The following is a 72089-nucleotide window of genomic DNA, read 5'->3' as shown; positions in this document are numbered from 1 at the left end:
TGGTTGGGAGAAGTTGCTCTCGGAGGATATTTTTGGGCCATTCTTTATTCATAGCTGTGTTCTTCACCCATCTCTTGAGGATGTCCACAAGTTGTCAATGGGTTTAAGGTCTGGGGAGTTTCCTGGCCATGGACCCAAAATTGTGGTGTTTTGTTCCCCAAGCCACTTAGTTATCATTTTTGCCTTATGACAAGGTGATCCATCATGATGGAAAAGGCCTTGTTCTTCACCAAACTGTTCTTGGATGGTTGAGAGAAGTTGCTCTCGGAGGATATTTTTGGGCCATTCTTTATTCATGGCTGTGTTCTTCACCCATCTCTCGAGGATGTCCACAAGTTGTCAATGGGATTAAGGTCTGGGGAGTTTCCTGGCCATGGATCCAAAATTGTGGTGTTTTGTTCCCCAAGCCACTTAGTTATCACTTTTGCCTTATGACAAGGTGCTCCATTATGCTGGAAAAGGCCTTGTTCTTCACCAAACTGTTCTTGGACGGTTGGGAGAAGTTTCTCACTGAGGATGTTTTTGTGCCATTCTTTATTCATGGCTGTGTTCTTAGGCAAAATTGTGAGTAAACCCACTCCCTTGGCTGAGAAGCAACCCCACACATGAATGGTCTCAGGATGTTTTACTTTTGGCATGAAACAGGCAGTGGTGGCTGGTGCTTGGTAATTTGGGGATGGACGGTCGGTTGGCAGGCAGGCAACACATTCCCCAGGCAAGCAATGCATTCCCTCCCCCCCCAGGAACAGTCTACCTCCTTACCTCCTCCTTCCTCCTGTCCGAGACGGGGTGTGCTGGATGGCTGAGCTGCTGTGCTTCTCCTCCAGCCGTATGTCTTCTGCCTCTTCCTGGCCACTGGCCAGTAAGATCGCTTCTCCTTTTGGCCAATTGGGAAATGGGTCTCACAACCCTCTTCCTGATTGGCTGGGAGGACAGTCAGTGTGGCAATAGCGAATATTTATTCGCTATTGCCATACAACTGGGTGAGCTCAGGACGCAGTGCTCTGTGCCCCAACCCCACCCTTTTTTGAAGCCTATTAGAGCCTTTGCCTCTAATCATGTGCTTCAAAAAAAAAAAAAATTCCCTATTGGAGTCAATGCATTCAGCACCCTGCATGTAGATTAGGGGGCCGGAGGAATGGATGGGGGGGGGGCGCCCCTGCGCCTCCAATGGACGGGCCGACACTGGACACAGGACTGATGGTAGGGCTAACCTTTTCTTCTCTGGACAAGGTTTAGTTTGTATTCACATATGTTTGGTAAATAACACTCACTAAGTGACGGTTCACATTTGAATATGCAGCGTGATCCCGCATCGCATCCGCACCTCTGGCAGTTCACACTGCCATATGCGATATGCAGGGGGTGTCAATTAAAAGTTAACGACACCCCCAGTTGCGATCGCATATCGCAGTGCGATCTGCAAGTTCGCACAGAATCGAATCCCACTAGTGTGAACCACTATGCGATCCAATTCTGATACGGATTAAAAAAATCCTCATGTGCGAGTTTAGTGCGGATGCGGTGCAAATTCTGCCATACAAAGTGTATGGCTGAAATTTGCACCACACATGAGATTGCATGTAATTTAGAAGCAGTGCGCTCCGAATTACATGCGATCTCTGCAATCGCACTAATGTGAACCGGGGCTAAACTGCAACTTAATTTATAGCATTTGTTTTACGTGTTTTTTTCTGAATGTTTGTTTGATATTCTGTCTCTATCATGTAAAATACACCTATAATAAAAATTATAGAACCTTCATTTTTATGTAAGTGGGTAAACTTACAAAATCTGCAGAGATCAAATAATTATTTTCCCCACTGTAAATAACTAGTCATTGCACAATACACCCCATCCAAGTTCTTCCACAGCAAAAATCTTAAAAAGACATCCCCTAGACCAGTGATGGCGAGCCTTGGCACCCCAGATGTTTTGGAACTACATTTCCCATGATGCTCAACTACAATGCAGAGTGCATGAGCATCATGGGAAACTTAGATCCAAAGGATCTGGGGTGCCAAGGTTCACCATCACTGCCCTAGACTGATTACTGAGGAAAAGTGAGTGAACTATTGCTGTGTGCCTGGCTGCCTTTGCACTAATTCTGGGAAGGAACCACTTAAATTACAATGGCTCCATTGGGGGCAGCACTACAATTACAAAAAAGGAAGGGGTATTAATTAGGCCCACAAAACAAAACGTCGGTGCAAAGCACCTATCTCCTGCGCTCTGAGTGGTGTGATCCTCTATCCACCTCAGCCACAATCACGCGGCTGTTGAGAAGTGTAGACTCTGCAACACTGGATAACTTTGGCCTTGCAGCCCCTTACAAGACCAGGGTAGTCTGAGACCACTAAAAAAGACAAAAAACAAACACAAGGGCGCACTGGCCTAGTGCATTATCCTCTAAAAAGGTTTATTCAAATAAAAGGTATAAAAATACTCACAAACGAGTTCTTGATAAAAGCATATCAAACTAGGTACGTTGTCATCAGCATCAAGATCAAAGGGTGTATCGTCCCCTGAAGCTGGAAGGCTTATGTGTTTTGAGGCTTAGCCTCTTCTTCAGAGCCTCGAAACATGTAAACCTTTAAAGCTTCTTCAGAGCCTCTGAAGAAAAGGCTAAGCCTCGAAACACGTAAGCCTTTCCAGCTTCTTCAGAGCCTATGAAGGAAAGGCTAAGCCTCGAAACACGTAAGCCTTTCCAGCTTCTTCAGAGCCTCTGAAGAAAAGGCTAAGCCTCGAAACATGTAAGCCTTTCCAGCTTCAGGGGACGGCACACCCTTTGATCTTGATGCTGATTACAACGTACCTAGTTTCATATGCTTTTATCAAGAACTCGTTTGTGAGTATTTTTATACCTTTTATTTGAATAAACCTTTTTAGAGGATAATGCACTTGGCCGGTGCACCCTTGCTTTTGTTTTGTCTTTTTTAGGATTAATTAGGCCACCTACCACATCCAGTATTTTGGTTTCCTATCTCGCTTAGGATAAGGGACCTTCATTTTCTGTGTAACAGATCAGACTTGACAAAGCACATGCACGCGAAACATGTAGTTGCGGCAACCAGAAGCTTGCGAGTCATTGCCTAGATCCAGCCCGGTTTCCTATTGAACTCCCGGCCGTCACTTCCGGTGACGTCACTCACGTGTCATTTCCGGTAACCACAGAGGATCCGGCGACGGAGGACGACTCGGCTCTGGGTCTGTGTAGCGGCCGCACACAGTACCCATTCAGCCAATCATCACCGCAGTAATGTATTGTGCCACACAGGATTGCCTCTCCCCATTTGGCTCCACCTGATGTGATTGGATTTCCCTACCTTCACCACCAGGGATCCCCATAGCACCCCAGGGAGATTCGGAGGTTCCAGGACTGGTTTGGCTGACAAAAATAATTTTATGTTTATTTTTTCATTATGCGATTTCATTAAACTTTTATAGTTAATCCTGAGACATTTTCTTGTCCATTATCCATACAGCAATTTCCTACATGTATGCCATAGAGCGCCATCCTTCTTTTTATAGTATTGATAGTTCTGAACATCATCCCATGTTTAGGGATTTGGCAGCCTTGGTGTAATTGATTACAATCGGTCACAGCCATAGTATTACAGCATTCGGATCTATGACCTTTCAGGAACCTGTTTAACCACTTAAGCCCCAGAAAATTTTACCCCCTTCCTGATCAGGGCCTATTTTGCGATTCGGCACTGCGTGACTTTAACGGACAATTGCGCGGTCATGCGACACTGTACATAAACCAATTTGACGTCCTTTTTTTCCCACAAACAGAGCTTTCTTTTGGTGGTATTTGATCACCTGTGCGATTTTTACTTTTTGCGCTAAAAAAAAAAAAAACAGTGTCAATTTAGCAAAAATAACAATATTTTTCACATTTTTTTATATGAAATTCCCCCCCCCCCCAAAAAAAAAAGTAAAAATCAAAATTTTTTTAATATTTTGGGCCAATTTTTTTTTTTTACCATATGTTTGGTAAAAAAAATCGCAAAAAGCGTATTTTGATTGGTTTGCGCAAAAGTTATTGCGTTTACTAACAAAGGGAAAGATTTTTGTTGTTTTTTTTTTACGCGTAATGGCGGCGATCTGCAATTTTTTTTTGCGGGGACTGCGACATTGCGGCGGACAGATCGGACCCTTGACTGACATTTTTGACACTTTTGGGGTTACCAGTGACATTTCTACAGTAATCAGTGCTATAAGTACGCACTGTTACTGTAAAATTACACTGGCAGTGAAGGGGTTAACTTTTTTGAGAGGGAGGGGTTATGTGTGTCCCTAGGGGCGTGATTCTAACTGTGATTGGCTGTGGCTTGAGGTGTAGGAACAGTGATCAACGGTCCTACATAGTAGAACCGTATGATCACCATTCATACACAGGGGAGAATGACAGGCGGCTTGTTTACATTAGCCGCCTGCCTTTCTCCCTCTGCATTGACGATCGCCGAGTGACCGGCGGACATCGGGTCCACCGGTCACACGCGCGGGGGGGGGTCCGTGACCACGCGGGAGCGCGTCTCCGGCGGCGCTCGCTCCCTAGACCCTCACAGGCTAGCGACATAGCCCTACGTCGCTCTGCCTGTGAGGGGCTGACCGCCGACGTAAATGCGGCGGTCGGCAAGTGGTTAAAGGACTAGCGCCTGGACCTTTTTTTGTGTTTGTAACAGATCAAAACTGCCTCCCTCTGCTCCAGGATTTTATTACCATAGGAAGCAGGTAGAATTTATAAGGCTGGAGCACTTCATCTTAGAGCGTGCCTATTAGAATGCAATGTATACAATGCAAATGATGTTCCATTGACATTTATATGAACATCACAATGCAGAGATGTATCCTTTGTCGTAAAATATATCTTGGCCAAAAAAAAATATCCAAAACATCTATGCACCATGTGATCCCCCCAGATTTATACCTTCGCATGCTGGGGGGAGGACAAGATTAATGCATGTACTGTATGCGCACAAACATTTCCTGGCAAAATATGCACATATTTAAATAGGAATACATGAACTCGCGTTGGAAAGTTACACGCTTCATTCATGTAAGCCAAACACCATAAATAGATCAACCTTGGGTGAATTAGTCACATTTGAATTCCAAGATGATAGGAAATATTTGTATCTATTATGTGATATACATACTGTCTCCTGCTCAAGGTTAGCAGACTGTGAACACATTACTGACTGTATAAAAGCCTGTTTTGAAAATCAGAGTGTAGTGATCAAGGTTAACCGTATGTGTAATGTGTGTATTCCCCCGGTAAGGAGCCCTTGAAATAATCTATATATCGGATATAAATGTTTTTTTAGTGCATCTGTGGGCATCTCTCCTATCTTTTTTTTTTTGCATGTTATAATTTTTTTTAAAGTTAGTAAATATTCTAAAAAAAAAAAAAAAAAAAACACAGCAGTCCCTTCAAAGGACCAGTCCACTAAAAAAACGATAAGAGGGACCTAGTAGGCAGAGTCGGACCCAATATGTCTTGAATAGTGTGACACCAAGATCTCTTTAGAAGATGTACATGAATAGGAGCCACTCACCAAACATCTTTTCCATGTAAGCAGGGCTTTTTTTCAGCTGGAACTTGGACCTCTGGCTCAGGCCCTCTGCTCCTTGCTCAACATTATAATGGTAAACATAGAAGTCCGGCTTCTGTGTTTACAAGTGACAGCTTGTCTCCCAATGGCTCTCACAGATCTGATCTCCTGAGTGGACAAGGGAGATGCAGGTGCAGAGCAGATCGTGGAGGATGTTTGTCTGAGGGGAGGTTGGTTTTGGGGTCGTTATAGAGTCCCTGCACCTATTTTCTGAGAAAAAAAGCCCTGCATGTAAGTGTTCTTTTTTGAACCATCCACAGTATAGCTGCTTCTGATTTCCCTGCCCAAGGATCAACTTTATTAATGCATTTCACCAAAATGGCTTGATCACAAGGATGAAAGGGGTGAAACGTGTAAAGGCAAGGTAATACTTGGGCAAAAACATCATGGAGGTATCAATACCAATGATGGTAAACCTTGGCACCCCAGATGTTTTGGAACTACATTTCCCATGATGCTCAACTACACTGTAGAGTCCATGAGCATCATGGGAAATGTAGTTCCAAAACATCTGAGGTGCCGAGGTTCACCATCACTGATCTATACTATGGATGGATCAGTAAAGAACACTTAGGAGGATGAGATGTTTGTTATGAAGCTCCTATTTATCTTCATCTTCTAATAGTAGGCAGAGATGTGCTTTTCGGGCCAGCATCCTAGATGGCCACGGAGACTGCAAGAGGCACAGGTCTGGAACATTGCTTTGTGGAAACAAGATCTCTTTTTCGTAATTCCCAACTGGTGATGAGCTTTGGTCCAAACATGAAACTGACCTGATGACATTGACCTAATGCAGCTAACCATGAGGACAATTGTGTCCTAAGTATCCCCAGCCCTTTGTAGACCTGCAGCCAGTGGCATAGTGTGAGTTGTCAGCATTCAGGGCAAGGCAAGTAATATGTGCCCCCTAACCTGTAGACTTTTAGATACCCCCACCCTGATTACATCCCCCAGATACCTCCCCCAGATTCCTCCACTCTGATCGCATTCCCAGTTTCTCCCCACCCAGATTCCTCCACTGTGATCACACCCCAGATTCCCTCCACTCAGATCACTCCCCCAGATCCCCCACCAGATCCCTCAACTTTGATCACACCCCCAGATCCCCCCCCATCCCTCCACTCTGTTCACACCTCTATATCCCCCCATCTCTTAACTCTGATCATACCTCAAGAACCCTCCACTCAGATCACACCCCTAGATCCCTCCACGGTGATCACACTCCACTCAGGTCACACCCCTAGATCCCTCCACTGCGATCACACAGCCAGATTCCCTCCACTCTTATCACACCCCAGATCCCTCCACTGTGATCACACTCCACTCAGATCACTCCCCCAGATCCCCCACCAGATCAGTCCACTGTGATCACACCCCCAGATCCCCCCCCATCCCTCCACTTTGTTCACACCTCCATATCCCCCCATCTCTTAACTCTGATTATACCTCAAGATCCCTCCACTCAGATCACACCCCTAGATCCCTCCACTGTGATCACACTGCCAGATTCCCTCCACTCTGATCACACCCCAGATCCCTCCACTGTGATCACACACCAGATCCCTCCACTCAGATCACACCCCTAGATCCCTCCACTGTGATCACACCGCCAGATTCCCTCCACTCTGATCACCCCCCAGATCCCTCCACTGTGATCACACTCCACTCAGCTCACTCCCCCAGATCCCCCATCAGATCTCTTCACTGTGATAACACCCCCAGATCCCCCCATCCCTCCACTCTGTTCACACCTCCATATCCCCCACCTCTTAACTCTGATTATACCTCAAGATCCCTCCACTCTGATCACACCTCCAGATACCCTACCAGATCCCTCTACTCTGGTCACACCCCCCTCTCCCATCAAACACACAACCCCCCCTCCCCCCGCCACACACACATCTCAATGCCACTAAGTTTCTTCCAGTGTCAGTTAGTGCCAGATTATAAGTCACTGTTCACCGCCATTAGTAATATAAAAAAATTAATTAATTAATAAAAAATCCAGTATATATATCCCATAGTTTTTAGATGCTCTAACATTCACACAAACCAATCAATATACACCTAATGGGATTTGTTTTACCAAAGACATGTAGCAAAATACATTTTGCCCAACATTTTTAGAGAAATTAGATTTTTACATTTTTTTTATTGGATATGATTTATAGCAGAAATAAAAATAAATAGCCAAGAATAAAAAGCCTGCAATTATCTAAAAGTAACTGTTTGTAGACCCACAGGTACCGTGGTCAGAATACAATGTCCCCGGGGGGGGGGGTCCCTTTATCCACCTTCTTTGTGTGGATTAGAGGTGGGCGAACTGTTGGGCCTGAACATGGCCGAACACCCAAATTTGCAGGGCGCCTAGCGGGATGTCTGCCCACTGAGCGTCCCAAAATGCACTGTGCATTGTACAGTGCATTCTAAGCCCTCATTGAGCAAAGCCTTGCCCAATCAAGACACAGTGAATAGCTATTGTTAAGGAGCAGGGCCAGAAATACGGCTGCTCCGTCCTTGCCAATGGGTCAATGGCTGTCAATGGGTTTCCCCGCTGACAGCTGAATGAAAAAAAAAAAAAAAAAACATTGCCGGCAATAGAAAAAAGTAAAATAAAAAAAATGGGGTCCCCCCAATCTAAACCCGGCCCCTGGATTTGGGGCCTCCTTCCAAAATCCATACCAGACCCTTATCCGAGCATATAACCTACAATACAAGGAGAACAGGATATATTTTAACATAAACACATGGTACAGCAGGTACATATCACAAATATGAAATGTTGGGGTAACATATTCTTTAGGGTGATCCGCTGTTAAAAATGATTGTATTGCATTGCTCCCTGTTGTCAGTTATATCAGTGATGTATAACTAATATTCACTGCAGTCATACCCGGTGGTGCGGGGAACAGGAAAGAGAATTGGATGGTCTTTTCTTGTGACTATGAACAGGTGCAAGTGGTTAATTAATTAGTCTTTTCTCAGGAACAAGTGTACGGAATTGAAATTAGCAAAACACAACTGGGGGTTGCAGGCAGAGAGAATGCTTCAGTGAAAATTCGCAAGTTAAAAATAATTTCAAGCAACACAGCAGCTATTTTTTATTTACTTAATGGATTGATTGATTGATTGATTGAAGAACTGATACAATTTAATATATTTACATTAAAAAAAAAAGAAAAAAAAAAGGAAAATACGCAGTGAACAGATGGTGACAAAAAAAATGGCTACAGAAAGAGCATATAAGTGTGGATAAGCTCCATGGTAATCAATTAAAGTATAAATAGTAAATAATAAAAGGGATAGGCAAAATACGACACATACATAATTTATTCGAGAAACAATATTGGAGAATATTAACCACTTGACCTCAAAGAGGTTTCACCCCCTTCATGACCATAGGCATTGTTTGCTATTCAGCACTAGGGATGATCGAACTTTTCAAAAGTTCGGTTCGACCAGAACACCCGAACTTCCCAAAAGTTCGGCCCGGATTTCAGAACCCCATTGAAATCAATGGGACCCGAACTTCGGTAATCAAAAAACACCATTTTGAAGCCCTAAAACCCAATAAATGCCCCTAAAAAGTGCCTAGGGTTCTGGGTCATGCCCCAGGGACTATTAATCACACAAAAAAAAAAGTTCTTAAAAATTGTCATTTTTGATAGAGAGCCAATTATTGAAAAAATTATTGAAAAAAAAAAAAAAGAGATTTCTTTGGATTTAGTGTCTGGGGGGGGGGTCTAAAAAGTGTACCTGTGAAGTTTCAGCTCTGTAGCATGTCCAGAACCAGAAAAAAAAAAGTTTGTTTGTATTAGAATTAATATAGAACAGGGATATGGCTCCGCTATTTTCAAACCTTGCCGGTTTTGTAGCAAGCGTTTTTTTGGGCATTTTTTGGGGGTCTTTGGAGGCAGGCATAACATCAGAACTTCTGTATAGGGGTATATATACACACACACTTATATGTATATATACACATACACATATATAGGTGTGAAAGTAGCAGAACACTATGCTTGCGCTAGTGAAATAATTAACACCCATATGGCTTCTCTGCTATAACACCTATATATGTGTATGTGTATAAATACATATAAGTGTGTGTGTATATATACCCCTATAAAGAAGTTCAGATGTTTTGCCTGCCTCCAAAGACCCCAAAAAAATGCCCAAAAAAAACGCCTGCTGCAAAAACACACCTGGGCATTTTTGTAGCTGGCGTTTTTTTGGGCATTTTTTGGGCGTCTTTGGAGGCAGGCATAACATCAGAAATTCTGTGTAGGGGTATATATACACACACACTTATATGTATTTATACACATACACACATATAGGTGTTATAGCAGAGAAGCCATATGGGTGTTAATTATTTCATTAGCGCAAGCATAGTGTTCTGCTACTTTCACACCTATATATGTGTATGTGTATATATACATACATGTGTGTGTGTATATATACCCCTACACAGAAGTTCAGATGTCATGCCTGACTCCAAACATGTCCTCAAAAAAGCCCTACAAACGCCTGCAGCAAAAAGCAGGGTGACAGGGGCGAAGCCTTATCCCGGTTCTATAAGTGTTCTAAGAAAAACGATCTTTTCTCTATAGCGGTCACCCTGAAATGGAAGGGTTTTGTCACCCTGCCATAGCAGTCAGAGTCAGTTAACCCTACACTACACTACGGTCCCCTTACACTTAACACTTTCCCTACAGAAACTAGATTATTAAATCTAACTATAGTGGAAAATAGCACCCTAACTACATTAGATATCCCTTTCTTCACACTAATAATTGCTAAATGACACTTTTGAAGCAGAAGTAACAGAACTGCTTCCACTCTCTTCCACATCCCTGTATTACAATGCTATCTTATATACTGGGGGGCGTATTCACTAATGATTGGCCTCTGGACCCCCTAGTCACTTCAATCACATTCCTAGCATTCTCCTGCCCCCTCAATTGGCTTTTACTGATGGTTCTGGTCCAATCACAAGCTTGTAAAGCCCATTTCCTGTCCCATTGCATTTTGGTCGGTTCTGGTTGCCGAATTCCGAACTTTTTCAGCAAAAAGTTCGGAATTCGGCCGAACCTCGAACAGTCAATGTTCGGTCATCCCTATTCAGCACCACAATTATTCATGAATTTAGGTAAAAATGTAGTCTGCTATTTGGTAAAAAATAAACCAAATCAGTGTATATTATTTAGTCTGTGTGAAAATTATAGAGTCTACATACTATTTTTGAAAATTGATCACTCCTGATGTACTGACAACCTGTCTCGTTTCTTGAGTCCTTAACCACTTAGGCCCCGCAAGATTTTACCCCCTTCCTGACCAGGCCCTATTTTGCGATTTGGCACTGCGTGACTTTAATGGACAATTGCGCGGTCGTGCAACGCTGTACCTAAATGAAATTGACGTCCTTTTTTTCCCACAAACAGAGCTTTCTTATGGTGGTATTTGATCACCTGTGCAATTTTTATTTTTTGCGCTATAAACAAAAAAAGAGCAACAATTCTGAAAAAAAAAAAAAACAATATTTTTCACATTCTGCTATATAACATTATCAAAAAAAAAAAATTTTGATTCAAATTTTTTTTAACATTTTAGGCCAGTTTGCTTTCTGCTACATATTTTTGGTAAAAAAAAAAATCGCAATAAGCGTATTTTGATTGGTTTGCGCGTCTACTAACTATGGGAATGATTTATGTCATTTTTATTGTTTTTTTTTTACTAATGGCGGTTATCTGCGACAGATTGGACCCCTGACTGACATTTTTAAGACTTTTGGGGGGGCCAGTGACATTACTACAGTAATCAGTGCTAAAAATATGCACTGTTACCGTAATAATGGCACTGGTAGGGAAGGGGTTTTACATTATGGATGATCAAGGGGTTAAATGTGAGCCTAGGGGAGTGATTCTAACTGTGGGGGGCGTGGCTTCTGAAAAGACCATAGATACCTAATAGAAGGATCACAGGAGCTGTATAATCATTCCAGGGAGAAGAACGGTTAGCTGTGTTTAGAACAGCTGACCGTTCGTCTCTCTCAGTGGGGAGCGATTGGGGGTGTCAGGCGGCAATCTGAGCCACCTGCCCGCTGCATTGGCTTCCCCGCTGACGAGCGGGGGCGGGAGCGCGCCGCAGGCGGGGGTGGGAGCGCGCCGCAGGCGGCGCTCGCCCCCTAGCCTCCTGCTTACGACCGACGTACCTGTACGGTGATTCACGCAGGAGTGGCTGCCTGCCACAGTACATATGCGGTGGGCGGTCATAAAGAGGTTAATATGATAAAGGGTTCTGTTGATCTACTCTCTGTTTCTATACTATTGGTAGACATGTGCAATTAGTTTAGTTACAAATTTGTTTTTGGACGAAATTCGGCATATTCATTCATTCAAGATCATGCGAATAAACAAAAGTCTCTTTGACGAATGCGTACAAAAACGAATTCAGGAAGTAGTTAAAGCGGAGTTCTGGCCACAAAAATGTTTTTTTAATAAAAAATACCCCCCGGGACAGTCAGGGCTAGTACATTCCACAATGGATAGCCTCTGATCTGTCCCAGGTCGCACTTATCTTTTAGAAGAAATACTTACCTTGAAATGTCTTGTCCAGCGTTGCCATCTCAGGTGTGGGCAGCTGAAGCAAGAGCGTCCTCTTCTGTGTCCTCTTCATCCCAGAATGCGCCTTTCCACGGCCCCGCTTGTCATGTCCGTTGTAGGCACTTCATTCCTGAACAGATTCTGGGCATGCCCAGAAGCTGTTTAGCAGGGAATGACGCGCCTGCACTGGAAGTGACGAGCGGGGCTGGTGAAGGCGCATTGATTCCTGGGAGCGATGGCGTTCAGCTCCTAGGAGTCATCGCAAGCAGGAAGTGACGGCGCGGGCCGAGGCCGCAGAGGGGGGAAGTGGAAGGAAGATAAGTATATTTTCTTCAATAACAAGGTAGGTAAGCAAAAAAAAAAATCGTGACTATCCATTTCTTTTACAGGTGACACAGAGCAAGTGGATGGCCCAAAGTGCATTTTGTGGCCATAACTCCGCTTTAAGGGAGTGGTGCATGCTGGCCATGCTACCTGATAGACTGCACTGCAGAAAAGTAAATATAACTGTGTAAAATGAATTATGTGATTCTAATTTATTATTATAAACAGTTCCCAAGTCTAATACAATTTTGTTCTTTAACCACCTCAATACTGGGCACTTAAACCCCCTTCCTTCCCAGACCAATTTTCAGCTTTTAGCGCTGTTGCATTGTGAATGACAATTGCGCGGTCATGCAACACTGTACCTAAACCAAATTTATGTCATATTTTCCCCACAAATAGAGCTTTCTTTTGGTGGTATTTGATCACCGCCAGGTTTTTTCTTTTTTGGTGCACAAATAAAAAAAAGACCGAAAAGTTTGAAAAAAAAAAACGTTTTTTGTTTAGGTTATAAAATTTTGTAAATAGATATGTTTTTTCCTGCACCGATGAGCACTGATGATGACGCCGCACTGACAGGCACTGATGAGGAGACACTGATGGGGTGGCACTGATATGCAGCACTGATGGGCACTGATAGGTAGCACTGATATGCAGCACTGATGGGCACTGATATGTGGCACTGATAGATAGCACTGATATGCAGCATTGGTGGGCACTGATAGGCAGCGCTGATGGGCACTGATAGGCAGCACTGATGGGGACTGATTGGCGGCACTGGTGGGCACTGATGGGCGGCACTGATCGGCACTGATGGGGGGCACTGATGGGCACTGATAGGCAGCACTGGTGGGCAGTAATGGGCACTGGTGGGCGGCACTGATAGATGGCAATAACGGGCACTGGTGGGCAGCACTGATAGATGGCATTGGTGGGCAGCACTGATAGGGGGGCACCACTGGCAGGCTCTCTGAGCCCTGTTTGCCATCCCTGGTGGCCATGGTGGGCATCCCTGGTGGTCATGGGTGGGCATCCCTGGTGGCTCTACTGGCACCCCCTCCCCCCAGGGCTGCACTGGTAATCAATTATCTGATTACCAGAACAGACCCCCCCCCTGTGATCAGTGAGTAATTAGAAATACTTACTGATCACCCCGGCTGCAGAATCGATCCTCTCCTCTTCTCCTCACTGACAGGATCTGTCAGGAGGAGAAGAGATCGAAGCTGTTACAACGGCTGTATTGACATTACATGACGGCTGTGATTGGACACAGCCGTCATGTCATCAGGAGGGCCAATCACAGGGCCCTCCTGCCGAGTCTTGTTGCTCTGTGTCCTAGGGACACAGGCACATCGAGATCGCGCCGCTGCGCGTGCCCGCGGCGGTGCAATCTCTCTCCTTCTGAAGGATGTTCCGGAACGTCCGATCAGAAGGACGAGACTCCCACCCGGCCGTATATGTACAATGGCCCGGGTGGGAGGTGGTTAAATATATGTGCTAGTAGGTAGCCGAGGTCTACTAAATTAATCCAAGCGTCGCACGCCAAGCCTGACTCAGAAATAACAAATATTTCCGTATCAACGAATAAATCTGAAATAACGAATGACCAATAAAGGTATACAATGGAAAAATCTGAACTAACGAAAGTTACGAATACAACCAATGTCCAAATGAACAAATGGTCCGAGTCAGAATATGAATGCATCCAAAGTTACGAATGATCCAAAGTAATGAATGCCGATCATAGCGATTGATCCAATTACCCAAAAAAAAAAAAAGAATGAAACGAAAGTTAAACTCAACTAATTTTTCAGCAGTGCACATGTCTAACTATTGCTGTTTTTAGTGTTGAATTTCAAGCTTTTATGTGTTTTTATGGTTTTTATAGTGATTTTTTTATAGCATAAATATTGAACGACGACCATGTATTGTTCTAGAAGCTGCCCCCCCCCTGTTCATGTGCTAATAAATCAGTTGGACTGCTTTGTGACCTCAGAACAGGAAATGATGCTCCAGGAAGCAGGGGGATGGGATAAAAATGACTTGAAAAAGCCATGTGGTGACTTTGAGAGATAAAGCAACAATTGTGCTAGATGACTCTATAATGACATAGCAACAACGAAGGTCTGTGCCAGAAGAAACTATGATTCTATTGCCCGACTTTCTGCAAAGCCTGGGGTCCTGGTTGCCTACGGAGATCATGAAGCCACTATAACCTGAGCTAAGTAACTTTTTAGCATATTTCTATTGTACACAGACCATAGTTCATCATTATTCACTAGGAAGTAGGTAGCATTTTGCTTGTTGTGTGTAAATCTCTCAGTTTTTTTATTATATTCCTAAAATTTTAAATACTTTGTATGTACAGCATTTATTTGTAAAAATAGATAAGTAAAAACACATGAATACATTATAGAGGTTTCATTGCTTTCTTGGGTTTACTGCAAAAGAATCTTTAACAACTTCAATACTCGGCAATTTTCACCCCCTTCCTGCCCAGACTAATTTTCACCTTTTAGCGCTGTCACACTTTGAATGACAATTGCGCAGCCATGCAATGCTGTACCCAAATTAAGTTTTTTTTTTGTTTTTTTTTAGACAGATATAGCTTTATTTTTGTGGTATTTAATCCTCGCTGTTTTTTTTTTTTTGCTAAAAAAAAACCGAAAATTTTGAAAAAAAAAGTTTAGAAAATATTGTAAATGCTGTTAGTAATTTTTCTCCTTCACTGATGTACGCTGATGAGGCTGCACTGATGGGCACTGATGAAGCAGCACTGATGATACAGCACTGAAGAACACTGGTGAGGCTGCACTAATTTGCACTGATAGGCAGGACTGATGGGCACTGATAGGTGGAACTGATGGGCAGTGATAGGCAGAACTGATGGGCACTGATAGGTGGCACTGATGGGCACTGACAGGTGTTACTTATGGGCACTGATAGGTGGTACTTATGGGCACTGATGGGCAGCACTAAGTAGCATGCACTGATGGGGCCACGCTAATACAGAAGGTGTGGTACTGGTCAGATCACCAGGTAAAAAGAGAGGGAAAAAAGCCCCCCCCCCCCCCCCAAAAAAAAAATGCAGCCACCATGTCTAATGATTGTTAAGCTGCAATATATTACACTTTGGGGTTTTGGGTTTAAAAGGGAAAAATTCCCTTACAAGGTGAACCATCTATTTTCCTTTAAATCAACCCCTAAATGCCACAAAGAGTTTACACCTATTATATTTAATTTCAACATTTCTTTGATTCAAATCGAAATGTTCCTCGCAAAATTGTAGCCAAAGATTTCAAGACAGATTTCAACGTAACACATTATTTTCAGTCCATACAAAGTGACAGAATGTGTATGATGTGCTATACCCATTACAAGGCCAGAAATCGAGAGTAGCCGTTTCTGACTTGTTTTTGGAGGTGTGAGATCTGCAGCTGCCTCTGAGATCCACGCTCTACTGTCTATTGAGTCATTCTGAGTTAGGCTCACTAAACAGGGGTGATAAAATGTAAACCTGGACCAGGATGGACCTTTATTTAAATAAAGTAAGCAAAACATATTTATATCTCATGTCTAAAAAAAAAGTCTACTTAAAGTATAACTAAAGGCAAAAAACTTGTATGACTATACAAGAAAAAAAAAAAAATTGCCTTTAGTTACACTTTTGTTACAGAGTGGGACGCCGTACAGCCTTAATAAATTGTCATGTGCACCTACCCACCCCAAGGACTTCAAAAAGTACATTGCATAAAAATAATTAATAAAAAAAGCAGCAAGACAGCATAAAATCTGGAAAAATTATAAAATTTGGAGCCTATATGAACTCTTTTTAAGCAAGTCAAGTACAGTGGTTTCCACCTTGCAGCACTGAGGTCATCAGTCTGAATCCTAACCACGGTATTACCTGTCTGGAATTTGCATGTTCTCCCTGTGCCTGGATGCAGTGATGGGACAAGGTCATCTAGAGCCCTGGGCGAACATGCCAAAATGTAAGCATAAATTCCCTCTCCTTCCTGGATAAACCCGCCCCCTCCCCCAGCTGTAATGCCCCCTCCCAGCTCAGATCCTCTCTTTCTTCAAATCCTCTTCCCCCTATCCCCCCTCTCAAAACACACATCCCCCAAATCACCTTTCCTAGCACACCCCCACCCCACACATGCAATTTCCTCTCCTAGAACAATTCTGACCCCCTGCTGCCTCTCAAATTCCCCCACCCAGCACAAATACCCCCCCCCCAATCTCCTCATGGTGCCCCCCACCGCACAATTTTACCTCAGTGCCCAGGGCTCCTTCCCACCCCTTGTCTTGGGTACTCAAGTTTACACCACACTCCAAAGACATACTGGTGGGTTACCTGGCTCCTGTCTAAAATGGCCCTAGTATGTGTATATATATGAATGTGCGTTAGGGACCTTAGATTGTAAGCGAGTTATGTGAATGTGCAATTTATATATGGGTGCTACATATAAACATGTAATTAATAAATAAAATAATGCCAAGCACAACACACCAACACATGCTTTTCCCCTTTGCGCTGGCATCTCCCAGCCCTATAAAAGGTTTCAGTGCTGGGGAGCGGGGCAGGGTTTATGATCATGTGACCACCGCGATTGGATGTCATGGCGATCACATGATTGGAAAGCTCCCGAACCCAAGAAGTGATCGGGAGCTTTCCGCTAGTCGTTGGTAACTGTGCCAGGATTGCGCAGGGCTAATTGGCATGCAAATACGAGGCCGCTTGGCACCAAGGCCCACCCGCCCAGAGGCCGCATATTTGTGTACTGTCAGCACCTAGGGGTTAAATACTCCCATACCCAATCACAAACTACCATATCAATACATCATGCATAGGGATTAAGGTTTAGTCTCTTGAAGTCAGTAGCAGTCTATTGCAGATCGTAAAAAATATTAAAGAAGCCTGTACTGTGTACACAGAGACAAACCACACATGATGGTGGTTGGAAACTTTCTAAACTTTTTCTACAATAGACAAAGACTCTTGTACAGCTAAGAGATAAGGATAGATCACGTGTCATTTGTTTGAACCAAAACAGTTCTATGCCTAACAAGGTCATAGCTGACTATGCACCTAGAAATACTCAATAACTAAAAAAAAACAAAATTTTCCCCAAAATAACACAGCTGTAGAAAATAAAATTTTAAGGGAGAACCCTACGTATACAACAAATATAACAATGGAGTCTCTAAAGCATAACTCTATAGCAAGACCAACTTGCTCAGGTTCAAACACGATTCGGATGGTACATTGAACATTTACACCTTCATCGGGAGTCAAATCTGTAGGGAGCTGTATTATTAGCGTTATTATTCATAATAAGCTTGCCACTGTCAATGGTTGTTATGAACGGGTTCAAAGATTGACGAGTCCTTCACAACCACTAATGTCACCGGTTTCACTCATTTACCTGAATGGGAATTCCCAGCCATGTAAGCAAAGGATTGGGGTGATGGTGACATCACTGACCAAATATGGCCATCATTTCATATTATGTCACAGCTCCATCATGTCATTAGCAGTGGGAGTGTGGCACAAGTAGATAGGTTGAAGTATGTTTCTTTTAAAGATTGATGTAGAGGCGGCTCTAGGCTTTGTAAGGCCTTAGGCAAAACTTAGACATGAGGCCCTACCCATTCCCATAATAGGAAAAATAATTCAAGCCATAAAAATCAACTGTATAATCTGCTATATTAAGAGCCTTAAAGTGCCAGTGTCAGTGTCCTCTATCTCAATGCAGGTGTCAGTGCTGGTGTACTCTCAGTGCTGGTGTCGGGGCACTCTATCTCAGTGCTGGTGTCAGTGTCCTCTGTCTCAGTGTCCGCTCTCTATCTCAGTGTTGGTGTCAGGGCACTCTTTCTCAGTGCACTCTGTCTAAGTGCTGGTGATAGTGCTCTCTATCTCGGGGCTGGTGCAAGGGCTCTCTATCTCAGTGCTGGTGTCAGTTTTATCCACTACTCTCTGTACACTTTCATCACTTTGCATACCTTCACCACTCTCCGTACACTTCCACCACTCTGAGTACCTTTATCACTGTCGTAAACATCGACCACTCTGCATACCTTCACCACTCTCCGTACACTTCCACCACTCTGCATACCTTCACCACTCTTCGTACACTTTCTTTATTCTGCGTACCTCCACCACTTTGCATACCTTCACTACTCTCCGTACACTTCCACCACTCTGTGTACCTTCACCACTCTCTGTACACTTCCAGCACTCTGCATACCTTCACCACTCTCTGTACACTTCCACCACTCTGCATACCTTCACTACTCTCCATAGACTTCAACCACTCTGCGTACCTTCACCACTCTCTGTACACTTCCACCACTCTGCGTATCTCCACCACCCCCTGTAAACTTCCACCACTCTGCGTACACTTCCACCACTCTGCGTACCTTCACCACTCTCTGCACACTTCCAGCACTCTGCATACCTTCACCACTCTCTGTACACTTCCACCACTCTGCATACCTTCACCACTCTCCATACACTTCCAGCACTCTGCATACCTTCACCACTCTCCGTACACTTCCATCACTCTGCATACCTTCACTACTCTCCGTAGACTTAAACCACTCTGCGTACCTTCACCACTCTCTGTACACTTCCACCACTCTGCGTATCTCCACCACTCCCTGTACACTTCCACCACTCTGCGTACACTTCAACCACTCTGCATACCTTCACCACTCTCCGTACACTTCCACCACTCTGCATACCTTCACTACTCTCCGTAGACTTCAACCACTCTGCGTACCTTCACCACTCTCTGTACACTTCCACCACTCTGCATACCTTCACCACTCTCCGTACACTTTCTTTATTCTGCGTACCTCCACCACTTTGCATACCTTCACTACTCTCCGTACACTTCCACCACTCTGCGTACCTTCACCACTCTCTGTACACTTCCAACACTCTGCTTACCTTCACCACTCTCTGTACACTTCCAGCACTCTGCATACCTTCACTACTCTCCGTACACTTCCACCACTCTGCGTACCTTCACCACTCTCTGTACACTTTCAGCACTCTGCATACCTTCACTACTCTCTGTACACTTCCACCACTCTGCATACCTTCACTACTTTCCATAGACTTCAACCACTCTGCGTATCTTCACCACTCTCTGTACACTTCCACCACTCTGCGTATCTCCACCACTCCCTGTAAACTTCCACCACTCTGCATACACTTCCACCACTCTGCGTACCTTCACCACTCTCTGCACACTTCCAGCACTCTGCATACCTTCACCACTCTCTGTACACTTCCAGCACTCTGCATACCTTCACCACTCTCCATACACTTCCAGCACTCTGCATACCTTCACCACTCTCCGTACACTTCCAGCACTCTGCATACCTTCACCACTCTCCGTACACTTCCACCGCTCTGCATACCTTCACTACTCTCCGTAGACTTTAACCACTCTGCGTACCGTCACCACTCTCTGTACACTTCCACCACTGCGTATCTCCACCACTCCCTGTACACTTCCACCACTCTGCGTACACTTCAACCACTCTGCATACCTTCAGCACTCTCTGTACACTTCCACCACTCTGCATACCTTAACCACTCTCCGTAGACTTCAACCACTCTGCGTACCTTCACCACTCTCTGTACACTTCCACCACTCTGCGTATCTCCACCACTCCCTGTAAACTTCCACCACTCTGCATACACTTCCACCACTCTGCGTACCTTCACCACTCTCTGCACACTTCCAGCACTCTGCATACCTTCACCACTCTCTGTACACTTCCACCACTCTGCATACCTTCACCACTCTCCATACACTTCCAGCACTCTGCATACCTTCACCACTCTCCGTACACTTCCATCACTCTGCATACCTTCACTACTCTCCGTAGACTTAAACCACTCTGCGTACCTTCACCACTCTCTGTACACTTCCACCACTCTGCGTATCTCCACCACTCCCTGTACACTTCCACCACTCTGCGTACACTTCAACCACTCTGCATACCTTCACCACTCTCCGTACACTTCCACCACTCTGCATACCTTCACTACTCTCCGTAGACTTCAACCACTCTGCATACCTTCACCACTCTCCACTCTCCGTACACTTTCTTTATTCTGCGTACCTCCACCACTTTGCATACCTTCACTACTCTCCGTACACTTCCACCACTCTGCGTACCTTCACCACTCTCTGTACACTTCCAACACTCTGCTTACCTTCACCACTCTCTGTACACTTCCAGCACTCTGCATACCTTCACTACTCTCCGTACACTTCCACCACTCTGCGTACCTTCACCACTCTCTGTACACTTTCAGCACTCTGCATACCTTCACTACTCTCTGTACACTTCCACCACTCTGCATACCTTCACTACTTTCCGTAGACTTCAACCACTCTGCGTATCTTCACCACTCTCTGTACACTTCCACCACTCTGCGTATCTCCACCACTCCCTGTAAACTTCCACCACTCTGCATACACTTCCACCACTCTGCGTACCTTCACCACTCTCTGCACACTTCCAGCACTCTGCATACCTTCACCACTCTCTGTACACTTCCAGCACTCTGCATACCTTCACCACTCTCCATACACTTCCAGCACTCTGCATACCTTCACCACTCTCCGTACACTTCCAGCACTCTGCATACCTTCACCACTCTCCGTACACTTCCACCGCTCTGCATACCTTCACTACTCTCCGTAGACTTTAACCACTCTGCGTACCGTCACCACTCTCTGTACACTTCCACCACTGCGTATCTCCACCACTCCCTGTACACTTCCACCACTCTGCGTACACTTCAACCACTCTGCATACCTTCACCACTCTCTGTACAATTCCACCACTCTGCATACCTTAACCACTCTCCGTAGACTTCAACCACTCTGCGTACCTTCACCACTCTCTGTACACTTCCACCACTCTGCGTATCTCCACCACTCCCTGTAAACTTCCACCACTCTGCATACACTTCCACCACTCTGCGTACCTTCACCACTCTCTGCACACTTCCAGCACTCTGCATACCTTCACCACTCTCTGTACACTTCCAGCACTCTGCATACCTTCACCACTCTCCATACACTTCCAGCACTCTGCATACCTTCACCACTCTCCGTACACTTCCAGCACTCTGCATACCTTCACCACTCTCCGTACACTTCCACCGCTCTGCATACCTTCACTACTCTCTGTAGACTTTAACCACTCTGCGTACCGTCACCACTCTCTGTACACTTCCACCACTGCGTATCTCCACCACTCCCTGTACACTTCCACCACTCTGCGTACACTTCAACCACTCTGCATACCTTAACCACTCTCCATACACTGCCACTACTCTGCGTACCTTCACCACTCTCCATACACTTCCACCACTTTTCCTATGCACCTCCACCACTCTCCATATACAGTATTATACACTACTATACACAATGATTCTTTAAATCTCAGAACCTAATATCTCCTCCTATACCTTCCCATTAGGAAAGCTATCATTAAGCACCTTCATATTATACACTTGGCAGTAATGATTTTCTCTCTTTTTTTATATGTAATACTGTTTTTTTTTTCAACTAGCAAAAAGAGTATTTTGTAGTAAACTTGGCAATTTATTTTGGGTGGTGTAAAATATTTATGTTGTTGGTTGTTACATGGAAAAAGTCCTTGGCTCTCCATTTGTGAGTTTTGGGTGTGCAGACCTTCTATGACCATTATAATGAAGCTCTTCTTGTTGGATATTTTATTTTCTAGAGACTATTAAAACTGGTACATGTGAAGGTGGACTGGAGATAAGACATAGAAGAAAGCAAGGGCCCCCCTGCTCCACCTAGAACTACAATTACAAATCAGTCTTCCTGTCTTTCATGTACCCGCCTCAGGCGCTTAGTGTCTCTGCCCACGTATTATGTATGAACGGCTCTGCAGGACTTCATCTTGCCAAACCAAAAGAAAAAGAGAGAGAGCGCTCTAAGTGCAGACAGTCTTTATTAATAACAAGGCATAGGTGATATAAACTCACTAGAAACCAGAGTCATCGAGCTGTGTCAAGTCATGGACATCAGGAATTCCTCTGGGAGGTGCCATCCACTCGTGTGCAGCAATTCAGAAGCTTGATCGCTGATCAGAGGAGAAAAGGAAGCCGGCTACCTCCTCCAGCAGTCGGCGGTCAGCGTCTAAGGCAGCGGCTGCGATGTGCGGTGGAAGCTGGAACGCGGCCTCGTCACCAGGGAATGTATGGTGTGTGGAATATGCACGGTATGCACGACGCGTTTCTGAGCATGCGCTGGGTCACGTACGGCCCTGCGCGCTCTTTCTTCAGGTGCTGTCAGCTGTGCTCCAGAGGTGGCTCTTTAATTAATCAAATTGGTTGGCCGGTGAGGCCCCTGTGAGCGCAAGGCCTTAGGTGGCTGCCTAATCTGTCTAATTAAAGAGCTACCTCTGGGAGTTCGTATGTATGTACCATGCTATGGATTCCAAACAGAAGCTGTAAATCCATATAGTAGACACCACTACTGCTAGCTTCCTGGTTCTGTGCCGAACGGCTGCCCTGCTGCATTGTAAGCGCCATTGGTCATTTGCTGGGTAGTGATGTCACTGTTTTTACCTCATCCAATCAAAGAACACTTTGCATCCATTGAAAAAATGGAAAGAGTTCTCTGAATGCCACCCATGCCAAGCAAGTGACCTTCTGTGTTTAGAAAGGCATGGGACCTCAAAGCCAGAGGCATAACTAGAACTTTCAGGGCCCCGGTGCAAGAAACCATGAAGGGACCCCTTGCCGAGCCCCTTCCCTTCAAGCCTGGGGCTCTTCCCACTGTTCCTGGGGCCCTTTACTCTCGTTGCTGGACCCTTTCACAAGTTCTGCAGTGGGCCCCCTTCCTGCCATCTTGGGACTCCCCAGTGGTGGCATGCCAAGGCCCGGTCGCAAGTGTGACCTCTGCGACCCTGGAAGTTCACCCACTGGTGTCAGTAGTTTTTATTTTTTGGTATTTTAATTGTATTATTTTTTATCATTTTATTTTATTTTTTTACAATGTCACTGACTATGACTCTGTCCATTCAGAAAAGGAAGGAGCTGGTAAATTACATATTTACCCTACTCCTTCCTGTTTCTCTATTGTGACACATCCCCTGCAGCAGCTGGCAGGAGAGGGAAAGGAGCACAGTGGGGGGGGGGGCAGCACAGTAGGGGGGACCAGGGGAGCACACAGATGTCCAGAGACAGCAGAACACAAGTGAACTGGATAGGGGCAGTGGCGGGGGCAGCATACAGAGGAACCAATCTCCTCCATTTTCCTCCTGAAGCTACAGAAGGAAAAAGGAGGACAGTGACTTCTCTACATGCTGCTCCTGCCCCCTCACTCCTATCCAGGTGTACAGTGGAGTCGCACAGGCCCCCTGGAGCATGGGGCCGGTTGCAATTGAAATCCCTGCAACCCCTGTAGTTACGCCCCTGCCCAAAGCTAGTGTTAAACTTGGAGTAGCAATGTTTACTACAGTAATTCCTAGCTTCCAAGGGGGTCCGACTGATTTGGTACATATTGGTCTAGCTTGTAACTATGTATAAATAACCATAAATTAACCTTAAGCAAAAAAAAAAAAATGAACATCACTTTAACTAGTTTGGACTGCAGATTACCTTAAATCTATCTGAACATCAAGTGAAGGTAAGACCATATTAGTTGCACTCTTCTCTGAGCTGCTCTTACAATATTTATTAATTGTTAACAAAATGACTGCATACAACAATTTCTCCACCAAAGAACCAACCTTCCTTGATGCGTTTTGTCACTCCTGGCTTGCTTCCCCTATCCTTTTAACCTCCCTAGCGTTATTTCTGAGTGTGGCTTGGGGTTAATGTTCAGTGCCAAAAGCGGTAACCCCGAGCCACACTCAGGGTTACCCCAGAATGAAACTCACCTTCCCCTGCGATCCCCCACCATCCTCCTTCGCCGTCCTCAAGCCATCGTTCCGCTGTGTGTTTGGCCGATGCCGGCACCTTCTTCCAGTTCCCTTCCCTGTGAGCGCCGTGTCGCAGGGGGGTGGAACCGGCGGGAGATAAAAAAAAATAAATAAATTACATGATACAGTGTAATCTGTTAGGATTACAACTTTGTTTCATGCCATTTCACCTTGAGGCTTTTCCAGTGCCCTGCCTGTACTTTTTTGCCCTATTTTGTGCCTGGAAAATTGATAGCGTCCATGGTGTCCAAAAATTGTTCTTTTAGCTCAAAAGTGCTTTTGGATGCACTGGAAAACAGTGACGAAGAATTGGAAATATTTGAAGAACTGAGCGATAGCGATTAGTGGGAAATTTCGTCATCAGGTACTAAAAGCGACGACAGCGACGATTCTGCGACTGAGCTCTGTGATTTGCGGACTTGGTGCTCTATTGACTGCGGTACGGATCAGGCAGCGCCCCCAAGATTCCCATTTACTGGAGCACCTGGTATGAAAGTTGACGTTGACCATGACAACCCCTTGGCATACCTACAATTATTTCTGACCGATGAGGTTATTGAAAAAATAAATACAGAGACAAACCGGTACAAAGACCAACAATGCGTTACGCATCAAAAGTTTGCAAGATGCAGAAAGTGGGAACCGGTGACCAAAGATGACATTTGGAAATTTCTGGGCCTAATAATTCTTCAGGGAGTGGTGGGGAAACCCCTGCAGAAGCGGTATTGGACAACCAATACATTACTTGTCACTCCATTCTTTGGCACGGTCATGTCAGAGTACAGATTCTCCCTCATAATGAAATATCTCCACTTCAAAAACAATGAAGATTTTGATTAAATGTATTATTATTACATTATAATTTATGATTTTGTGTTTCAAACTTTATCATACCTGGGATGTCTACTAGACTCTTGTTTGAACAGATTAAGTGAGTTATTCCTAAGAATTATAGGTCTAAAATATAAAACAACAGATTTCAATGCAAAACAATGTACCGCTTTTAGCACAGAAATCGGGACATAATCAGACCGCCAGGGAGGTTAAGCAAATCAGGATTGGTAAAACACATCAAGGAAGGATGGTTCTTGTGTGGAGATGTTGTATGCAGCCATTTTGTTGACAATTAATAAATACGGTAAGAGGAGCTCAGAGTGGAGTGCGGCTGATACATTCTTTCATATTGATTTTGATAAAGAGTGGAGATGGACCTTAGTGGCCAGTCCTGGAGATGGACTTTAGTGGCCAGTCCTGGAGATGGACTTTAGTGGCCAGCCTTTCTAAGAGGGGCGAGTCTTGAGCGGAGCTAAGGATTTGGATATGTTTCTGTCATTACCAAAGATTGATGCTTTTAGTAATAACCAATCAGAGTCCCTCTTTAGCAAATTAATATTCATATGCCATTTATAGACATCTTAAAAGTATAATTCAGATGAAACAAATATCTGATTTTATAATGTTCCTGTATCTTGGAAACCACATACAGCAAGTCTCATTCAATTTAGCTGTTGCTATAGCAGCTATTATTTTCCCCTGCAATTTAGTAGTTGCTATAGATGCTTATTATTTCTCATTTTTATTTTTGGTATTCATAAATAAAATGACATGTGATGACTCCTGATTCATTTTGATTTAGAGAGCTAATGGCATGACTCACTTTACGTGCCGAAAGATACAGTGTGACTAAAAACTCGGCACAATCAAAACAATTACCAAAAGTTGTACTTTGCCAGTAATCTTTGGATGACAGGTTATTTATTAATCATTTTAGCTGGAAAGAAAATAGCAATTTACAAAAATAAACTGGAAGAGAAAAGGGCTTTGAAGTTTAATTCTAGATTTGAACAATTAAGGTTGAATTTACACAATAGACAAAACTGATCTGTTGTGCCCACATTGAGCCTTCATCGTTGGGATAGGTTTGCATGTACTCACATGAGAATTACACCTTCCTCACGACTGGTTGGCCCTGGTGCTTAGCAGGTAGAGCTTAAGAAGGATCTCTCCAGATGAGTGTAAAACCGCAAATCAATCAATCATGGAAGAAAGGGAAGGATCGCTCATACTGTAACTTGTACATTTTATTAATCCCTTTAACAAAACCCCCCTTCACAAAATGCACTTACATGGACATTAAAAACATTCCACATATGAAAACATTGTCATCATGAACGTCAGCTGGACATAGCGATCTCCTGCATCTCCAACCGGCTCACCGTCCCGCAGTGTGTCCCCTATGTAGAGGCAGTGATGGACAGTCCTAGGCTGGTATCGTGAGCCGTGTGGTCACGCCCTTATGCATATCGTAATAGGACTTTGTCCGAGGGCGTGGCCAAATGGGGCGGTTCATACATATTTATAGGCTGGGCGAGAAGCCCTCCCATACACAGGAAATCAATTCTCTACATGTGAATGAACAAGCAGCGATCATACTCAACCGCTCCCTAAAATGCCTAAAATGTTTTTTTTAGAATTTCATATAAAAGAATGTGAAAAATATTGTTATTTTTTCAAAATTGTCGCGTTTTTTTAAAAATCGCATGGGTGATCAAATTCCACCAAAAGAAAGCTCTGTTTGTGGGAAAAAAAGGACATCAATTTTGTTTGGGTACAGCCTCGCAAGATCGCGCAATTGTCTGTTAAAGTCACGCAGTGCCGAATTGCAAAATATGGCCTGGTCAGGAATGGGGGAAAATCTTCCGGTCTTAAAGCGGTTAAAAATACAGTCATTGAGAATTTTTTTGTCAAAGACATGTAGCTAAATACATTTTGGCCTAAATATATGACAAAAATTGAATATATTTTTTAACTGTCAAAGTAGAAAAATATTGTTATTTTTTCAAAATTTTCGCATTTTTTTATTAATATCGCAAAAAATAAAAAGCGCAGAGGTGATCAAATACCACCAAAAGAAAGCTCTGTTTGTGGGAAAAAAAGGACATCAATTTTGTTTGGGTACAGCCTCGCAAGATCGCGCAATTGTCTGTTAAAGTCACGCAGTGCCGAATCGCAAAATAGGGCCTGGTTATCGAGCAGCCAAATCCTCCGGTCTTAAAGTGGTTAATAAAAATTGTTTGAACAAGAAAAAAAAAAGGATTTGGCAATTGCCAATTATTCTCTGTGTATTTCTTCATATGTTGTAACAGTGGGCATGGCGAGGCTGCGTCCTTTGCCTGTATATTTTGTTTTATTTTGTGTCCCTCTTTCTCTTCTCATAAAGGTGAGAGACGTACTGTACAGCGCTTATTCTGTAGAAATAAAACTTTCGTGCAACAAGGTCTGTCTGTGCAAGACATCACCAGCACAGCAACTTTAGACCTGCCAAGTTCTTCATCTACAGAACCGTTTGTGATAAAAATAGTCTACTGACATGTACCATAAAGAGCCTGAAATGTGAGGCTGAAACAAAGTTTGTCAAAATATGTTGATCGTCAAACTGTATGTGACTGCTGGGTCAAGCTTCTGTATCTATTTATTCCTAAATTCGAAGCCGCCTTGACAGGACATGCCGTATCATTAAAGTTAGTTCTCTGCAAACCTCACCAAGCTGTCGCCCTGTTGGAGTTAAATATAATTATATGTGTGCTTATTCCATCAGATGCTTAAATAAGTATATTTCATAACACGGAGACCTTGAGACCTGTGTTATGTAATATGTTATATTCTACTTTGCTGTTATTTCTTTTCATATCCATAAACTTTTCTGCTGGGCAGAGGCGTTTATGGCAACCAGCCCAGTCTAAAGTCAGAGAGGATCCTGAGGTCTTTCAATCACTATAGTTAATAGAATCAAATGTACGTCACATTGATGTTTGCTATTCTCTGCTCTGAAGCTCTTCAGTAAATGGAGTTTTGATGGTCTGACATTAAATGTCTTGGAGACTATTAACCAAAAGTGGATTAAAATTGTGGAGAACCAAACAAACCATGAACTGCTATAGACTTAGTTCCTGCCTGGTGTGATTGTCTATAGATTGGACTAATCGAAAGACAAAAAAATTTAACAAATCGAAAATTTACAAATCATATGTTTTCCAGTTTGAGTCATTGAATATACGAGAATTGTATTAAAAGTAATGCAAAAGTGGGCATTAACTTTTTTTAAATGATACTCAAAGTATATTAGATTGTATAGCATTATGGCAAGCGTTTATTGGGAATATTGTAGTACAGTAAAACCTGCCCGGTGTGATTGTCTGTAGATTGGACTGATTGAAAGACAAAAAATATTAACAAATCGAAAATTTACAAATCATATGTTTTCCAGTTTGAGTCATTGAATATACAAGAATTGTATTAAAAGTAATGCAAAAGTGGGCATTAACTTTTTTAAAATGATACTTGAAGTATATTAGATTGTATAGCATTATGACAAGCGTTTATTGGGAATTATGTAGTACAATAAAACCTTGGATTGTGAGCATAATTCGTTCCGGAAACATGCTTGTAATCCAAAGCACTCTTGTATCAAAGCACATTTCCCCATAAGAAATAGTGAAAACTCAGATGATTCATTAAATAACCATTTATTCATAAGTCCTTCAGTTTATAGTCCAGAATATAGAGAAGAGAGTCGCTTCTAAGTGTAGCAATATGGATATATTGAATCAAGGTTCAACATTTAGCAACTCACATGGTTGATGATTAAAATATAAACACAAAAGATAAAACACATATTATAAGAGGTAATTAAGAAAAAGATTGATATGTATCTGCCTTTTTAGGCAGCGAGTTTTGTCTAGTACTAGGAGTTGGGATGCTTCTTTACCATGCATCCACACTCATGGGAATAATCAGCAACCAATTTTTTTATCTGTATATATATATGGTTCTGTTTTTTGGAGTTTTATATGGTCGTTATAAAATGCACTTTTTTAACCACTTAAGCCCCGGAAGATTTTACCCCCTTCCTGACCAGGGCCTATTTTGCGATTCGGCACTGCGTGACTTTAACGGACAATTGCACGGTCGTGCGACGCTGTACCTAAATGAATTTGACGTCCTTTTTTTCCCACAAACAGAGCTTTCTTTTGGTGGTATTTGATCACCTGTGCGATTTTTTTATCATGCGCTATAAACAAAAAAAGAGCCTCAATTTTGCAAAAATAACAATATTTTTCACATTTTTTTATATGAAATTCCCCCCAAAAAGAATGTAAAAATCAAAATTTTTTAACATTTTCGGCCAATTTGTTTTATGCTACATATGTTTGGTAAAAAAAATCGCAAAAAGCATATTTTGATTGGTTTGCGCAAAAGTTATCGCGTTTACTAACAAAGGGAAAGATTTTTGTCATTGTTGTTGTTTTTTTAAAAAAAAAAACGCGTAATGGCGGCGATCTGCGATTTTTTTGCGGTACTGCGACATTGCGGCGGACAGATCGGACCCTTGACTGACATTTTTTACACTTTTGGGGGTACCAGTGACATTACTACAGTAATCAGTGCTATACATATGCACTGTTACTGTAAAATGACACTGGCAGTGAAGGGGTTAACTTTTTTTTTAGATGGAGGGGCTATGTGTGTCCCTAGGGGCGTGATTCTAACTGTGATTGGCTGTGGCTTGAGGTGTAGGAACAGTGATTAACGGTCCTACATAATAGAACCGTATGATCACCATTCCTACACAGGGGAGAATGACAGGCTGTTTGTTTACATCAGCCGCCTGCCTTTCTCCGTCTCCACCGACGATCGCGAGTGACCGGCGGACGATCGGGTCCGTCGGTCACACGTGCGGAGGGGGTCCGTGATCGCGCGGGAGCGCGCCTCCGGCGGCACGCGCTCGCTCCCTAGAGCCCTCACAGGCTAGCGACGTAGACCTACGTCGCTCTGCCTGTGAGGGGCTGACTGCCGCAGTAAATATACTTTGAGCAGTCGGCAAGTGGTAAACCATAAATTATTACTAAAGATCGCCTTCTTTGAACAGAAAGTTTTTTACTTCTTTTTACAGGGTTTTTTTGATTCTCTTGTATTGAGATTTATACATATATATATGCGATTGTTTGGTTTAAATCCCATGGGTGTTCGGATGGACTCCAACATGCACGTTTTTGTGCAAATATTTTAGATAATTATTGCATCTTGCGCATTATAATGTTTATATTATTAGTATTAGGCACACTTTTTCTGTGTATGTTTTCTTTTGTGGTTTTTGTCTTGATGATGAATGATTTTAATCTTTTTTCTTGCACTTGAATTTGTATTGCAATTATTTATGGTCTATATAACATGTGTCGTATTTACACATATATTTTACATTCTATTGGTATGGACTATATTAATATATTTATTAATTTGTTTTTATGCATGTTGTTGCGACCTTTTAAAACATGTATATTTTTGGTGCAATGATCAGGTGTGGGTGTTCTTTTCTTAATGGATCGGGGTGTGAGAGAAAAAGGTTTTTCTTTTCCTTTTTCATTTCATTGGCTCATTATGGCATTAATTGTCCACCCCGGTCCATATAAAAGAACTACCACGTCGGAAACACAATCAGCAATGATTAAGCACGTGGTGTGAAACGCGTCTGCTGACCCAGTGTTGTCCTGTTTGTCGGGTGTTGGAACTATGTATCTGCAATAAACCTTAATTTCTTTGAGTGCTGGAAGTGCTGCTTCGTTCTTCTATTACATGGATTTTCAGGCTGCGGACCTTAGCGGGCACCCAGCGCTCTAGGATCATTTCAACCTTCCCTGGATATTAGCCTGCAGCAAGCTTTGGAGCGGTGTATCCCATTTCCCTTCTCCCTTCTGCTCATCTTGATGATTAAAAGAGGCACATCTAACAATGCAGGCAACTGGGGTAAAGCTGTCCACATAGACCGTCCTCCTCACCGCCAGCTCTCACCACCATCAGTCTGCAATTGTGACCAGGAAGATTACCCTTCAGTAGAGCAATCTGAACGCGAGGTTCGAAGCGCTTGTGGAGTGCAGCGTGGAAGGGATTACATTGATGGCGGTGCGGAGGATGGTCTATGTGGACAGCTTTACCCTGAATGCCTGCATACTTAGATGTGCCTCTTTTAATCATCAACCATGTAAGTTGCTAAATGTTGAACCTTCATTAAATGTAACCATATTTCTACACTAAGAGGTGCCTCACTTCTCTTTTATACTCAGTTGTGACGTGATGCTACTTGTATATCAAGACATCACTTGTTTATAAAGCCAAAATGTTTTTTGAATTTTGCTTGTCTTGCAAAACGCTCTCAAACCAAGTTACTCTCAATCCAAGGTGCTACTGTATTTGTTTTTAGGAGTTATGAAATTGCCAACTGTTCCCTTTGCTTGACTAAGTTGTCTTTTGGTGTTTGAGAGGGCACCTCAGTCAGAGCACCCATAAGATAGCCTCTACTAACTCCTAATACCTCGAGACACCACTGTTCAGAGCGATCCATCAGTTGTTATTGTAGCATTTGTGGCCTATTTATACAAGAATCAGTCTTTACTTGGGGAAGAGGAATCATATAAGATGGCTGTACCAAATGTAATGCAAAAGTGAGCATAAAGTTTTTCTAACTTACATAGGTTGTTCAAATTTCACATGTTGGTAGAGTAACTTTTCCTCTGTAGTAACTATTCTGCTTCATTCCAGGCAAATAATGGATTCCACGCAGAGGCAACATGCCGTCAATGTGTTCTTGATGAAGGAGGGGTGCAGGCTGTCCAACATTGATGGTCTCACTGCATGTTTTTTTTATTTTTTATTTATTTATTTATTTATTTTTTATTATTTTATTATGGCAAAGCTTCTCAGATACAACAAGTCAAGGCTTCTCAACAAAATGTCCAATCATATCTCGGATACAATAAGACAACACATATTTGGCATATACCAAGGACAGGAAGGAGACAAGATCAATGAATAAGTTTGCTGACTGCTTATATGTAGCTTTGCATATACTGCGGGACAAGAAAAATGGGGCTACACTGTTCAGTGCCTAATGGGTCATAAGAGCTACTGCCACATCCCTAGCAATAATAGATTAAAAGAAATAGGAACTTCCCCATGGGACTTTGCCTTCAAAGTCCCATGGGTCATAAGAGATACTGCCACATCCCTAGCAATAATAGATTTAAAGAAATAGGAACTTCCCCATGGGACATTGAAGGCAAAGTCCCATGGGGAAGTTCCTATTTCTTTGCATATATGACAGGATCTAAATCAGCGGAACCAAAGGGCCTTAAGGCCCAAGAGTAACCATACCAAAATCTGTCAGTGAAATGATAACTAATGAAACTGAGTAAATACAGAAATAAAAAATTAACATATGCTGACATATCTAACACTTTGGCGTCATTCATGTATCAACAGGTATTATCATGTAACTCAGACATTCCGAGAAGTGTACCGATTTTAATTGTGCAGCTAAAAAATCTAGGTAGCAAGAGTAAGGCAGATGATAAAGAAAGAGATGGGGGGGCAAAATATAAGCAAATGGGTCACTCTCCCAAAAGGTAAAGCAACAGAAGACCCTTTGTGAGAATCTGGGCAGCTGCCTGGTTCAACATAGTGTGGACTCAGAGAAGGCGATATCCTGCAAGTACGCTTCCATACACGTAGAGTATCTGTCTTCAACACTGCTTTCCCCTTCTTCAGATTTCTTCATCTTTCTGTGCACGTTGCTCTTGTCAATGCCAGTGTCATGTCTGTAAACATTTTGTAGCCTTCTGTGAATGTTGGATAGCTTGCACCACTCCTTTATCAAGAGCTCATTGACTGCACATTGCTTCTCTTTAATATCCATTATTTCCTTGCAATGAAAAGGAAGTAGATTTACTAGAAAGGAAAAGTTACTCTACCAGCATGTGAAATTTGAACCAGTTAATAAAAAGTTAACGGTCCTCTTAAATAAATTGTTATGGCCCTCTTCTTGTATGATTCGTCTTCTCCAAGTAAAGGCTACTAAAAGTATAAATAAGTCACAAATACTACAATAATCCTAAAAAACTCCTGGCATGGTGCTAAATATTCTAATACATTTCAAGTAGATTCAGCATTTAAAAGAAATGTCCACGTATTGAAACACATATTCAAGCTGACTAACTGTTGAAGTGATGCCTTAAAGTTGAATGAATTCCAGATATGGCAATTTTTATATTGCTATGAAAGTATGTACAGTATGTGTCATACCTGTGGTATCTCCTGGAAGCTGGAAATCACTGTAGTAAGCACCATTAGCTTTGAGGTCTGATTGGACGAGGTGGAAACTGTGACATCACCACCCCACCTCTCTACCTCATCCAATCAGAAAACCATTTGCATTCATTGGGAAAATGTAAATGGTTGCCTGATTGACACCTGTGCGGAGCATGCAACTTCTGTGTTCACAATGCAGCAAAATAGTGGCTCTGCATTCAGTCGGACCGGAACCTCATATATATTAGCTGCGTTACTACCGTTATTATAGGTATGAAATCTTTCTGCTATCAATGGCTGTTAACCACTTACCACATATCGACGTATATTTACGTCGGCAAAATTTGCGGGGTTATACCGGGATGATGCCTCTAGCTAGAGGCACCATCCCGGTACTGTGGTTAACAGGCAACGGTCGGCTTTCCGTTGGTGATGACCGATGCGGCTCGGGAGCCGCTCGATCGTTACCCGGGTGAGCGGGAGGGGACGCCCTCCCGCCGCCTTCCGTGACTTTGCTCGGGGCTCCTGTCCCACCGGGAGCCCCGAGCACACAGCCGGCATGTCCGCCGGCTGGATGGAGTCCCGATCAATGCCGGAAACTGCTTCAGTCGGGTCTCCGATGACGTAACACGCAGGCGGCGTCCATGACGTCACTTCCGGGTTACTGTGCTGCAAAAAGCGGCAAATTTAAAAAACGGCTGTATGCAAAAATGACGTTTTTGGCGTTTTGCATACATGGAAATGTAGTGGAGGGGTCTAGGGTCTTTTAGACACTCGATCCCTCCATAAAGAGTACCTGTCACTACATATTGGTGTCACAAGGGATGTTTACATTGCTTGTGACAGCAATAAAAGTGATCAGATTTTTTTTTTTTAAAAAAAACCTGTAACAAAGTTAAAAAAAATAAATAAATAGGAAAAAAAAAAAAATTTAGCCGCCCCCGTCAAACGGAAGTCGAGCCGCAAATTAAATCGCTGTTCAAACCACACATGTGAGGTATCGCCGCGATCGCCAGAGCGTGGGCAATAATTAAAAAAAAAGAGCTACACTCTAACTCTAAACTGGTAACCGTTAAATAAATGTAAAGCGTCGCCTATTGCGATCTCTATTGACCGCAGTTTGTCGCCATCCCACGGGGGGCGCAATTTTAAACTGTAACATGTTGGGTATCTATTTACTCAACGTGACATCATCTTTCACAATATATAAAAAAATGGGCTAACTTTACTGTTTAGTATTTTTTAAATGCAGTGAAATGGGATTTTTCAAAATTTTTCCAAAAAAATGGCGTTTTAAAGACCGCTGCGCAAATACCACGTGACAAAAAATATAGCAATGACCGACATTTTATTCTCCAGAGTAATTGCTAAAAAAATATATATAATGTTTGGGGGTTCTAAGTAGTTTTCTAGGAAAAAAAATACTGGTTTTAACTTGTGAACAAAAAGTATCCGAAATAGGGCTGGGGCTTAAGTGGTTAAGAACAGGTGCAGGCATGGTTGAGTCCCTAACAACCAGTCATGTCTTTGGCCCCATTCACTTACATGCATGGGAATACCCAGACATGTAAGCAAAGGGTTGGGGTGGTGGTGACATCACTGACAAAGCAGGGCCATTATGTCATGTCTTCTGAAGAGAGATCCCTGGTTGGAAATAGGAAAAAGACCCAATGACCACAGATCCTCTCCCCAATGTCAGGGCAAGCCCCGACATACCTTGGTCTCTATGCTAAAAAATCAAACACAAAACAAAGTAAGTAAAAAAAAATGCAGAACACAGGCAGGCCTTTTGGTTAAAATAAAAATGTTTCTGGACTAGCCATAAGGCCTGCCCAAAATCCATGTGCAAGAAAAGCAAATCCGTGAGGTTGCCAATTGCCAGTGAGGTTCAAAATCCATAGTGTTTTTCTGGCACCACTGGGACTCCACTCCCAAGGTATACTTCACTGGGAACTCTGTGCTTACCATCCCCTGGCCAGACAAATGAAGTCCCATTCATACCAGAAAGGAATTGGCACTTAGTCTTGCCTTCAACCAGAGACAGGCCTGGTAGCCTAAACCAAAATCAACCCAAGAGGAAAACGATCCCTCCCACCATACCAACCTTACTACATCTGCAATTACTAACGCCCACTCAACAAGAGGAACTGGTGTTCTGTTCCTAAAAAAATGTTAAGAACAGATAATACACTTGATCTTAGCAAAAAGTCTGAGAAGCGATAATATCATGTGTTATTTGAGCCTACCAGCTTAGATTTGACAGATCCCTACACATCTGGGGGGTCCCAAAAAAGTGTTTTAGTAATGTCTGTTTCCCTGTTAGGGAGATTCCTCCTTACTTTCTGTCAGAAGAGGAAGTGACGGAAAACCTGTCTAATGGGGAGCACAAGCAAAAATACATTTCTTAGCAAGGTAAAGACCTTAGTCAATGTTTTACTCAGTGGTAGTACTTTCCAGTGAGTTCAGTCCACTCCAGTAGTGCTGTTTAAGGTCTTGCAAGACAGCCAACCGTCGGCTATGGACGCCTGTACCGGGGTGATGCCTCTATCTGCAGGCATCACTCCGGTACAAGCACTTTCCTGAAATATTGGCAATATTGGTAACCAACGGGGCCGATTCCGATATATTTCGGGGAAATCGATATAAAGGCTTTGCCGACAATCGGTCGATCCCTAGTTCACAGACATCCTCTATTCAATCTGACAGAACTTGAGATATTTTGCAAAGAAGAATAGGAAAAAATGTCCCTCTCTAGATGTGCAAAGCTGGTAGAGATATCCCCAAAAAGACTTGCAGCTGTAATTGCAGTAAAAGGGGGTTCTACAAAGTATTGACTCAAAGTATTGAAGGGGGTGCTGAATACAAATGCATGCCACACTGTTCAGATATTTAAAGCGGAGTTCCGGGCACAGATGTCATTTTTTAATGAACATACCCCTGGGACAGTCAGGACTAGTACATTCCACAATGGCTAGCCTCTGATCTGTCCCGGTTCGCACTTACCTTTTAGAAGAAATACTTACTTATAAAATTTCTTCCACAGCGTTTCCATCTCTCTTGTGGGCAGCTGAAGCCGGCGCGATCCTCTTCTGTGTCTTCTTCCGCGTCTTCTTCTCCCAGAATGCGCCGCACCAGCCCCTCTCGTCACTTCCAGCGCGGCGCCACATTCCTAAACAGCTTCTGGGCATGCCCAGAAGCTGTTTAGCAGGGGAATGCGGCGTCGCCCGGAAGTGACGAGCGGGGCCGGTGCCGGCGCATTGATTCCTGGGAACGATGACGTTTAGCTCCCAGGAATCATCGCAGCGCAGGAAGTGATGGGGTGAGCCGCGGCTCCGAGGGAGGAAGTACCCTGAGGTGAGTATTTACGATCGTCAATTACAAGGTGAGTTTTTAAAAAAAAAAATCTAACTATCCAATTCCTTTTCAGGTTGGGCTGAAATAGTTTTTGTGCCCGGAACTCCGCTTTAATTGTATAAAATGTTAAAAACCATTTATCGTTTTCCTTTCACTTCACAATTGTGAAGAAGTGCCAGTTTGTGTTGGTCTATCACATAAAATCCCAATAAAATAAGTTTCTGTTTTTGGTTGTAACATGACAAAATGTGGCAAGGAGTATGAATACTTTTACATGACGCTGTGTGTGTGTATATATATATATATATATATATACGTATATATATATATATATATATATATATATATATATACCTAGGGGAGGGTGCTACATATATATATATATATATATATATATATATATATATATATATATATATATATATATATATATATATATATATATATATATATATATGTAGCACCCTCCTAGGTAGGTGCAAGGTAAAAGCATTTGTTTGCTCCATCTGCTTATCAGGGGAGCCTGATCAATAGTTTTGCCTGTGACATGTATCCAGGTGTGATTCACTTGGTCTGAGGAAGTGTCCCCACTGTGTCCAATAGGGGAGCCTGTTGGACAGTGGATAAAACCCAGCCAGTGACACACAGGCTTTTGTGGCTGTCCCATTGGGAGGGCACAACCATGGTGCATCCTGGGATAGGTCATAAAAGCCAAGGGCACATGTAACAGGGTGCCTTTGGGCAGGAAGCCAGGTCCCAGGAGGAGGGTGATGGCTGTCTCTCCTCCTGTCTGTTGTGGAAGGTTTTCACAGGCGGTCGGCCTAGTGGGCCAAGAGTGTGGTGCTGATCCAGGAGGTCCAGGAGACTGACAAGTGGAGTTAAAGGCAGAGCAACCTGAGGAAAAACAGTGTCCGTGAGTACCGGTAAGCTTGCCAGGGGTCTGCCCAGGAAGGGGACCATTCCAGTGGAGAGTCAGTGGACAGGATTCAGTGCACACAGCAAGTGAGAAAGGGGGTGCCAAGCTAGAATCCTGAATAATCATTCAAATGGGATCACATTATCTATCTTCCCTTCTGTGGCATGGTGAAGCAGCGGCCTTGCCGCACACTTCAGTCAGTTGTCCTCAGAATTGTGCATAGTTCCTAGTTGGAGTATCACACTCATCCCTTCTCCTATCCAAGTTCATTGTCTGAGCCAAGCATTTAAAGTGATACGTTTCCACAGACTGTTGCTATATATAAATATATATATATACAGTATATATTTTATTTTTTTATCTATCTATCTATCTATCTATCTATCTATCTATCTATCTATCTATCTATCTATCTATCTATCTATCTATCTATCTATCTATCTATCTATCTATCTATCTATCTATCTATCTATCTATCTATCTATCTATCTATCTATCTATCTATCTATCTATCTATCTATCTATAGACATATAGATATTTGGATATATATATATATATATATATATATATAGATATTTATATGTTTATATGTATATATATATATATATATATATATATATATATATATATATATATATATACACATATACGGAAACAAACACATTAGCTGGAGCTAGGCTTTACATTGAATTAACAGGTTGCAACTTAACCACTGTCTTAACCCCTGATATACGTGTTTTACTATTCTTTCAAAAACAAGCTTTCATTTCCTCCTTCCTACTTTTTCTAATTCTTATTTTCTAAAAAAACACTCATTGCAGTTTCAGCGACATCCCAATTTCCTATGAGTTTAGCCCATGTTAATGTGTAGGTTGTGAAAACAACTATTTGATGTGACAAAAATGATGACTTTCCCAGCCTGGGAAATGCAATTAAATAGAATTGCACACCTCAATGTGATAGACATGACATGTTAAATGGTACAGAGTGGAGAATGGATCTGTCAGTAAGCATGATGACTTCAGGAAGGGGCCAATAATTGACCAATATGACAGGGAAGACCATTCTGACAAGAGTCAGAGAAATGTCAACGCAAAGCGAACACTTTTCAAGCTGTTAAATCAAGCTCCACTTGTTCATTTTCCAACTGGAGATGGGCTTTTATCTTTGTCTTACTATTACTGGCTAAACTTCAAGTCTGATTATTCTTCCTTCTGTCAGGAAACGGTAACTCTCACATTCCTCTCTTTGGAGATATTTGGTTAACACTACAGCACTTCCGGCCACATTACACTGAAGTCCTTTCTTTTTATTTATTTTTTTATTGTTTATTTTTAATTTTTTTTTATTTATCCTTTTTGCACAAAAGGCAAATGTTACATCATAACACAATAAACATGTAGGCTCAAGATAATTATAATAAGTAAAATATTTCAATATGTGGGTTATCCCCACTCTGAACAAATATACAGTATATCTAAAAAAAAAAAAAAAAAAAAAAAAAATTAAAAGACTAAAGTTTCTACTTGAAAACTGATTAAACTAAATAATAAACCAATACAATATTAAATTGCAACACAAAATATTGCATTTAAAAAAAAACAAAAAAAAAAAATTTAAAGCGTCGTCTATGGAGATTTTTAGGTACCGTAGTTTGTCGCCATTCCACAAGTGTGCGCAGTTTTAAAGCATGACATGTTAGGTATCTATTTACTTGGTGTAACATCATCTTTCACATTGTACAAAAAAACTGAAAAACTGGGCTATCTTTACTGTGTTTTTTTTTTTTAATTCATAAAAGTGTATTTCTTCCAAAAAAATTGCATTTGAAAAACCGCTATGCAAATACCATTTGACATATAATATTAAAACAATCGCCATTTTATTCTCTAGGATCTGTGCTAAAAAAATATATTTAATTTTTGGGGGTTCTAAGTAATTTTCTAGCAAAAAATACTGATTTTAACTTGTAAGCAACAAATGTAAGAAAAAGGCTTAGGCATGAAGGGTTTAACCCAAGGTCTCTAAGGAAGACAGGGGGCCATACAATGAACTCATAGTGAACTGGATGGACTATTGTCTTTATTCATCTTGCAATCTACGTAACATATATGAACTGAGTGCTGCCAAACCTAAAATAAATACTGACTCAACCCATAACTAAGCTCCAATGAACCCCTATTCTAGTTCAATACATTTTTATTAAGATTTTGCAACAATTTACAACAGGGAATTACAGTGTCTGCCATAGAGTGGTACAAATAGATGATAGCCCTCTCCTGTATACATATTTAAGAACAAAATTAACCTTATGAACGATCAAGAAAATCAGTTCCAACTACTATATGTGAGGAAGCGGGCATTATCCCACACCCCCAGACACTCCATCTGGGAACATCTGTGTCATGGGAGGTAGGACCACCCCGTCAACCCCAAGTTACAGTAGGTCATCAAAAGAATAAACTACACAACAAATAACACCCAGAATTGTAAAAGGGGTTCCACCTCTGTTTAAATTTGATTTGGCACCCTTCTTTGTAGGCCATTTGGTTCTCATAGTGAAACAATGAACCCCTATTCTGATATGTAAAGGATCACCTGGCACCTCAACTGGGTACCTCCGTTGACGGATGCTCCTAGTGCTTCCAGAGGGCTCCAAGCACTCCACAAGACACCATAACCACCGCAGACCCAACAAACCGCCGCAGCTTGGTTGGGGTCTCACCATCTCCTACCCACCCTGGACCTACGACAAGGCTCCAGGTTCCAGTGGGCGAACCTCTCTTTCCCCAGAGAGTGAAGCTGGAAAAAGAACAAGCTCTTACAAGAGCTTAGTGATTATTCAAGGGAGCATGAAGAGCATAGCAATCCCTTGTAGCAGATTCCCCCAATAAGAGACAGGACTAATGGTACAAATGCTCTTTTATACAGTTTTCCCCCACAATGTTACTGCCCAGGTGGACCTTGTGGGGAACAGGACATGAAATTCACAATCCAATAAAAAAAGAGTTTTACACTCAGTCACTCCCATACAGTGTACACAATCCCTCCCCATCTGCCTGATTACATTATCTTATGCAGATTAAATTGTATACAGAGACAGAAATAACCTGAACTAATTATCTGGCCATTTGGACAGAACAATGTGAGGTCATTAACATTTAACAATGGGACAGACAGACTTAACACAATACACATCCCACCTCAAAACAGACAATAGGACAAGACTGCCAGTGACAGTCTGTCCGTCTCCTACATTGTAGTACATGGAATACACATCTACGTATTGCTATGATTCAAATGGAGAGTGTGTTTGTATTACAAAATTATAAACAAAAGGTACCACATCCCTAATCTGTATGTAGTCTATATCCCAAAGGATGAAACCCACAGCTAGAACCTGAGGTGTGCAGGTAAGTGCTGGGGTGAAAAGCAAAAGGAAAGGGTGTATAGATGAACGGGAAGGATAGAAGAGAGGAAAGGAAAAAGGGGAAGGGGGGGAGGGGGGAAGGAAATACCAAATACAAACAGGTCTTTGAGGCCCCCAACTTTGCTCCAGCCTGGACAGAGGTGAAGGCTAAACTAGAGGTTATGAACAAAGAAATTATTCATAAAAAACAAGTTAAATTCCAAAAAGACAAACAAGCCTTCAATGAAGGCTATGCCTATAAATGGAATTTCAAAACCCGTCCCACACGCACACACCGAACACGTACTATTAATCACACAGAAACCACGGATGATAACTTAGAATCTGATTCCAGTATGGCTAGTTCCCTTTCGCACAAATCACGAGCATCACGATCAGGTCCACCAGCCCCTAACAAACGCACCAAGGCCCAGAAACGAGGACGAGGCAGTGCTGGTCCCTCACCCACTTTACCCTCGAGTCAAAATAAGAAAAAACCTGATACACTTGCCAATCTAAACACATCCACAAATTTATCGAATATAGCTCCTACACTACAGAAAGTATTAGCCAGAAACACTTCACTCCCTTTGAACACCAGTGATTCCGCATCTGCCACATCGGATGACGGTTTTTTAGAGCTACCCACTCCCCAAACACCCAGGAACACCAAACAGGGCAACCTAAACATGTATATGAAACCCAAAACAACCTAAACAACCTCAATACACATACCAATTCCTCGAATAAACTTAATATTATTAACCTAACCTCGATTGACTTGACTCCTGCCCAGGAACAAGTGCTTGGTCTGGATTTAGGCTTTTGCCCCTCTAGGGCTATTGATACTTCTGAAACCATAAAAGACCTGCATCTTTTTGCAAGAAATCTTACTTTCAAGTTCATGTTTGATGAAGACAGGAAACAAAAAAATTTAGAAAAACAACTGGCCGAACAGACCAAGCACTTTACCATGGCTGAGAGCCGGGCTATCAAGGACCTAGTCTTGCTATATGAAGAAGGTAACACGGAAGTTGTATCCATCATTGATTCAATGAATTCACCTGATGAAACCCTTCCTCTTCCTATTTCCCAAATTCCACCAAAAAAGGTTTTCAAACCCAAATCAGAAAAATTTCCAGATCTATCCAATAATGCCAACATCTGGACGTTCGTCCAACGGGTGTCTAGAGATTTAAAAACTACCCCTTTGCCCTCTATACCCAGAAATCTCACTAGAGCTCAGGCTCTAGCTCTATCTTCACTCCAAAATAATAAAGATATTCTCATAAAACAATCAGACAAAGGGGGCAACATAGTCGTTATGTCTCCCCCCCAGTACGAAACCATGTGTCTAGAAGTCTTATGCAATCGGGAATGGTACCTCCCCATTGAGTCTGATTGCATTAAGGACTTTATTTGTGAATACAGATCCCTGTGCTTCGAGGCCTTTACCCAGGGCCTCATAGACAGGGATACGTATAACTTTCTGTCCAATAAACATCTGAAAACTCCCACTTTTTACACCTTGCCCAAGGTGCACAAGAGTCTCGTGCACCCTCCTGGCAGACCTATCGTCTCTGGCAACGAGTCGCTCACGGAGCACGCCAGCAAATTTGTGGACTCATTTTTACTTCCTCATGTCCTTGCACTCCCTTCTTACATCAGGGACACTACTGACCTTCTCAAACACCTTGAGGAGATTCAGGTCCCTCCGGATGCCCTGCTTGTAGCTATTGATATTGAAGCATTATACTCCAGTATCCCGCACGACCAGGGCATCCGGATGGCCAAATCTTTCCTCAAGGAACAGGATTATAGAACTTGGCCTTTGATGGACTTTGTCCTTCGGTTGCTAAGATTTATTCTCACGAGAAATTATTTTACCTTTTTGGAACAAACATACTTGCAGGTCCAGGGGGTAGCTATGGGCACTTGCTGCGCTCCTTCTTATGCCAATCTGTATCTGGGTGCCTGGGAGAGGCTGGTCTTTTCGGATGAGGGAATGGAACAATGGATGTCTCACATTTTAATTTGGTACAGGTTCATTGATGATCTGTTGATCATATGGTCAGGTACAGTAGATGAACTTTCACTTTTTTTGAAAGCTATTGACAACAATAATTTAAATCTCAAATTTACCCACACGTTTGACAGGCATTTGATCTCATTCCTGGACCTGAACATCAGCCTCTCCCCGGATGGTCTCATTGATACGGATCTTTATCGCAAACCTAGTGCGGGCAATACCATTCTTAGCGCAGCAAGTGCCCATCCCGCCCCCTTGATCGCAAGTATCCCTTATGCCCAATATTTAAGGCTCCGCAGGAACTGTTCCACGGAGGCCAAGTTTTATGTCCAAGCTGGCCTGCTTCGTGAGCGACTCCTTGCCAGAGGATATTCCAAGACGTTGCTCAGGAAGGCTTACAATAGGGCCAACACCTATTCGAGAGCCGATTTGCTATATAAAACCACCTCAAAAAAAGATGATAAAAGTGTCAGGTTTATTACCACGTACTCTGCACACGATGATGTTTTGCGAAATACCCTGAAACGTCATTGGCCGATTCTTACTCAAGATTTTACCCTTCACAAATATCTAAGTGCCAGACCCAGTCTGGTATTTAGACGATCGATGTCCCTTAGGGACTGTTTAACTAAAAGTCATTATATCAAAGAATCTACCAATGCAGGTCCCCAAAAAGGCACATATTGTTGTGGGTCCTGTGACAAATGCCCTTGGGTAAAAGTTGGAACAGGTATCCGCTTACCCAATGGGAAATGGCTCCAGTCCAGACATTATGCCGACTGCGACACTCAGGGGGTCATCTACCTCATGAGTTATCGCTGTGGGGCATTTTATGTCGGCAAAACTATTAGGAAACTAAGCAAACGCATAGATGACCACATTTATCATTCTGAGGGAGGTACCATACAAACGAGCATCACACGTCACATAGCATTTCGCCACAAGTATGATAACTCTATGGTTTCGTTTTTTGTCTTGGAGGTTATCCCCCAGGATCCCCGCGGGGGAAACTGGGACAAACGGATCCTACAAAGGGAGTCGTATTGGATAGAGTCCCTAGAGGCTATCATACCTCCTGGGATCAACGAGGTTTTGCCTTATAAACCATTCCTGGGCTAAAAAGGTTTTTTCCCCCTTTTTTCCCCTTTTTTCCCCTTTCCCTATTCCCCTCATCTCTTTTTTTATTTTTATGCTTTTTGGAATACCCTTGAGTCCGATCCATGTGAGCTGCTGGGCATCCATGCCCTCACTCTGCCAACAACATGTTCCCAGACCATCCACTTCCTGCGACACCGCAGCTGTGACTCTGGAGACCGGTAAGTTTGTCAGTTATTCCAATTATTGGAAACACTGCTTTTTTCTATATTTAAATTCTCTCGTTTGTGTCTCTCCGAGATTTTATATCCTTAATTGCTGTAGCATTTAAAACTATGATATCTCTTATTTTTGTGTTGTTGACTTTTTCCCCTGTGTTGGAGGATTGATGTTCTCCATAACAGGGTATCTATATGCAGAAACTAAGGGGGACTTCTTGTTCCCTATAAGTTTCTTTTACAACGATTATTCACATTTAGGATTGTAACTCTATATTCCATATAAATGCCAACAGGTGTTTTTTGCTACAATCTAATTTTGCAGTTGGTTAGGTGTTTTTCTGTATATGCATGCCATGGTCCTCTTGGTAACCGATTTGCATCCGGAACGTTGTCCACCCTTGTGATCTCCCCTCCGGCCACTGGGTGGTGTGCTCCCCAGACGTCCCAGCGGATGTGTGGTTCTCTCACACATCGCTGGCCGGATGTTTTCCTTCTGTCCGGCGCTGTTGTGGCCGTTCTGGGCTGCCGTCTATGGCCCGATCAGAACGACACTGCGCATGCGCCTCCCCAGATGCGCGCTCAGTTGAGGACCTGACCCGCCCACGTTGTGCATGACATCATGCGCAATGTGGCGTCGTGTTGAAAGCCATATCAAACGCTTCATTCATTCAGGAGTTGGCGTGTGTTGGTATGGCGGTCCCACGCGGGTAAGAATTTTGGAGTACACTGGTGTATTTGTTACCTGGTGATAGATGGGTTTACTAACTCTTGAATTTTTTCATCTCTCCGGTAATGTTATATAGAAGTGCTTGACGGCTGGTCTTATCCCCCCTGACCCAGCGATATAAGCATAATAGCCCATATCTGGGCTCTATTCAGATTTCAAGCCACTAATCCTTACCAGGAAGGGCTTATCTACCATTTTGCAGGTAAAGCTCCTTTCCCCCCATTTTTTCTAATCACTCATTGGAGAGATACCCTATAGATTCTGGATTACAGGTATACTTTTTGATTTCCATCCCAACAGATTATTATCCCGCGTGGTGTTTTCCAACATGGCCGCCATACTTGAGCCCTCCTGCTTTTAACCCTGTCCATTTTGACTATATAAATGTGTCTATTTCAGACACTGAATAAGGTATATATACCAGCCTTATATACAGGTTTTTCCTTCTTGCCTTCCTCCTTCTTCCTTGGTGGTGGAGGTTTCTCCAGTTTACTACACTTATATCCTTATCCTGCCTCATGTGCCTCTCCACATCCGCTGGTGAGACGTTTCTCTTGGGGAGTGTTTCTATCCAACTGGTCTGGTAGTGGATCTCTCTATGGTGGCGGTCTCGGATGCATCTTGATGTTCCATATTGGCATGCACTTTATGTTTGATGTTATACATATATGTATTTGAACCAATAACAAATGTTTGTTGTTGTTGTATTATACAGGCACTGTACACTGATATATTCTTATTCCCCTGAAGAAGCGGTGCACTGTTGCCCGCGAAACATGTCGGGATTGGTCTGATGTTCATCATTGGACCCATTCATCCTCATCATTTATTTACTGCCTTATGTCTCATACATTGTTCTTTTTGTATATGTCAAAATACATGTATCAATGCTGTATTGTTTGTTTTTGATTTTAAAGATGTCATGTTAATAAATATTTCTAGTTTTTAACTATGTATTTATCATTTTGAATTATCTGGTACCTTAAAAGTCCCACCAGCCCTCCCATTCTTCTTCCTACCTCTTTTGTCTCCTTGTTTCCCTGTCCTATCCTCCCTTGGTTCTTGCCCCCCTCTGTTCCCTTCCCCCTCTTCCTTCCCCTTTTTGCTTTCTCCTCCCCTCTTTTTCCTTCCCCCCTCCCCCCCTTCCCCTTTTTCCTTTCCTCTCTTCTATCCTTCCCGTTCATCTATACACCCTTTCTTTTTGCTTTTCACCCCAGCACTTACCTGCACACCTCAGGTTCTAGCTGTGGGTTTCATCCTTTGGGATATCTTTCCCAGTATAGACTACGTATTGCTATGATTATTTAAAAGTCAGACTTCATGGCAACAGGCTATAGGTCTCACAGTGTAAAGGGGGATTAAATCTTTATATTTCTTGAGAGATATTGTTGATAAATATTTCTCTCCCATTAGAAGTTATCCAAACCATTTTCTCAGTGTCCCTTAAGTATCTGTCTTTCACTCCCAGTGACGGTGAGTACCGTCACATGATACATGCCCATCTATGTTTCAGAAGCCTTAGTGCCGATAGCATGCGGGCTGTCATGCCAAAGCATGCAGCACTGAGATCATGGGGCCAGGAAACCTGATTTATTAAATAATGACTTTTAATGACTGGAGTTTCATCTGAATGCTCAGAGCCTTGGCAGATCACTTTTATATCTAATGTACAGTGAACACCCCCACTGAAATCCACTGGAAAACATTTTCACGATTCAGTGATTTTAATGATTCCATACATCAATCTTTCTCTCTGTATGACTAGTTAAAGAGATGTGTATTGAATTTAAAGTGTTCAATATCAGAAAATTTGTACAAAGTTCCGATTTTTTTTTTTCTGGTTCGTTTCACTGATCTCTAGATATTGGCTAACTGTAAACAGACCCCTACAGATTCAATTATATTGATTACATCTCAAACAAAAAATATAGCCTAAGTCTAGTTAGATATTGTTCTGGCGAGAAAACATTTAACATAATTTGATGAATGGATTGTATTTCTCTGAATCACAGCTGGACGAGGGACACCTCATAAAAGCAATTCACAGCTGATGGAGCAGAGCAAGGGCCACACGGTTATAATCTGCTGATGGTGGTGAACTGGGACCTATAGAGAAAAAAAGAGAATGAGAGGGGGGAAGTTGGGATAGAGAGAGCAAGAGATGGAAGGAAGGAAGGAAGGAGGAAGGGAAGAATTTAAAATGAGAGTGTAAGATACAGAAAAATATGGCACATAAGAACAAAAAGGGAGAGGCAGGATATATAGAAGGAGGAAAGAAATAGGGATGTAGTTTGGAGTTTGGTCCAAACCCATTTGGTTGACCAAAATGGAGTGTTTGCCCACTGGCTGGACCCCCTGGCTGCAGTAATAAGTCAAACATTTAGCAGTGGTATCAGGGCTGCTGTTAGAAATCATGGGGCCCGGTACAGCCTACCCGGCAGCCCCCCCCCCCCCGAAGATATGAAAGCAATATTTTAACTTAAAATACAATAAAATCATTATTAGCAAACACAAACTTAACAGAGAACCTGTGTGAATGTGTGAATGAGCCCTTTTTTAATCGTTTTTTAAATTTTTAAAACTATTTTATCTTATTTTACAATGTTTTTAAATTATTGATTACAGTGTTTTAAAGTCTGGGTGTGTCAGACTGGCCAAGGGGTACATAGGGGGGATCAGAAACAGACAGAATTGGGAGGGGAACAGGGAAGCAATTACATGAACAATGCCCTGTGTCTGCGTTTCTCCCTGCAGCAGCTGAAAAGCAGGCGGGAGAGAAAGAAAACAAGCTTTCAGCTGCTGCAGAGAGCGACACAGGGCATCCTTCTGTAATTGCCCCTTCCACCCGACCACACACCGATTTACCCTGCTGTTCGGGCCCCCCTATGTGCCCGGGCCCCCTACAGGAGGACTGGTGGCCCCCCCTATCAGCGGCCCTGAGTGGTATTACCACCACTTCTAAGTGTGACAACTTTCTGCTCTGGGCTCCTGATTGCTAAGAAGCTAGAGGCCACTGGCATCCTAACAACCAGTGATATCAGCCCTGAATTCCTGGATGGAAGTTGAATGTAAACAAAGTATTGGACTAGTGGCTGATACCACTGACCAAATATGGAATGCCCATTACTGTTGTCCTTGGCCATATGTGGTCAATGACATCAGCTACTATTCCCACCGCTTTAAATACAAACAAGCTGCTGGCCCAAGGATCTGTAATTTGTATTTAGAAGTGCAATGGAGCACATTGGCTCTGCATTTTTGTTTTGGCGGGTCTAACCATGGATCTTATTATCGTGGAGCATAATCAAGGAAATCTTATTTTTGCTCACTGGAATGTTCATGGGATCTTTTCAAATGTGTTCAATTTTTATTTGCTGAACATGTAAGGCTACTATGTACTCATTTACATAGGGTGCAGATATTTGGGGGCCTCTTTTTTTTAAAAGGGGCTTCTGCAGACCCCCCCCCCATCCACATTAAGAACTAATGATGGCATCATCAATATTAGTTTGCGGATGCCTCTGCATGCCAGAATTAAAGGGAGACTCAACAAACCAAAATGTGGACAGACACTAGACCCAAGAGCAGCCAACACTTAGGAAGGACAATCTAAAAATGTTAACCTCATTAAGAAAATGGAAGCGATTTTTGCTAAAGCATCTTGAATTAGCAACAAACTGACCAATCGCTAATGATTTGCTTCGTAAGACCCTTTATAAAAACTGCTCTGAAGGAGACAGAACATAGGTAAATACCATAAAAAAAAAAAAAACATAGTGAAATCCATCTTACTTCTGGAAATTGGAGATGCCTCTACATTGTTGGAAGCAAAGGGACTGTCATGTACCTTGGTTGGAGGCTGAGTTGAGGAGAAGGCTTCCCTCGTGGCTCTGGTCTAAACACCCCTGGATGTGGTGACAGAGGTACAAGGTTTAAGGCTCATGGGTGCTGGTAGCTTGGTAGCAGGTGATTGCCATGGACAGAGATGTAGTCAAAGTGAGCCAGGGTCATACATGGTGAGACAGCAGCAGGGACGGAAAGCAGGCAGAGCAAGGTCCAGTAGCAGGCTGAGGTCAATACCAGGGAAGCAAGAAGAGCAGGGTCCAGCAGATGGTCGAGGTCAGTACCAGGGAAGCAGGCAAAGCAAGGTCCAGGGGCAGGCTGAGGTCAGTACTAGGGAAGCGGGCAAAGAATTGTCCGAGGTAATCCAAGGTCGGTATCTAGAGTCAACAAAGCAAGGTCAGAACAAGCCGGGTCAGCAACAGAAGATCAGTCAGCAAAAGCAGGAACACGGGTCACGGGGAAGCTGAAGAACATCCAGCAATTAGCACACACCAAGATCTCTTTTAAATAGGCAGTTTTTAGCCAATGTGTGTGGACATTCATGGTGATGTGTGCTGTCACAATGCACCTACATATCAGTGCAGGCTGGATATTACATATACTGCGGTGAACATGTACCAACGCACTGAAATATACTGCGTAAAATGTGAACTGACCCACTGCAATATTCTCTGTTAAATGTGCACTAACAATGTGTAGTGACTACAGAGCTGCCCTAATAAAGTGCATACAAATATTGAGGAAAACATTCATCTATCGTGATACAAAATAAACATTAGGTAAAGTGCTAAAGATAAAGTGCTAAAGATAAAGGGCTAAAGGTGTTAACAAGTGCTAGTAATAAAAGTGTTGGGTGTAGTATCACATGAAATAGTCCATAAACATGAAAAAGTCCATAAACTGTAGGTGTGTCTTGCTACAATGTGAATCCAAAGTGGCTTGCGCCCCTCCTATGTACCCCCACTTACCAGTTGTATGTATAAAACAGGCTTTGGTTATATATGCTCCTTCCTCCACTCCTTCCACGTATTGGTGTTAGGCTATTAGTGGTATCCAAATCAAGTATATGACTGTATAATCAGTCCTTATCACTAACTCCTCTCCTCCACTTCACTCTCCAAATTTGAACCAGAGTAGGTATCACCATGAAAAGGATGGGAGAACATTCATAGTGTAAAACAGTTGACTTTTATTAAAGATTAAAATGCAATTGCTCTTACAAAAAAATGATCAATAAAAGCAAAACTAAATCCAAAAGCTGACTCGGCATGTTATCATGTAAGCAGATACTAGTCACTGACCAGCCACGCTTGACATGTTTTGCCCCTCCCACTGGGCGTCTTCAGCACTCAGCACTTTTATTACTAGTACTTTTTAGCACTTTATCTTAAGCACTTTACCAAATGTTTATTTTGTATCACAATAGATGAATGTTTTGCTCATTATTTGAATGCACTTTATTAGGGGAGCGTTGTAGTCACTACACATTATTAGATTAGGTTATTTAACCTCCCTGGTGGTCTGATTATGTCAGGATTTCTGTGCTAAAAGCGGTACATTGTCTTGCATGGAAATCTGTTGTTTTATATTTTAAAACTCACCTTCCCCTGCGATCCCCCGCCGTCCTCCTCTGCCATCCTCCCCCACTGTCCTCCCCCGCCGTCCTCCCCCGCTGTCCTTCCCCGCTGTCCTCCCCCGCCGTCCTCCTGCCATCCTCCTGCTGTCATCCCACTGCCCTTCCGCTCCCCCCCCCCCGCCGTCCTCCCGCCGTCCTCCCGCTCTGCGCTCGGCCGATGCCGGCACCTGTCTTCAGGTTCCCTGTAAGCATTGCAACGCAGGGGGGTAAAAACAGCGGCAATTTCGAAAATGTAAATACACCAAATGACATGATACAAAGTTGTGATCCTATGTGCCAGACAGAGACATCCGAATAGCCTCTGTCGTCACTTTCCGTACCTGATGACGAATTTTCCCATGAATCGCTATCGCTCAGTTCTTCAAGTAACTTTGAATGCTTTTTGGACGCCATGGTCGTTCTCTATTTTCCAGGCACAATGAACTGGAAAAGCACAGGCAGGGCACTGGAAAAGTCACCAAGTGCAATCCTGTGGTGAAATGGCATGATACAGTGTAATCCGTTCATCACAGGATCACAGCTTTGTATCATGTCATTTAGTGTATTTACATTTCTGAATTTTCAGCCGGTTCCACCCCCCCCTGTCTCGCAACGCTCACAGGGAAGGGAACCGGAAGACAAGTGCTGGCATCTGCAGAGCACAGAGTGGGGAGAGAATGTGAGGATGCCTGCAGGATGGTGGGGGAGGACGGCGGGGGATCGCAGGGAAGGTGAGTGTGATTGTGGGGTAATCCCGAGTGTGGCTCGGGGTTACCGCTTTGGTACTGAAAATTAACCTTGAGCCACACTCGGGAATACAGCTAGGGAGGTTAACCATCATCACAGCAGCAGCCTGATCAATTAAATACTTACCCAAAAGAATTCATAGATCTTTGCGTGGGTCCACACCCAATAATTAAACGTGCACTATCACACTGCAATATACTGCAGTAAATGCAAACTAACTCACACTGCAATATACTGCAGTAAATGTGCAGTAACGCACTGAAATATACTGCAGGAAACCTGACAAAATAAAATTACATGAAAGTAAAAATGAATGGTCACACTACACTCACACTACACTATCACTAGATTCCCACCAAAGTGACACTAAAGTAAAAATGAACGGTTGCACTACACTCACACTGCACTAAAGTTATACTTTACACTTACAATAGAATCCCAATAGCACACTAACTTACTAGTAGCACTGAACAGAGCCTGTTCTATCTCTCTCCACGCCAATATCACATTGCAAATGGCTGCTATAGGATGAATATTTTTATGTGGGACGAAACTAAGAGCAATAAGCCATGATTGGATAGAGTCATCATGACAGTGTCCAACCATGGCTCTAACAGTGCTATGTGCCCTGATTGGGCAACACTTTCATTGCTTCAGCCAGAAGTGGCTCTGCAGCTTACACATGTATTTGCAAATGTGTGCAAACGAAACTCCTGTTTTTAACGCATACTGTTAAACGGGATGATTTGGTTGGTTGCAGGTTGCTCAGTAAGCTGAGCTGGGAATTTTCCTTGGTTTTGTTTGACACGCTGGATATTAGCCTAAGCTCCTCTGTGTGGGTATATGTGCACAAGCATTAGCTGCACAGGAATGAGCAGTAGCTTTACGGGAATGAGCATTAGCTGTGCGATAACAAGCATTAGCTGCACGAGAATGAGTATTAGCTATATTAGTCTCCTGACAGGGAGACCAAACAAATCAAAGGTGGACAGACATTAGACCCAAGACCAGCCAACGTATTAAGCACACTAAGAAAACTGAGGCAATTTTCACCAAGGCATCCTGGATTAGCAACAGATTGGCCAGTTCTTATTGAGTAGATCCTTTATAAAAACTGATCCGATGGCAATAGAACAGGGGCAAATATCATTAATAACAATTGTTTGATATCTTTGTCCGATATCTGTCTTATTTCTTGGGTTTTCCACCTGGGGTGCCTCAACATTGTTGGAAGCAAAGGGAGACTCAACAAACCAAAGGTGGACAGGCATTGGTCCCAAGACAAGCCAACACTAAGATACAATGGATATTGTTGTAAGAGTGTTAACCACACTAAGAAAATTGAAGCAAAGTCCTGGATTAGGAATATATTGGCCAGTCATTAATGAATTGCTTCCTAAGACCTTTTATAAATACTGATCATTAGACCCAAGACCAGCCAAAGTATTAAGCACACTATGAAAATTGAAGGAATTTTCGCCAAGGCATCCGTTAGCCAATTCTTAATGAGTAGACCCTTTATAAAAACTGATCCAATGGCAATACAACATAGGCAAATATCATCAATAACAATTTTATGATATCTTTGTCTGATATCTGCCTTATTTCTAGGGTTTTCCACCTAGGGTTTGGGGATGCCTCTACATTGTTGGAAGCAAAGGGAGACTCAACAAACCAAAGGTAGACACAGACATTAGACTCTAGACCAGCCAACACTAAGATTTGATGGATATTGTTGTAAGAGTGTTAAAGGCACTAAGAAAATTGAAGCAAAGTCCTGCATTAGGAATTAATCGGCCAGTCGTTAGTGAGTTGCTTCCCAAGACCCTTTATAATTACTGATCCAATGCCAATAGAAAGTGGGCAAATACTGTCCTTTATTTATTTCTCCTAAACCGTGCAGTTCACCAATCGATAGATGAAGTAAAACTTGAAGCTTATTAACCTCCTTATAACACAGTAACATTCCAGCAGACAGCTGGGTTAGGAAGCTGCCACTACCGACACATTCGCTGAATGTTGCGGCAGGGAAACATTGAATGACAGGAGGATACAGCATGGACATTCCTAAATAGCCCACAACAAGAGCCGAGCTGGGGGTTTGTGTAGGCGCTCAGCAGTTGCCCAGGCAACCATTGTACACTATATAAAGCCAGTTAAATGTGTATCGATCCACCCGCTGCTAATTTAAGTGAAATTACTGAGCAGTATTGTCGTACAAGGGTCAGCATAGCTATAACACTCGTTAATTGATTAACCTAGATGCTCTGAGATTCAGTTTTTTTTTAGAATCAATACATGTAAATTGGCACTAGCTGAACATACAATTTAAGCACTCAGCAAATTAGTCTACTTCTCCTAATGTAAAAGGTGAAAACTGTATTTCACCATGAATTTGTGAATCTGCATCCTTATAGAAAGCCTTACCCTTATTATTGCGACCTGTTTTAGTCACAAAAATAAAAAAATGTGTATATACAGTATATACAGTATCTCAAAAAAGTGAGTACACCCCTCACATTTTTGTAAATATTTTATTATATCTTTTCATGTGACCACACTGAAGAAATGACACTTTGCTACAATGTAAAGTAGTGAGTGTACAGCTTGTATAACAGTGTAAATTTGCTGTCCCCTCAAAATAACTCAACAAACAGCCATTAATGTCTAAACCCCTGGCAACAAAAGTGAGTATACCCCTAAGTAAAGTACATGGTTCCAGTAATCCAGTGGCACCTTTCTTGTGCATCATCTTTAGAAGATGCGTCCTTCTGGGATGACAACCATGCAGACCAATTTGATGCAGTGTGCGGCGTATGGTCTGAGCACTGACAGGCTGACCCCCCCACCCCTTCAACCTCTGCAGCAATGCTGGCAGCACTCATACGTCTATTTCCCAAAGACAACCTCTGGCTATGTCGCTGAGCATGTGCACTCAACTTCTTTGGTTGAACATGGCGAGGCCTGTTCTGAGTGGAAACTGTCCTGTTAAACTGCTGTCTGGTCGTTGTATGGTCTTGGCCACAGTGCTGCAGCTCAGTTTCAGGGTCTTGACAATCTTTCCATACCCTAGGCCATTTTTATGTAGAGAAACAATTCTTTTTTTCAGATCTTCAGATAGTTCTTTGCCATGAGGTGCTATGTTGAAATTCCAGTGACCAGTATGAGAGAGTGAGAGCGATAGCGTCCAATTTAACACATCTGCTCCCCATTCACATCTGAGACGTTGTTAGGCAGGAGGACAGTCTAAATATTTATGGGGACCCAGCTAATCCCTGGGGATCTGTGCCCAGTAGGTGGCTGGGTAGCACATACATAGTCTGAGGTCTGAAGAAGGAGTTGGAGTCTCTAGCCGGAGAGTTTGCTGGAATGCTGAAGCATGCTGGATGAGATCCCAGCTGCAGAATAGCTGGAGGGCCTATTTAAAGAGTTTTGTCTGGGATCTTGGTCTGGAGAGCACACTGAAGAGTGCCTGGTGGGGGTTGTGGGGTGGTGTCCAGCTGTCCTGTGACATAATGAGCCTGGTTTCTCCCTCACTGAAGAATGCCTGGTGGTTATTGGAAGGAGGCATCCTGTGATCCTCTGGCATTGTGAGTACCAACCTAAACTCAAAGCCTTATGGCGCTTTTCCACTGCATGGAACCGAACGGTTTGGCTCGCTTTTGTGCTTTTCCACTGCATGGTACTGCATGGTATGGTGTTGGAACGGTTCGGTACAGTACGGTACGGCGGCACTTTTCCACTACATGGAACCGAACAGTATGGCTTGCTTAAACAGTACCACCTCAGTTGTGGTTCCAAGAGGGCCGTGCCGGTACCATATCCCACAATCCTTTGCATGCAGCCTTGACTGTTTGTCACTACTAGCCACTGATTGGTCAGAGAATCATTGTTATCCCACCCACTTTACTTTAGTAGAAAAGCCAACCGTACCAAACCGTACCGAACCATTCCAACACCGTACCATGCAGTGGTAAACCAAACAGAGCCAAGCAGGGCCAAGCAGGGCCGAGTGGAGACAAACCGGTACTTGCAGTGGAAAAGTGCCATTAGTGACTGTCTGCTGTTTCTCTTTTCTTCAGAAGGCCCCTTATAACTGATCTGATGGTGGGCCTTTTACAAGAACTTGAAGTTTCAGCTACCTTTCCTGTCCTTTGCTCAAAGACTGTTTAGAGAAGTTAAAGTATCCTCTTGTAATTTAGTATTCTTGGGGTATCTCATGCCACCCGTCTCCCCATACAAGTTCATCAGCAGTAAAAATACATAAAAGACATCACCTGGACTGCTTATTGAGCCAGAGAGTGTGGAACATGCTGTGTGTCTGGCTGCCTCTGCACCAACTTTCGGGAAAGAACCAATAAAAATCTTGCGCTCCTGTGGGGTTAGCACTACATTCCTATTTTAAAATCAGAGAGAGAGATTTCCTAAATGATTTCTGTCTGCAGCAGAGAAAAAAAGAATGCAAAAGGTAATGATCATCCACTAAAAAATAAAACATTCATGAGAAGATGGTAGGAAACTCCACTCAAATCATCTTTTCTTATATTCGCACCTCTGTGGTAATGATTTATTTATGGCCTCAGTGGTGTGTTGGGTCCATTAAGGGAAGAAGGACTTGGAAGTCATTTGTAAATGCACATTGTCTGGGCTAGATAAACAGCTTGAGTCTATTTAAGCTGCAATCCTATTTGGTTCTGATATCGGTTTGGTGGTACAGTTGTCAGGTGCCAAAGCTGGTTTTAGGCTGAAAAAAAAAATTCTTTCAGTCGCTGGGAATAGAATAAATCAAATCATTTCCATAGAAGGATTGTGAACAAAAAGGAACTCTTAGTATAACTAATTTACATTTTAGGCCTCATGCTTAACAATGCCTATTTTACAGGCATTCAACATTTTTTTTTCCTTTAAATGTTACCCTATGGGGGAGATTTATTTATTTATTTATTTATTTATTTATTTATTTATTTTTCATTTATATTCATATTCATATTTATGTTTTTCTTATTTTTGTTATTGGGCATATGTATTTTATCAATGTTTTCTGACCACTGATTTTAAAGCTGATATTTCCTTAATATTCACATTATTTTGACCAAAGTTACAAATTGCTGTTTGAATGAGAAAACTGCTGGTTTCTATAGTCCTCCAGCTGCATAGCAAGCTTAGTCAATAAATAATGTAAATACTGCTGCGCTAATCCTAAATGAAATGTCCCAAATAAACTGGACAAAGCAGTCCTACAGTGTCCACTTCAAACGGAAGAAAATGTGGGAAACTGCAAGCCCGGAGATTCGCCACCAAGCACTCTAAATACACCGCCTCTTACCAAATAGGAGTGACCTCCATTACAGAGATCCAATATGGCCAGATGTACAGGGGCAATGATCCAATTGCCCCTGGACCAATTGCCCCTTCCAATGATCCAGGGCTCACAGGTTCAACCGTATACAGAATATAAAATAGAAAGCGGGACACTCTCATAGCGCAGACTGCATAAAGCTTTTAATTTCCCACATAGTTAAGAACACTTACAATCTTGTGGAATAAAACGAGCATCTTGGCTGGTAATGTGTGTTCCTCTCCGAGTGCCGTGCTGTATTCCGAAAACTACCAAAAAGATGGCCGCAAAGTCTCCTCCCTGTGTCGGCGTGTGTCACCGTGAGCGCCACTGACGCATTTCGTTATCAAAAGACTTAGTCTAGGGGTGTGGTCTCAAGGTAAGCAGCGCTATAAATAGTGGTGGAGGAGGGCGGAACTCAAAGGGCAAACCGGAAGTTTTAGTCAATACATAGCCAGCCATGGTAATGCCCCTCTAGGCCTGTAGAAGGAGCCGATTGCTGTGAGCGCGTAGCCTTGCTTCCTGTTTCTCACCTGATTCCTCCAATCCTTCCAATGACACCACTTACGTTGTGCGTTCCAGGCTGGTCAGCATGGCATCCAGGGGCTCTCCAGGTTCCTGATGCAGTCATTACCCTGCCCCAGCTTTTGGAACTGATGACAGAGGTCCTACTGGACAGGCTAAGGAGGACACACAGCAAACTACAGATTAGCTACAATAATTTCTATCTCTTGTGAGTGTTTTTAGTCCTTTTTTATTAAAAACGTCATTGGGATGCTACACTTAGCTGGCGCTTCCTTCCTTTCTTCTTTTTTTCATTGACACAGAATCTGGTGCAGCTGCGCATAGTAACCAATTACCTTCCAGGTTATATTGTCTAAGCTTATTCTAACAAGCTGGAGTTAAAAGCTGTTACTATGCACAACTGCAGCAGATTCCGTTTGCACCATTTTTAGTAAATCCCCCCCTATGTGTCCATGCAGACATAGGCATTTTTCAGGCATTTAGAGGAAGTTTGGTTGGCTTATTTGTCACTTCGGCAGGCTCCTCCTCTCTGTGTGATTGATCCATCAACACATCTCTTAAGGTTCTCTTAAGTATTCCGTCTGTCAGTTATAACCAGCATAACTCAATTGGCTTTGTTTAGTCGTCAACAAGCTTAACTCATAGAACTTGATTTCATTTACAACCAGGGTAACTCCGTGGGCTTTGTTTAGTTTACAACCATCATTAATCATAGAACTTTTATTAGTCTACAACCAGCATAACTCATATAACTTTATTTAGTTTACAACCATCCTAACTCAGTAGGCTTTGTTTAGTTTACAACCATCATTAAACATAGAACTTTTATTAGTTAACAACCAGCATAACTCATCTAGCTTTTATTAGTCAACAACCAGCATAACTCATTCGGCATTGTTTAGTCTACCACCAGCATAACTCAATGGGCCTCATTTTGTCTGCAGCAAGTATAACTCATAGAACTTTTATTAGTCTATGTCCAGCATAACTCAATGGGCTTTGTTTAGTCAACTAGTCTACAACCAGCCTTCATTTAGTCTACAACCAACATAACTTATAGAGCTTTTATTAGTCAATAACCAACATTATTCAATGGGCTTCATTTTCTCAACAGCCAGTATAGCTCATAGAACTTTTATTAGTCTACAACCAGCATAGCTCAATGGGCTTTAACTCATTAGGCTTTGTTAAGTCTAAAACAAGCATAACTCAATGGGCTTCATGTTGTCTAAAACCAGCATAGCTCATAGAGCTTTATTTAGTTTACAACCAGCATTAATCATAGAACTTTTATTAGTCAAAAACTAGCATAACTCATGGAGCTTTTATTAGTCAACAACCAGCATAACTCAATCGACTGTGTTTAGTCTACCACCAGCATAACTCAATGGGCTTTGTTTAGTCAACTAGTCAACAACCAGCCTTTATTTAGTCTACAACCAACATAACTTATAGAGCTTTTATTAGTCAATAACCAACATTATTCAACAGGCTTCATTTTCTCTACAGCCAGTATAGCTCATAGAACTTTTATTAGTCTACAACCAGCATACCTCAATGGGTTTCGTTTAGTCTACCACCAGCATAACTCAATGGGCTTTGTTTAGTCAACTAGTCTACAACCAGCCTTCATTTAGTCTATAACCAACATAACTTATAGAGCTTTTATTAGTCAATAACCAACATTATTCAACAGGCTTCATTTTCTCTACAGCCAGTATAGCTCATAGAACTTTTATTAGTCTACAACCAGCATAGCTCAATGGGCTTTAACTCATTAGGCTTTGTTAAGTCTAAAACAAGCATAACTCAATGGGCTTTATGTTGTCTACAACCAGCATAGCTCATACAGCTTTATTTAGTTTAAAACCAGCATTAATCATAGAACTTTTATTAGTCAACAACTATCATAACTCATGGAGCTTTTATTAGTCAACAACCAGCATAACTCAATCGGCTTTGTTTAGTCAACTAGTCTACAACCATCCTTCATTTAGTCTACAACCAACATAACTTATAGAGCTTTTATTAGTCAACAACCAACATTATTCAACAGGCTTCATTTTCTCTACAGCCAGTATAGCTCATAGAACTTTTAATAGTCTACAACCAGCATACCTCAATGGGCTTTGTTTAGTCTACAACCAGCATAACTCATTAGGCTTTGTTAAGTCTAAAACAAGCATAACTCAATGGGCTTCATGTTGTCTACAACCAGCATAACTCATAGAGCTTTATTTAGTTTACAACCAGCCTAACTCATGGAGCTTTTATTAGTCAACAACCAGCATAACTCAATCGGCTTTGTTTAGTCTACCACCAGCATAACTCAATTGGCTTTGTTTAGTCAACTAGTCTACAACCAGCCTTCAATTAGTCTACAACCAACATAACTCATAGAGCTTTTATTAGTCAACAACCAACATTATTCAGTGGGCTTCATTTTCTCAACAGCCAGTACAGCTCATAGAACTTTTATTAGTCCACAACCAGCAAACCTCAATGGGCTTTGTTTAGTCTACAACCAGCATAACTCATTAGGCTTTGTTAAGTCTCAAACAACCATAACTCAATGGGATTCATGTTGTCTACAATCAGCATAACTCACAGAGCTTTTATTAGTCAACAGTCAGCATAATTCAATGGGCTTAGTTTAGTTTAAAACCAATTTAACTCAATGGGCTCCATTTTGTCTTCAACCAGTATAACTTATAGAACTTTTATTAGACTACAACCAGCATAATTCATTGGGCTTTGTTTAGTCTAAAACAAGCATAACTCATTGGCCTTTGTTTAGTCTAAAACAAGCATAACTCAATGGATTTAATTTTTGTCTACAGCCAGCATGACTTAAATAACTTTTATAAGTTAATAACCAGTATAACGTAATGGGATTTACTGATTCTAAAACCAGCAAAACTTAGTGACCTTTGTTTAGTCTACAACTAGCATTAATCAACGGGCTCTGTTAAGTCTAAATCCAGCATAATTCAATGGGCTTTGTTTAGTCTATAACCAGTATAACTCTATAGCACCCACCTAAGTAGGAGCTAGGTGGATAAAAGCTTAGCAGCTCCATCTGCTTATCAGGTGAGCCTGATTGTCAGTTTTGCCTGTTGCATGTGTCCATGTATTATTCATCTGGTCTGAGGGAGTTTCCCCACTGTATCCAAAAGGAGAGCCTGTTGGACAGTGGAGGAAACCCAGCCAGTTACACACAGGCTTTTATGGCTGTCCCAGTGGATTGGCAAATAGTGCTGAGGGGGGCAAAGTGCCACCTGCTCAGCTGGACTCTCCTCTCTGGGCAAATACTTCTTCCTGTGTGTCTCACCGAGTATAAATACTCTTCCCCGCATCCATAGGGGCCTCTATGCCTGTATATGGCTGGGGTGTCATGATACTAATATGCATGAGTCACTCCTGTTCATCAAAAAATGTCCAAAACTACCTGGATACAGATGAGCCAACACAGATACAGCAGCACTGTGATACACACAGGACAACTAGTTGGACAAATGTCACTCTTCTATTAGGCAGGAAAGCTGCTATATTTTGCTATATTGGCTATATTTTTTTACCTCAATGGGCATTGTTTAGTCTAAAACCAGCATAGCTAATAGACCCTTTATTAGTCTACAACTAAGAGGCTTTATTTAGTCTACAACTAGCATAACTCAATAGGCTCTGTTTGGTCTACAAACAGCATAACTCATAGAACCTTTATTAGTCTACAAGCATTATAACCCGATGGTATAATTTGTAAAACTTTTTTATGCCAAGCTTTTTTTCTTTTACAATTGTTTGCTGCTTACTTGTTATTCAACGGGTCCAATACTTAGTTTTTCAAAGCCAAATTGTACGCGGCGAAGGAAAATCAGGAGTGAGCCGAGGCATCATTTAGTGGAGTGTTTGGCTAAATTATATTATTTAAGGATGCATTATAGTAAAACAAAATGGACTCCCTGTGGTGCAGTCCTTTGTAATATCTCGCTTATTTAGAGACCGCACCACAGACTGCATTAAGGGAGCCTCAGTCTGGCAGTGCTGCCTTGGAATTTGCACAGCCATCCAATTATCCTGCCAACACTTCGAAGGGTTTGTCTACAAATTAACGTAAAAACAAAACCACTAGCGCGCTGAGAAAATATTTTGTCATGTTAATGCTAAGCTATTCATTCCTTCAGCGAAGAACTTGGCACGCTCTCCACGCCAAAAACCTATTCTGCATTCAACCTACGCTAGTCTTCCTATTAATCATAATTCAGTTTGGCTTTTCTAGAAAGTAAATACAATCTTTAAAATGATCAGGTTCTTTCACTGCTTACATTTTTCTTATTAAACAAACACATAAGTCTTGAGAAATCGATGGGGTCGTCAGCTTAGCCTGATTGGATCCAGCGGTGTAGTGAGCTCATGCTATTGTGAGCGGAGTAATTGTAAAATATGACAATGATACCAGATTATTGGCAAAGTCATTTTTATAAAGCTGCGATTGTTGTTGCAACGTTGTATTTCCCTTTCTCGCTGACGTGTCCTTGTTATCACATTTCTAAAAGAGAGGAAAAGAAATTCAGAATTAGTTTGAACGAGGACAATGATGAGTTTTTTAATGAAGAGGTTATCATTAAGCCTCTTGGGGGGGAAAGTCATTCTTATTATTCCAGGCGTCTTTCTCATTTAATTTGTCATTAATAAAGGAAGGATTTAGCTCGTTTTTCTCGAATACAAAATAACCTTTAAGCGGAAAAGGCAAAGTAAATATACAAAAAACTAAAGATTTGGGGCCATCAGACTCCCTGTGGACTAACAACATGCAGTCACATAGGCAAGAATATTTGTACCGTTTTATCTTAAAACCATGGCTTATATTTGCCTACTTAAAGTTGAAGTTTAATTTGTTTATACTTTGCTTTCCCTGGTTCCTGCTTTCTTTATTATTGACGTGCTAATTAGGGATGAACTCAGTATTAGGGATGAACTCAATGGTTGCTAAGGAAGCGATGGGTGCACCTGGTGTGTCCAACCACGGACATCACCTGCCCATTCACTCACATCAATAATTGTCAACCTATGAGCTGAAGGGGGCCTCATATGTACACCCCTGTGTGGCTAACAATGCAGCTTAAGGATGAGGGGCAGTTTTGGGGGGGTTTAAACACAGCTCATTGCCTGGTTGCTAAGGAAGCAACGGGTGCACCTGCTTTGTCCAACCACGGACATCACCTGCCTATTCACTCATATCAATAATTGTCAACCTATAAGCTGAAGGGGGCCTCATGTGTACACCCCTGTGTGGCTAACAATGCAGCTTAAGGATGAGGGGCAGTTTTGGGGGGGGGGAGTTAAAACATAGCTCATTGCCTGTTTTACTACCACCCCCAACGGCAATTATAAATGAGCCCTTACTGTTTACATATGTGGCACCCTCCTAGGTAGGTTGCTAGGATGTACATAAGTAGTATCAGGACTTTTTTGCAGCGGGAATGCGGGGGAAACGCAGTTGCGGAACCTCTCACACTGAATGTATGTAAAGTCAAAGGGTGCTGGGTGTGCTGCAGGGTCTGTTTATGCTAATTGCTGGGGGATCTAATGTCACTGGAGGTGATCTATTTTTTGCAGGTGGGTACATTGTTGCTGGGAAGGTCTATTGTTGTTGGTGGGGGATCTATTGTTGCTTGGGGTGGGTAGTATGTTGCTGGTGGTCCATTATTGCTTGGGGTCTATTTTACTGTTTTTCTTGTTAGCATTAACAAATTCCATACTAATTACCACATATGATACTTGGTTCTGTATTCTCTAAAAAGGGTAGTACTGGGAGGTGGGTAGGTGGTGGAACCAAGGGATGGTGCTCGGGGGGAGGTAGGGGGCAGAGACAAGGGGTGACCTGGATAGGGGGAGTTCCTGCACCTATTCTGTGAGAATAAAAGCCCTGGTTAGTATAATGTGGTCTCCTGCTTAACAGGATACTGTGAGATAAAATATAGCCAATATAGCAAAATATAGCAGCTTTCCTGCCTAGTAGGAGAGCTGCATTTGTTCATAGGGGGGTCCTGTATCTGTGTTGGCTCAACTGTATCCGAGCAGTTTTGGAAATGTTTTGATGGACGGGAGTGACTCATGCAGATTAGTAGTATGACTATGAATGACATCCTAGCCAACTACAGGCATAGAGGCCCCTATGGATACTGGGAAGAGTATTTATATTCAGTGAGACACACAGGAAGAAGTCTTTGCCCAGAGAGGAGAGTCCAGCTGAGAAGTTGGCACTTTGCCCTCCTCAGCACCTGCTTCCTCAATGTATGTAGTTAAATCTGGAGTATCTCACCACATTCCCTTCCTGAGTCTCCATTCACACTAGCGCGACTTGTCAGGCGACTTGGTTGCCTGACAAGTCGCGGTGGGTCATTCGCCATTGATTAGCACAGGACCCGTTCTAATAGGAGCGACACAAGTCGCTCCGACTTAGAAAAAGGGTCCTGTACTACTTTGGGGCGACCTGGAGGCGACTTGCGCGACTTCACAAGTCGCCCCATCAAGTCATGTCGCCCCTTTCTGAACGGGGTCTTATCCAAGTTCTCAATAAAACATCAATAACAACCTCAAACCCTGAGACTGATTATTGAAGAAACAAGCCTAAATGTGTGCCTGGCTGTGGAAAATACTGAAACTAGAGAGAATACTAGCAGCTCCTACGGGGTGGCGCTACACATACATTTTAATTAACTTTTTGTTCTATATGTGGCTCTTCAGGTTGAGAATCAGATTGAGAATCAGTGCAGGTAAAGCCATTTTTTTTGGTGGTATACATAGTGTTTGTTCCCCTCTTAGAAGATTCACCTTCTATATTCATCTATATTCACATAAAGTGATGGGAAATTCATTAATTTTGAGAATCTTATGAGAATAGGTGAGGGGAAATCATCCAATCCAATGGGGACCCCTGTTCTAGTTACAACTGTACAAGGCCTTGTTTACACTTGCATTTGTGGACAGGTAAAAACATGTAGCGGAGTCACAGAAGTGTAAACTAGCCCAAAGGCCTGGCGACATACGGTCCGATTTTGGGAATACATGTTGCATGACATGTACAAATCAATGGTTCCCTATGAGAACTGTCTTAACTGGTCCTACACAAGTCAGTCCGACTTTGAAAAAGGTTCCTGCACTACTTTGGTCCGACTTTAGTCTGTTTTCAGCCCATTCAATATCATTGAAGCTGGATCAAAGTTGGATCCTCGTCCTAACCATCCGACTTGTGACATCCTACATGGTGTTTACAGCATCAGAAAAAGGAATTTATGTCACACTGGGATTCTTTTTATTGGTCAAAGGACAAGTTGGACTATCTCAAAGTCAGAGCAAAATCGTGTCCTGTTTATTCAAGTTAAATGGAAGTAGGACTGAAGTAGGACCCATGTTGCAGGACAAAGTCGGATCGACAGTCGTACAACAGTCATGTCGTATCAATGAGAACCCAACCTTAGAAGGGATTTTCCCTTGTGTTGGAGAGATTTCCTCTAAGTAACATTTTGAGCTGAAGTGAGGGGAAATCATTTACTTCTCATTAATATGGTGTTCTGTAGAGGAAAAAAAAACACAGACAGGGAATATTAACCATTTCCTATTCTATCCTAAAATCATTTTTTTTTTTTTTTAACCTTCGTTCTTAGATACAATTTCAAGGTCACTTGATATCTGACAGCTGCTGCCTTGACACATTCTTGACCTTACATGCTGTCTCCCGGCTTCTAAACATCTGGCGTCTAAGCAAAAGATGCAGGTTTCTGGTATATGCGAAGATTTAGCCAAAGGGCTAATTCTTCAGGGCAAAAAAAGGTAGGAATCTGAAAGGAATCTTACATTTGTTAAAATCCCTGCAATGTATACAGATTACCCAGAGGGGGGTTGCTTTTTTTCTGGGGAGCCACATTTTTAATTTCATGTTAAATTATGTCTCCTTGTCAATAGAGGTTCTAAAGGTATCTCAGTCTTCTTATTCAAGGCAGGAATATGATGGAGAGATTTCTGTGGTGCTTTTCTGTATTAGCATTTAATACAGATTCACGTGCACTACTTCGATTTGTCTGGGATATGCAAGACTCCTATCAGACATAGGGGCTTGGACTAGTGATCGACCAATATCAGTCTTTCGTTGCTGATACCGATACCAATATTTTGGCCATTGCATATCTGTATCGGCCGATATTGGCCAATATTTTTGTACATTAAAGTTTTTTTTTTTTTATCACTTGACAGGTACTCTTGTGGAGGGATCTGGGGGTCTAAAAGACCCCAAACCTCTCCTCTGCACTTAAAAGCATTCAAAACGCCAAGTTTGGCTGTTTTGAATGCTGTCATTTTTTTTTAATCTGGCGCTGAGTACCCGGAAGTGATGTCATGACATCACTTCCGAGTTTTTACATGGAGACCCGATCAGAGCCGAATGCAGATGGCTGTGCAGGCTGGTTGCCCGGGTCTACTGGTGGGATCGGAGACCCGGGCTAGCCGCGGAAGGCGGCAGGAGGGGGGGGGAAGGTTCCTTCTCGCTCCTTGTAATGACAGCTGAACGGCTTCTCAGCTGCATCGGTTGTTATTACAAGACAGCCGACCGTCGGCTATGGACGCAGGTACCGGGGTGATGCCTCTAGCTGTAGGCAGCACTCCGGTACAAGCACTTTCCCAAAATATTGGCAATATCGGTCACCTTGGTGGCCGATTCTCATATATATTGGGGAAAGTGCAGATCGTCCCTCAATATATCCACTTTGCCCATAATCCATCAATCACTAGCTTGGACTACATCTTGGTTTTTATTTTTCTTGGTGGCTGTGTCCCCTTCACAGAGCATTCTTGCCATCTAGACATTAGAGTTCCCGGCGTTGTTGCCCTTCTCCTCCTTCACTAGGGTTGTGTTGCCCTTTCTGTGACTCTGTTGGCTTCATCTAGGTCAGGGGTGTCCAACCTGTTGCCCAAGACAGCTATGAATATGGCTCAACACAAAATTGTAAATGTACATAAAAAAGAAAAAAAATTACAGTCTCTCTTTACTGGACCTTTAAAGGGTCTATCTTCCCAAAGAAAAATCTCCCACTCTTATCACACAATCACAGCTTATTTGTGTCATCAGTTTTCGGCAGCACCTATATTTGTGAGCCAAGAGGGAAGACAGCGCAGCGCCTTCTAAGTGCAGCAAGATATTTATTGAAGTATGTGCAGCAGTAACACACTCACATTTAGTCGGTAAATAAGATGCAGTTAGTCAAGTAATGTTGATCATCAGGAGCATCACTGGAGCGGGTCCTGGTGGTGGAGGCAGTGGATCCCGGTGAGAGCGGCAGGGGGGGTTCCTTCGTGTGTACAGGGACAGCCTCGGTGGTGTCTGCGGGCTCCCCATCAGCTGGTGGAACGCTGCAACTCGTGGGTCCTGGGATCCTGACGTCACTCCTGGCGGTAATGCGGGACGCTACGGCGACGCATTATCGGAGCATGCGCTCCTTCTTCAGGCCGTGGATGAGCCATGTTGGAACAGGGCATTTATGCAGTGATAAGGACGGTGGCTCAGGGGAGTCAATAGGCAGCACCCATGCCAATGCTGGTGGTTTGTTGCAACAAGCCGAACCCTCGGGAGTCAGTTGCGTCAGGAGGGAAATTGCAGTCCCCTCCTATGCACCCACAAAAGGGGGAGGTGTGATGGTATCCTGCGCTGGGACACCATTTTGTCTTACACATCTGCCATTTTAGTTTCTGAGCTCTGCAGTTTGAAAAGACACTGATTCCCCCAGCCCCCACCTTACCCTAATAAACATTAGTATACGAGCTTCAAAAGAACGCCTTATCTCGAAGCAGATGGTAGGACAGGCCAGGTTGTAAAGTCATAAAAGAAGCAAAACCTTATCTCAGAACAGATGTCCACTAAGGCAACCAGGCTGTGTGGAATTCCACAGCAAATTGGTCATTAGGAAAATGACTACAGTTACACACAAATTCATAACTTTTTACCCAAGCAAGATATGTCTCTAGAAAGTATATATTTGAATGCCAAATAAAATACCGATCGAATTACGATCATACATGATCACATTCGCTCCTAGGGAAGACAAGCTAGCTGTCAGATGCCTTACAGGTCAGAGGTTATTACGAGATAACATGTGTTTGGTGTCCATGGATGTGAAATTCAATGCCGTACAATAAAATATCAGTTTCAAGAATGTAACCATTACATAATTCAAGATATGAATTCTGTTATAAAATCTGTCTAAGCGGGAGGTGTCTTGGCATTTTGCTAAGCTTCAGGGCCGCCCATGGCCCCAATGTTTATTGGTCAGGGACCTCTGATGACGTCCCCTGCAGGTCAGAGAAAAAGAGAGAAGCTGAGGGAGTTCTCAGTTCTCATTTTTAACATCAAGCAGTAACATCGCTGAAGGGAAGAACCGATCACACAGGCTCAGCTCTGAACCTCTGATAATACAAGGACTTTTGAATGCAAGTATTTCCATTTCTAATTCTTTATCTATTCTTCTAAATTGCTGAATTGCGTCTCTATTTCTTTGTAACCAATTTTTCTGTAAATATTTTTACTTGCACCAATTTTAACCTTTTTTATAATTAAACCTTATTTTGAAAAGTGTTATTTTGTCTCTAAGCTCTTAACGCAAGCTAACAAAAGAACCTGCCTCCTGGAAGAGCGCTACTGTATAGAATAAATCCCCTGGACATTCCTGTCTGAGGTTACATTGTGTGTTACAGATGATTACTCTAAAGTCATAATTGGTATTTCTAAAATTATGAGCGTCCTCTGGGCTCATCATAACGTAGAGGTGGTGGCAGAGAAAGGGTTAATTGCTTAATTAGCCCGGTGCCAATCGCTCTCAGCCTGCTGTCATCTAGATTGTGGTCCCACAAGCTGGACAATCTGTGTGCCGGGTGCAGCTGAGAGTGGCATTGTTATGCAAGTGATGGCAGGGTGTGAGATTGCCTGGTCTTTGGTCACAAATTGGGTGAGAAGGCCAGGGGTCTGATACCCGCCACCATCACAGTTATAGCTGCAAAGGGTGGGCCAACTTAATATTGAACCCTACAAACTAAGACTGGGATACCATTAATGTTCATGTGCGTGTAAAGACAGGTGTCACAATACTTTTGACAATATAGTGTATATAAATCTTGTGGAAGATTTTTAAAAGTTACTTTTGTTTGGCTGTTTATTCACTTCATGTCATAGGTGAGATAAAATTGTCTGCAGTGGAATAACATTGGTATGTTATGTTTTTTTGGTCAACAAAGTTATGCTTTTTATCTGGTGTGAGTGATGGTGGGGGGGGGGGGCAAGGACCAGGACGTTTTGGGGGCCAAAACATAAATGCTCCACCCTTCTGCTAGATGGGAATCACACCAATTTGTTTTTACTTCTGAAAAATTATTCTCTATTTCACTTTTATTTTATTTTGTTCCATTCCTGTATTTGTTGTTTCAGCTATTGAATATTTGACCCTAAACCCCAGGTAGCCCCCTCTGTCAATCAACTCTGCTTTATACTGAACAAAAGTGGACCACTTCTTAATACAAAGCAAAACCTGCTTCTCCGAGGGTATAACAAAAAAGATGAATGTTGTGTGTGATGAGAATGTGAAAGCGTTTCCAGAAGATGAAAGTTGGCCTGAGGGATTGAGCTCCAAAATGTGCGTAAGTGCCTTGATACACCAGCACAGAGCAAGGCACGGAAGCCCATGAGCATCAATAGAGGAAAACAACATCACTGACAGAATCAGAGACATGTTATATCTACCAGGATGTCACAAAAATGTACACCTAATGGTTTCCCTGGTCACTCAAGCATTAAAAAGGTACACATCAATCAAAAACAGTAAAGCAAAAAATGTTGATGCAAACAGCACAGCCTACCTGCTTAACGGTACTGTTTTGCAAGCAGAGATTGTTGTATTGTATCAGCAGACTTTACTTCTAGTAATCTGGGGATCCTGATACTTAGTCTGTAAGATACCTGTTGCTGATACTGGAACACACCCGCTGTTGATGCTGGAAAACCCATGCTGCTGTTACTGGAACTCACCTGCTGTTGATGCAGGAAGACAGCTGCTGGTGTAACTAAAACACTCCTTCTACTGATGCTGTAAGACACCTGCTAGTGATCCTAAAACAATCCTACTTATAATCCTGGAACACACCCACTGTTAATACTGGAATACACCCGCTGTTGATACTGGAACACATCCGCTGTTGATACTGAAACACACGCGCTGTTGATACTGGAACACACCCGCTGTTGATGCTGGAAGACACCTGCTGATGTTACTAAAACTCTCCTTCTACTGATGCTGTTAGACACTAGGGATGATCGAACGGTTCGGGTCCACCATCGGTTTGGCCCGAACATTGGGTGTTCGAGGTTCGGCCGAATTTAGAACTTTTTGCCCAAAAAGTTCGGAATTCGGCAACCAGAACCGCCCAAAATGCAATGCTTCAGGAAATGGGCTTTAAAAGCCCGTGATTGGACCAGAACCATTAGCAAAAGCCAATTGAGGGGGCAGGAGAATGCTAGGAATGTGATTGGAGTGACTAGGGGGTCCCTAGACCAATCATTAGTGAATACGCCCCCCAGTATATAAGATCGCCCCCGCCATATTCCCAGCATTGTTATACTGGACATGGAAGAGAGTGGAAGCAGTTCTGTTAATTTTACTTTAAAAGTGTCATTTAGCTATTTTTAGTGTGAGGAAAGGGATATCTAGTGTAGTTAGAGTGCTCCTTTACACTTAAGTTAGCTTCAAAAATTTAGTTTCTGTAGGGAAAGTGTTAAGTGTCAGGGGACCGTAGTGTAGTGTAGGGTTAACTGACAGTGACTGCTATGGCAGGGTGACAAAACCCTTCCATAGCAGGGTTTGGAGTTGCTTCGGGACAGGTATGTGGCTTCTCACCAGCAAGCATTTTTTATGCTGCAGGGGCTGCCACTGCCAGTGTTTTTTTGAGGACATGTTTGATGTCAGACATGACATCTGAACATGTGTATAGGGGGTATATATAGACATATATGTCTGAATATATACCCCTAGACATATATAGGTGTGATAGTAGCAGAAATAAATGCTTGCGCTAATGAAATCATTTACAGTAATATATTTCTGCTACTATCACACCTATATATGTCTAGGGGTATATATTCAGACATATATGCCTATATATACCCCCTATACACATGTTCAGATGTTTTGCCTGCCTCAAAAGAACCCCAAAAAATGCCAAAAAAACGCTAGCGTCAAAAAAAAAAAATGCCCAGGTGTGTTTTTGCTGGCATTTTTTGGGGGGTTTTGGAGGCAGGCAAAACATCAGAACTTGTGCACAGTACCACTATACACAAGTTCAGATGTTTTTCCTGACTGCAAAGAACCCAAAAAAATGCCTGCTATTAAACCGGCAAGGTGTTACAGCAGAGAAGCCATATTCCTGTGCTTAAAGTTTTCTAATACAAACGATCTTTTTTTTTATGGTTCTGGACATGCTACAGAGCTGAAACTTCACAGGTACACATTTTAGACCCCCCAGACACAAAATCACACAAAAAAAAGTTCTTAAAAATTGTCATTTTTGATAAAAAAGCCAATGATTGAAAAATTATAAAAAAAAAAATAAAAAAAATAAAAAGAGATTTTTTGATTTTTACTTTGGATTTAGTATCTGGGGGGGTCTAAAAAGTGTACATGTGAAGTTTCAGCTCTGTAGCATGTCCAGAACCCCCCAAAAATTAGCATTTTCTTATAATTTTTATTAGAACAGGTATACGGCTTCTCTACGGCGCTTTTTCTTGCATTTATCGGGCATTTTTGGAGGCAGGCATGACTTTTTTTGGATTTAGTGTCTGGGGGGTCTAAAAAGTGTACCTGTGAAGTTTCAGCTCTGTAGCATGTCCAGAACCAGAAAAAAGATCATTTTTCAGTAGAGCAGGGATGGTGGGACCCCTCTTTTACACTTATATGATCTTTTTTTGGGGTTCTGGACATGCTACAGAGCTGAAACTTCACAGGTACACCTTTTAGACCTCCCAAACACAAAATCACACAGAAAAAGTTCTTAAAAATTGTCATTTTTGATAAAAAAGCCAATGATTGAAAAATTATAAAAAAAAAAAGAGATTTTTTTATTTTTACTTTGGATTTAGTATCTGGGGGGTCTAAAAAGTGTACATGTGAAGTTTCAGCTCTGTAGCATGTCCAGAACCATAAAAAAAAAGATTGTTTGTATTAGAAAACTTTAAGCACAGGAATATGGCTTCTCTGCTGTAACACCTTGCCGGTTTAATAGAAGGCATTTTTTTGGGTTCTTTGCAGTCAGGAAAAACATCTGAACTTGTGTATAGTGGTACTGTGCACAAGTTCTGATGTTTTGCCTGCCTCCAAAACCCCCCAAAAAATGCCAGCAAAAACACACCTGGGCATTTTTTTTTTGACGCTAGCGTTTTTTTTGGCATTTTTTGGGGTTCTTTTGAGGCAGGCAAAACATCTGAACTTGTGTATAGTGGTACTGTGCACAAGTTCTGATGTTTTGCCTGCCTCCAAAACCCCCCAAAAAATGCCAG

Source organism: Pelophylax lessonae, assembly GCF_965119305.1.
Source record: "Pelophylax lessonae genome assembly, chromosome: 5".
NCBI lineage: Eukaryota > Metazoa > Chordata > Amphibia > Anura > Ranidae > Pelophylax > Pelophylax lessonae.
The sequence above is the reverse complement of the archived record's forward strand: the minus strand, read 5'-3'. Positions refer to the sequence as shown.